This window comes from Schistocerca piceifrons, chromosome 1 (genome assembly GCF_021461385.2).
Source record: "Schistocerca piceifrons isolate TAMUIC-IGC-003096 chromosome 1, iqSchPice1.1, whole genome shotgun sequence".
Lineage (NCBI taxonomy): Eukaryota > Metazoa > Arthropoda > Insecta > Orthoptera > Acrididae > Schistocerca > Schistocerca piceifrons.
The window spans coordinates 138,752,785-138,824,873 of NC_060138.1; positions in this window are offsets into that span (position 1 = coordinate 138,752,785).

Below are 72,089 nucleotides of genomic sequence, written 5' to 3' on the forward strand. Positions count from 1 at the left end.
TTAGTGTGCGTAATCCTAGTCCAGCATGGTCAACAGTAACCTCTCCGATGTGACCATCGGAGTGTTTGAACTTGAGAGTGTTCGCGCATCTGTTCACAACTGCGTGACATAACTCGTCATCGACCATCTTGACGTAAACGACGCTGCTTGTGATGGATAGGTGGATACCGATGATGTGCTGTGTTGGTATTTGAACTTCGTCACGGATGAATCGTTCGACTTCAAAGGCTCGTGGTCGTGCGTAGTCGGGCTGGAAGCTGATCTTGATGGTAGCTTTTCTGTACGAATGAGCCATGGCGAGTCAGTGTTAACGAACGCGAGTATTAGCTGCGGCGAGGAAGTAAACAAACTACGCGCGCTCGCGACTCTGCGGACGGGACCGTGACTGCGGACGGGACGTAAACAAAACGTCCTCGCCGCTCACCGGCCGAAAGCAGACTGATATTTGAACGAAGGACCTTTCGTTCCGTAGCTGCTCACGTTACCACGAGACCACAGCGCTCCTGCACGCCCAGTGTCCTTGATGTTGCCTATCTTCCCATGAACTACTCAGTTTGTATATTTTGCTTATTTTTTCACAGTTCCACACAACTTCTTCCTGTTTTCTCAATTGATCTGTGTTTAGTTTTTCAAGGCCTATCCACTGTGCCAACTTATAACTAAATCTGAGGGGGGTGCGATGGGGAGGTTCCCTTGTCAGAATCGTAGGTTGTGGGTAGTGGAGAATCCGCATAACTTCCACATAACACCATTGCATGATCAGAAGTTTGGGGTTTGGTGTGCAGTGACTGCACGCCGCGTTGTTGGTTCTATCTTCTTGCATCGGTCGATGACTTCGGCGCTTTACATTGCCAACATTTTAAGACCATTTGTGGCATCATTAACCGATGAGGAAAAGATCTACAGTTTCTTCCAATTGTCCATGTAACCGGCCGAACTTTGGAGCGCAGTTACAAGCCTGACACACTTGTTAGCAGAGATCAGTCTGATCGCAGCCCTAGCTGGTCACCCAGGTCACCTGACCTGTCAGTGTTGCGATTACTTTGGGTGGGGAGCCCTCAAGCCTAAGGTGCATTCCAACAAGCCTCGTAGTCTTCAAGAGCTGCAGCAGAACATTTCGGCTGAGACTGCAGCAATTCCAGGAGTCCATCTTCGATCCGCCTTCAGCAACTTACTGGCGAGGGCCTCAAAGAGCAAAAAGATGAATGGTGGTCTCTTTCAACATCTGATATTGTCAGCTTAGGGCTGTATTTCTTTTCCTCTACTGTGTTTCTTCGTATCCTGGAACTTTGTTCTCCGTGCCACCCTACAGAATATGTTCAGAACGGAGAAATTTCGGACACTTCGAAAAGAAGAGACAGCATGTATATAAATATATTTTTGTTATTCTTATAGCACGGAGAAATCAACTGTTATTTATTAATAAATTTCCTTTATGTTACAAAATTCTTCAGACATTATAAAATTTAATTGACATCATACGCAAAAACTTGTTGTGTGGCAGAACGTTTTGGGAAATTTTCCCTCTCCGTCGTAGTACGAATGCCACTGTCGAAGGCCAACGCCAGTTTGTATTCTTGAGAAACTTTAATAATTACGGACTCATAATCTCTTCATACTAACAGTTTACCATTACTTCGTTTTGCTGGTTTGTAGATTAAACAGTGCATTATTACATTAAGCCTGCAGTAAAGGTGGTGCCTACGGAAATACGTATTCATATAAGAACGTCTGCAAAGATTGTTGCTTTCATTCCTTTTACATCCATTTAACTCTGGGCATACTGTCGGATAAGGTACCCATTAGGTAATCCCCGTCTTTAAAGTCGCCGTAATATCTTTTCGCTCAGTTTGATGCGGAGGGCAAGTAAATTATTAACGGTAACTTCCTTCCACACCTCTAGTATAGTAGCAGCAGTTTATGTGTATTTAATGTTCAAAGCAGCATCCTTGAGTTAGCATAAATGTAGTACTTAGGTAGTACGAAGGTCGTGAGGCGTGGTTTACGGCGAAGAAGCACTCCAGCAAATAACAGGTGCTGGTCTGTGCAACTATTATCTCTGGGAAACGTCAGAGATCTTTATTACTGCAGCAAGACAGCAGCGAACGCCTGAAAACCTGCATCCGAGTCTTGGAAGAAGATAACGAACACGAAGGCCTCCCAGGCATCCTCTACGCCTCATTTTCCCCGCGATGCTATTCACAGATTCTGTCTGGCCGCGAGCGCCGACAATGACGCATATGTACGAATTGAGGTTTTAAATGGGATACTGTTTCATTTCTCGCCTCCTTTATAACCGTTCCATTTTTGGAATGATACAGTCATCAGCGTAGATCATCTGCGTTCTAGTTATTCATGGATGCGTTCTAGTTATTCATGGATACCGCCATATAAGGAAAGCCGTCTCGCCATAAATTTTTGCTCTTTGATTCTCAAGCAACGTGCTATTAGAAGACAGGCTTGCAGCCTCAAAGAGCCCTCTATGTTCTACATCTGCATCTGTACTTCCCTTTAAGCCACCTTGCGGTGTATTTCGGAGAGTATTTTTTGTGTGATTGTCACTTACCCCCTTCGCCATAGTTTGCGGGGAAAACGACTGCTGATGGGCCCGCGTGGGCTCGAATCTCTCAAGAAACTTTAACAATGATGCAGAACACCACTTTTGTAATGTCTGTGTTGTTCGATCGTCTCTGCGACGCTTTCGTGCTTACTTGATAAACCTGTAACGAAACGTGCTTCTCTTCTTTGGATTCAATTAAACCTCGCGCAGATCCCAGACAGACGAGGAATATTCAAGCATTGGCCAAACGGTCGTTCTTTAAGCTACCTCCGTTAATGATGGGCTACATTTCCTGAGGATTCTTCCCATGAATTTCAATGTGACATTTGTGAAGTGTGATTGCCGTTACTTGTAAATTCTATCAGAAACTTCACTTTCTGCGTATCGCACAACTAACAGACACCTTATCGGAATTATATGCATTAATATAGACTATTAATAGTTTTGCTGCTCTTTGAACTGAATCGTCACTGGCCAAGAAATTATGGCCGTGATAACAAGATCTCCGTGCCTTCTGATGTAGTGAATTGGATTCTTCAAACTGCTCAATCTAATTCAGCAGGTAGGAATGAAGAATACCGAAAACACTTGGCGAAAATCTGGATGATATGCTGCTTCGAAGTATGTGAGTTGTTGGGATTAAACCAAAGTTTCGATAGTCCGCAGAGATCCTCTTCAGGCCAACAAAACCGTAATCGCCCTGTAGATAACCGTGAAGAGACAGTTAAAAAGTCGGTTTTATAGATGTTTCAGTAGTTCCTAATGACGCAGCCTAGTACCCAAACTGATCTTATTCAAATTTTCATCTCTACGAAGCTATGCCCTAACATTTTGATTGCTTATCAGTCGGCTGTTGATCGCTGTATGGTCATGAGTATTAAGTACGTGTTTATTCGCTATCAAGGAGATAGATGTAAATTGGGTCAGAAAGTAATGAATGAAGAGAATGTTTGACTTATGGTTCACTCTGCTGAAAGAAGAATTACTACGCTTTTGATGTAGGTCAGCATCATGCTTGAAACACAGTTTTGGCTGTATCTCAATACTGTCTGTCCGCAGCTCGTGGTCTTGCGGTAGTGGTCACGGATTATCCCTGCCTCGAGATAACTGGGTGTTGTTGTGTCGTCTTCATCGTCATCATTCATCCCCATTACGGTCGGAGGAAGGCAATGGCAAACCACCTCCGCTAGAACCTTGCCTAGTACGGCGGTGCGGGTACCCCGCATCGTCCCCTACGCTCGTCGGAGTATGGGACCTCATCATCATCAATACTGTATCAATGCTGTAACATTATTGTTTCGCTGTGTGTGACATCTTTCACAACATTATAAAAAGACAGTTGAAAGCGTCGCGAGTGAAAGTGCTAACAACTACGTAATTTCAAGTTATGCGTATTATCTACGGGATATAACAGGTATAACTGCAGATATTTTTATATATGGTATGTGGTACCTAATATGCACACACATAACTTTTTTGGTTGTTTTGTTCTGAGCATTGAACAGTTTTCCCACAAACCCGCCACAAACTTTATGATGTGAGGTTTCTGTCGTAACTGTTTCACTGAATGGACTGCGCCTATTAATACAGACTGCCCATTTTACGTCCCCGGATGCATTCCTGAACACGTGACGTATTGTCCAATGGAAAACAAGCATTACAGGCTTGCTGTTACCACATGTGCTTGGAGGTGATACCCAGCCTAAAAACATACGACTTGGAACAGCTATAATTATTAGTCTGCAAATGACGTAAATATTGATGTAATGTTTTCAGTACACTGTTGTCAGTCACTAAAAGAAATATCTGCACTTATACCCGTTACACCCTGTATGTTTGGTTTCATCTGTAAATAATAAATTACAGTGGACTAATTTGTAACAATTTCTATTAAATGTTACAGTATTTTCCAGTTACTTAATCTTCTGTGTGGGTAAAAACTTCTTATAAATCCTAGAAAATTGATTACCTGTACCATTGTCCCTACTATTAGGATTAGCACTGTCTTCATTAAAAAGTGTTTGTAGAAGTTAAGAGATCAAATATGTGACTTTTACTATGTCACATCACAGACTAGTGCAATAGAGATCCTAGGGAGATCCTAAAGAGATAAGAAAGAAAATAAATCTATCACATTAATATTCGCAAAACGATAATGTAAGTTTTTGCGTAGTGACTAAATTAAAACAGCAAATGGTTTCAAACTTTTGCGTTCATTTTCTTTTGCATTATAAAGTACAATAATAGAAATCAAATCTTCTAACACAAATAAACTACAATTCAATAGGTGTAAAACACTAAGGAAGAAACTATGTTAGTGTTAAGTGTGAGCTCAACACTGATAAAGCAACTCTGGAATTTCATTTTCTTCGTTATTGACTTGAAGGCCTTCAAAATAGTAATGATTTATAGGTGATACGTAGCAAGCTGAAATGCATCAGAACAGAGCCAGCCTGCTTCTTTCATTCTCATTATAGGGAATTTGCAAGTGAAAAACTGAAATTCTTCACGTTTTACAGAACAAGTCGTACAATATTCTTCGTTCTAATACTGCACAAAATGGCATATCAACTATCCTTGTGCGACGTTTAGAAATATTTCATTTTCTTTTATTGTATTGTATTACTTCCGTATCTCTGATACCACTTGATATCGGATGTACATCTCTTTGTATGCGATTGTAAAGCCTGTAAGTGTGTTGTTGAATCAAATTAATATGAAAATGTGGGTATAAAGAAACTGTAATATGTTGCACGTGTGGAAAAGCGGATGGACACATGCCTTAGAAAATTTAAACAAACTGTTCGTGCCACCACGCTGAGGGTCGAAAGGTTGAATGTGAGATCAAACGTGAGATCAGCTTCAGCAGTATTCTGGAATAACCATAAGCGATAACCGAAATGATTTAGCAAGAATGAAGAAGGCAGTCAGGGCCTCACACTTTCATAAACTATCAACTGACGGAAAACCGATACATTCAGTTCGTCCTCCTGAACCTGAAACATAGTGTAAATTCGGAAAGGCTGAAATTTCATGAGTGCGTTTCGAACACAATAATTCTATACCTGAAGCTGTTATGGATCCCACGAAGCCAACTTATAGGAACCTAACTCACCCAGGCGTCCTCCAAAAGTGTCGACATGGGTGGACTCAGGATCCTAATGAGTCTTAGACACGAGTGTCTAAAATGTGTGTGGAGTTATAACGCTGAAACGGGTGTTAGTGAACCTGTATTAACATTTAATGACGGAAACATGGGGAGAATAAGAGATCCAGCCCGTCTTAAGGTCATTCAGTGCTGTCATACTGTAAAGTTGAGAGTTGCCAAGACACAAAGTGTGGCCGACTTCATGGCCAAAGAAGCGAGGTCCACCAGAAGGAAGAAGCTTTTAGAGAAGGAGAGTGGCGAAGAAGATGATGCGTCTGGGTTCTATTAAGCCTTAATTTAAAAATATGACTGAATTTTTCCCATTTTAAACTTCGAACACAATTTTCTCGAAATGACTTTTTGTACCTCATCTTCCCATATCTCAAGAACTACGACTTCTTTTCATCGCAACATTTCACTTTGTAACTTGTTTTACTATAACATACTGCAGCTACTGAAGCATAATCATGGTCGTAATTTGAATAGCTACGAATCTAGGACCTTAGGTGTATAAATATTCAGAGTAAATATGGCATACTTTTATGAAAAAAATATGTGCTTCACTTTTCTGTATGTTATCACTTTATTCTACTTGACATAAATAAAATAGATAAGTTACCTTTAAAAATTTTAGATTGTTGTCTTCCTTGATTCCAGAGATAAAGGTACATAAACTTGGCTTATTTAACATTGACCCCACAGCCCCTGCAAACTTCCCTTACCAACGCTACCTACTCAGTTGAGAGATATACTGATGTACTAAAACATTATGACCACCTATTTCATAGCTTGTTTGTCCGTCTTTGGAATGAAACACATCACTGAGTCTGCGTATCAGTGATCCGAGAGTTTCTTGGTAGGTTTGTGATGTGGCATTAGATGTCTATGCTGATTGCGTACACGGTGATGGCACCCGATAGCGACCCAGATGGCTTCCGTAAGAGATACATCAGGTGAATTTAGTAGCTGACACATTAACGTGAGTTCACTATAATGCTCCTCAAACCATTGTAGCTTGATTCTAGCTCCTAGACATGGACGATTATACTGCTGAAAGATGACATCGCCGTCGGGGAAGACATCAAGCATAAAGGAATGCAGGTGGTTCGCAGCTATCAGCGTGTCTTCGATTACTACCACAGGTCCCATGCAAGCGCAGGAGAATGTCTCCTATAACGTAAGAGTGCTCCCACCAGCGTGCGTCCGTTGCGCGCTGCACGTTTCGAGCTGCCGCTCAAATCGATTAGGCGTTTGTGGAGACGACCATCGACATAGTGTAGCAAAAATGTGATTCACACGAAGACGTTTCCATTGATCGACAGTCGAATTCCCATGGTTCCGCGCCCACTGCGATCGTAATTGGCGGTATCGTTGGGTCAGTATGTGAACACGTAGAGATGGTCTGCCGCAGAGCTCCAAGTTCAACAACGTGCGATGAACGGTGTGCTCCGAAACACTTGTGGTTGCACCAGCATTGTGCTCTTTCGGCAGAGGTGCCTGCTTTGCAGGGCAGACAAGGCTCCGAACCATGAGTTCAGTGAACAGTAGTGTACGTCCAACCATTTAGCACCTAGTTATAGTTTCACTGTCCTTCTACCTCTTCGCGGAGATGCTAACGACAGTAGCACGAGAAAATTCAACCAGCTTCGCCGTTTTCGGGATACCCGTTCACAGGCCCTGCGTGATACACTACTGGCCATTACGGTTGCTACACCACGAATATGACGTGCTGCAGACGCGAAATTTAACCTACAGGAAGAAGATGCTGTGATATGTAAATGATTAGCTTTTCAGAGCATTCACACAAGATTGGCGCCGGTGGCGACACCTACAACGTGCTGATATGAGGAAAGGTTCCAACCGATTTCTCATACACAAACAGCAGTTAACCGGCGTTGCCTGGAGAAACGTTGTTGTGATGCCTCGTGTAAGAAGGAGATATGCGTACCACCACGGTTCCGACTTTGATAAAGGACGGACTGCAGCCTTTCGCGATTGCGGTTTATCGTATCGCGACATTGCTGCTCGCGTTGGTCGAGATCCAATGACTGTTAGCAGAATATGGAATCAGTGGGTTCAGGAGGGTAATACGGTACGCCGTGCTGTATCCCAACCGCCTCGTATCACTAGCAGTCGAGATGACAGGCATCTTATCGGCATGGCTGTAACGGATCGTGCAGCCACATCTCGATCCCTGAGTCAACAGATGGGGACGTTTGCAAGACAACAACCATCTGCACGAACATTTCGACGACGTTTGCAGCAGCATGGACCATCAGCTCGGAAACCATGGCTGCGGCTACCCTTGACGCTGCATCACAGACAGGAGCGCCTGCGATGGTGTACTCAACGACGGACCTCGATGTACGAATGGAAAAACGTCATTTTTTTTTCGGATGAATCCAGGTTCCGTTTACAGCATCATGATGGTCGCATCCGTGTTTGGTGGTATCGCGGTGAAGGCACATTGGAAGCTTGTATTCGTCATCGCCATACTGGCGTATCTCCCGGCGTGATGGTATGGGTTACCATTGGTTACACGTCTCGGTCACCTCTTGTCCGCATTGATGGCACTCTGAACAGTGAATGTTACATTTGAGATGTGTTACGACCCATGGCTCTACCCTTCATTCGATCCCTGCGAAACACTACACCTCAGCAGAATAATGCACGACCGCATGTTGCAGGTCGTGTACGGGCCTTTCTGGATACAGAAAATGTTCGACTGCTGCTCTGGCCAGCACATTCTCCAGATCTCTCACCAATTGAAAACGTCTTGTCAATGGTGGCCGAGCAAGTGGTTCGTCACAATACGCCAGTCACTACTCTTTATGAACTGTGGTATCGTATTGAAGCTGCATGGGCAGCTGTACCTGTACACGCCATCCAAGCTCTGTTTGACTCAATGCCCGGGCGTATCAAGGTCGTTATTACGGCCAGAGTTGGTTGTTCTGGGTACTGATTTCTCAGGATGTGTGCACCCAAATTGCGTGAAAATGTAATCACATGTCAGTTCTAGTATAATCTACAGGGTGTTTCAAAAATGACCGGTGTATTTGAAACGGCAATAAAAACTAACGAGCAGCGATAGAAATACACCGTTTGTTGCAGTATGCTTGGGACAACAGTACATTTTCAGGCGGACAAACTTTCGAAATTACAGTAGTTACAATTTTCAACAACAGATGGCGCTGCAAGTGATATGAAAGATATAGAAGACAACGCAGTCTGTGGGTGCACCATTTTGTACGTCGTCTTTCTTCTGTAAGCGTGTGCTGTTCACAACGTGCAAGTGTGCTGTAGACAACATGGTTTATTCCTTAGAACAGAGGATTTTTCTGGTGTTGGAATTCCACCGCCTAGAACACAGTGTTGTTGCAACAAGACGAAGTTTTCAACGGAGGTTTAATGTAACCAAAGGACCGAAAAGCGATACAATAAAGGATCTGTTTGAAAAATTTCAACGGACTGGGAACGTGACGGATGAATGTGCTGGAAAGGTAGGGCGACCGCGTACGGCAACCACAGAGGGCAACGCGCAGCTAGTGCAGCAGGTGATCCAACAGCGGCCTCGGGTTTCCGTTCGCCGTGTTGCAGCTGCGGTCCAAATGACGCCAACGTCCACGTATCGTCTCATGCGCCAGAGTTTACACCTCTATCCATACAAAATTCAAACGCGGCAACCCCTCAGCGCCGTTACCATTGCTGCATGAGAGACATTCGCTAACGATATAGTGCACAGGATTGATGACGGCGATATGCATGTGGGCAGCATTTGGTTTACTGACGTAGCTTATTTTTACCTGGACAGCTTCGTTAATAAACAGAACTGACGCATATGGGGAACCGAAAAGCCCCATGTTGCAGTCCCATCGTCCCTGCATCCTCAAAGGTACTGGTCTGGGCCGCCATTTCTTCCAAATGAATCATTGGCCCATTTTTCAGATCCGAAACTATTACTGCATCACGCTATCTGGACATTCTTCGTGAATTTGTGGCGGTACAAACTGCCTTAGACGACACTGCGAACACCTCGTGGTTTATGCAAGATGGTGCCCGGCCACATAGCACGGCCGACGTCTTTAATTTCCTGAATGAATATTTCGATGATCGTGTGATCGCTTTGGGCTATCCGAAACATACAGGAGGTGGCGTGGATTGGCTTCCCTATTCGCCAGACATGAACCCCTGTGATTTCTTTCTGTGGGGACACTTGAAAGACCAGGTGTACCGCCAGAATCCAGAAACAATTGAACAGCTGAAGCAGTACATCTCATCTGCATGTGAAGCCATTCCGCCAGACACGTTGTCAAAGGTTTCGGGTAATTTCATTCAGAGACTACGCCATATTATTGCTACGCATGGTGGATATGTGGAAAATATCGTACTATAGAGTTTCCCAGACCGCAGCGCCATCTCTTGTTGAAAATTGTAACTACTGTAATTAAGTTTGTCTGCCTGAAAATGTACTGTTGTCCCAAGCATATTGCAACAAACGGTGTATTTCTATCGCTGCTCGTTTAGTTTTTATTGCCGTTTCAAATATACCGGTCATTTTTGGAACACCCTGTATTTTTCCAATGAATACCCGTTTATCATCTGCATTTCTTCTTGGTGTAGCAATTTTAATGGCCAGTAGTGTAATAATCTGCCTTTTGTCAAAATCAATTGTCTCAATGGATTTCCCCACTTGCTGCTCATATCTTCGCTAGGGTGATCCCCCGTTCGTGTGTACATCCTTTACTCACTTTTGTCGTGTGCCATCAACGCCACCAGGTGACTTCCCACGTCGCGATGGGCTCTAGCCATAATGTTTTGCGCTGATCGGTGTAAAGAGATCATTACTACAATGCTGATGTTAATTCTAAAACGAATCTTACAAGCCGATTACGGAGTTTAGAAATCTAACGAAATATGTACCAGTAATTGTACGTTAGTTTGCACGTGGTGCTTGCTAGTGCTCTCTCTTAGTTCTGGTTCGGCCCTCGGCCGGCTGCGGGCCGTAAAGCGTGCTGGAGAGCAGATAGTGCAGGCTCTCTGACACAGCCCACTCCTCCTATAAATGAGTCACCGCACAACAGGTAGTGCAGTCTCCCGGGCCCCTTTGTCGATCACACTATGCTTGAGATGTCCGGGCTCCTTCGTTATCTGCGAGGTACTAACCGTAACCTTAGTTTCTTTGCAGTTGTGCCAGCTGTCATAGCAAGGCAGTACCTTGCTCATTAGAGCTGATAAGTAATTTATCGCTATCGCAGCTGGCGCTGGGCCGATGAGTGAAGTGAACGCTTCTGGATACTTTAGGCAGCAGTTACGACTATAGACAGAATCCTGAGGGGGCCGAGCACCCGCTTTCTCCCATTATGACAACTCCTGAATTTCACCACTGCCTCCATGGCACCGACGTTTGGCGTTTATCTATACGAGTGTTTGACGCGGGAAATAGCGCACACATGTCTAGGTGATATCCAAAAAATTAACGAGAGTAGGAGAATTGCCTCCTTCTTTCGGAGGGGCGGTAACCTGAGTTCTTTTTTATTGATCCCAGCTGCCGCCGTTCCTATGGGTGGGGTCTAGCACCAATTTTTTATAAATTTATAAACATTTTCCCAGTCCGTCAGGTTGGCTGGTACAACAATCATATAAAGATTATTTTGAAGAGAAAATATCTTTGTTTCAACAACTATTGGTTAATAACGCGTTTCACTTTCTTAGGGTATCGTAAGACTTTCTACAAATAGGAAACGAAAAAAAATTAATAGCCAGAGGCGACGGCCTATCATGCACACTTAGAAATAAAAATATCAAAGAAACGTCTACGGACCATTATAAAGACTAATTACATTTGCTGTTATGCTATAAAATAAGCTTACGCTAAACAGGGCATGCACCTATATAATAAATATGAAGTAATAGGAAAACCTTTAAAGAACGAGTAAGAAGTGCTGGCAGATACAGAAAGAAAAGAGCAAACCTTAATCCCGATGCCGCGCGGGATTAGCCGAGCCATCAATAGAAGTAGGGTAAAGCCTATAAAAATATAAAACTTGTAAATTATAGATTACAGGGATCAGTCGTCCTTTTCTAATTTTATTGTGAAGATCTAGATTTTGGCTAGAAGCATGTAATAGTGGATGAAGCCCGACCAACAGGCTCTACATGCATTGAGCAAAAATAATTGTGCATTGAGAATGGCTACCTTCTCGGCAAAAACTAGATCTGCACTATAAAATTTTGTAAAGGATGACCGATCATTTACAAGTCAAATATGACAGTCGCTAAGTGCAACAGCTTTCTGAATGGAAGGTAACCTGATAAAAATATAAAACATGAAAAAACAAATAAGATGGAGACAGGCTAGAAAAGTTCCTTTTTGTTGTGATCTATATGTAACGTTTTTCGATATAGCTCGTTGTACTATATTCCCATGTATACATGATCCAAGTGTGTGGCGCTATGCTCATGACGTACGTAGAGCACCAAGAGCACCATTGGGTATAAGCCTGTTAGTAACAGAAGCCCTTATTAAACATTCTATAGTATGCTAACAGTAAATGGCTTGGTTTTAAGGTCATTTGTTTAAAGATAATTTCAACTTGTATCTTTTTAAAGTGGATAAATCAATTTAATGCATGTTACTTATAAAAAGGATTATATAGTTGTGAACGTTGCTAGTCTAATGTGACTGCATTTGTGTATACATAACTCAAAGTGAGCTTAAGTAATTTCTCAAGTAGTTTGCATGGTCAAATGTTACATTACATGTGGTCCCATGTAACCTGACGTACCACTTTTCATATTATCATTTTATGTAATTTATTCTCATAGTGTAGGCTGATCACCCAGAAGATTATGTCGACCTGCCTAATAGCCGGTATGTCCACCACTGACAGCGACAACAGCGATGACTCGAAGTGAAAGCAATGAGGCCTTGGCAGGTTCAAATGGTTCAAATGGCTCTGAGCACTATGGAACTTAACATCTGAGGTCATCAGTCCCCTAGAAAACTACTTAAACCTAACTAACCTAAGGACATCACACACATCCATGCCCGAGGCAAGATTCCAACCTGCGACCGTAGCGGTCGCGCGGTTCCAGACTGTAGTGCCTAGAACCGCTCGGCGAAAAAGGCAGGCCCTTGGTAGGTCGCAGTAGGGAGGTGAGACCACATCTCGCTCCCGTAAATTCCGGGGAGGGGGATGATCAGCTCTGACGCCACGCTCCATCACATCCCGGATGTGTTCTACCGGATTCAGGTCTAGCGGGCTGGGAGGGAAGCACATCAATTGGAACTCGCCACTGTGTTACTCGAACCGCTCCATCACACTCCTGGCCTTGTGACATGGCGAATTATCTCGTTGAAAAATGCCACTGTCGTCGGGAAATGGCTCGAATGGCTCTGAGCCCTATGGGACTTAACTTCTGTGGTCATCAGTCCCCTAGAACTTAGCACTACTTAAACCTAACTAACCTAAGGACATCACACACATCCATGCCCGAGGCAGGATTTGAACCTGCAACCGTAGCGGTCTCGAAGTTCCGGGCTGTAGCGCCTAGAACAGCTCGGCCACCCCGGCCGGCCTCGTCGGGAAACATGACCTTCATGAAGAGGTGTACGTTGTCTGCAATCAGTGTACGAAACTACTGGGTCGTCCTGGTGCCTTGCAATTGCTCCATTGGACCCGTGGAGTCCCACGCGAATGCCCCCAAGAGCTTTTTGGAGCCGCCGTCATCTTGTCTCCGTCCCGCAGAATGGGTATCAAGGAGCTGTTCAACTGGAAGGCGACGGACTCGCGCCCTCCCATCGGCAAGATTTAGGAGATATCGGGATTCATTAGACCATGCAAAGCTCTGCTCTGCCACTGCGCCAACGTCCAGTACGGGCGGTCACGTGCCCATTTGAGTCGTAGTTGCCGACGTCGTGGTGATGACATTGGCACATGCATGGGTCGTCGTCTGAGGAGTTTCATAGTTAGAGGTGTTCGGTCACTCTGTGCTCATGCACACTTGTACATTTCCCAGCATTAAAATTTGATGTTAGTTCCGCAACAGTTCTCCGCCTGTCCGGTTTTACCAGTCTGCCCAGCCTACAATGTTCGACGTCTGTAATGCTTGGTGGCCGCCCAAACTCACGACGTCTGGAAGTGGTTTCGCCACGTGTCGAACTCATCACAGCACTCCTCGAACATCCTACAAGTCGTGCAGTTTCCGAAATGCTCTTGCGGAGCCTATGGGCCAGCACAATCTGCCCTCGGTCACAGATGGATTACGCGCCTTCCCCACACAACACACGGACAGCACTCTCACTGATACTACATGCTCTGAGGTTGTCTGATGGTTCAAAATGGTTCAAATGGCTCTGAGCACTATGGGACTCAACTACAGTGGTCATCAGTCCCCTAGAACTTAGAACTAGTTAAACCTAACTAACCTAAGGACATCACACACATCCATGCCCGAGGCAGGATTCGAACCTGCGACCGTAGCAGTCGCGCGGTTCCGGACTGCGCGCCTAGAACCGCTAGACCACCGCGGCCGGCCAAGGTTGTGTCTGATTAGTAATCATTCCTCGCCAGGTGAGGCTGCCATCCCCTGAACCGGTTTATGTTGATAGTAGGTCTGGGGTCATTATATGCTGGCTGATCGGTGTATGAGCCAGATTAACGACAGATTTACGTAAACTCTCTTTTAAGCATAGCAAATGATAAACGACCTGTGGCACTTCCTCTGTACGTTAATCACTAACGGTAACCCTGTCCTCTGCAAGGCAATGCAGGCAAAAACAGTTACTGAACTCGTAAGATACGATTGAGGCTCTGCATCAGCTGTAGAATATCTCAGAACAAATAAAAATTTGTGCCGAACGAGGAGTCAGAGCGGGATTTCCTCCTTGTTTGGAGTAGCCGCATTTGCAAATTCAAAATGTTCAAAATGTGTGTGAAATCTTATGGGACTTAACTGCGAAGGTGATCAGTCCCTAAGCCTACACACTACTTAACCTAAATTATCCTAAGGACAAACACACACACCCATTCCCGAGGGAGGACTCAAACCTCCGCCGGGACCAGCCGCACAGTCCATGACTGCAGCGCCTTAGAGCTGCATTAGCAGCTTCACCTACCCGAGAACTCTTTCAGAAGCGGCCCAAATCTCCATCTGCCCGTGTCTCCTCTCCCTTCTACTCATACTATATACCGTGATTCCCACACCGGGTGAGACACTCTTTTCTCTCGTCATGTTTCCTAGCTACAGTATGAAATACTATAAAGCAGTAGTACATAGTCCGAAGCAATGCATGCATGTCCGAAGGACAGACACTGCGTCTATGATCAACAGTCACATTCAGTTAAGACTGAACTAGAAAATTGCGATTATGGTTGCGCATCAGCTGTGTAGAAACCACAGTAGTATAACATGAGCACAAGGGATAGTAGACATCAGAGCAAATGAAGATTTGGGTCACTTCTGGATAATCGAAGCGGCTCAGGCGCCCGCTAGCGATAGGCGGGTGCTCCGGGGTCGGGTCACGGTCCGGCACAACTTTTCATTTATTGAACATTATCTACGGCTGACGCGGAACTATAATCGTATTTAGCAAATTCATTCCATGTTTGTAACAATCTTTCACTGTTTGTCTGAGACAGGGTCATTTTGGAAAGCTGGAAATCATGAAGGACGTACCTGAAATGTTCGGACACCAGACATGGAGGAAAATGTATTTAACATTGTGGAAGGTGACCACCGTGTCAGTATAGGGTAAAGTCAGCCGACCGTGTGGAACAATCTCCATGACAACGGTTAAGGACCTTACCACTTACTGCATGTACAGGGCATACTAGTGCCAGACTTTCCACATCAGGAGAAGTTTTGTCACAGTCCGGCTATTTATCGTGAATGCAGCGCCTGTTCCTTTGGAGATGCATGCATTGCTTCGGATTATATACACTGAAGAGCCAATGAAACTGGTACACCTGCCTAATATCGTGTAGGGTCCCCGCGAGCACGCACAAGTGCCGCAACACGACGTGGCATGGGCTCGACTAATGTCTGGAGTAGTGGCTGGAGGGAACTGACACCATGAATCCTGTAGGGGTACCAACAAATCCGTAAGAGTACGAGGGGTGGAGATCTTCTTTCGAACAGCACGTTGCAAGGCATCCTATAATGTTCAATAATGTTCATGTGTGAAGAGTTTGGTGGCCAGTGCAAGTGTTTGATCTCAGAAAAATGTTCCTGGAGCCACTCTGTAGAAATTCTGGACCTGTAGGGTGTCGCATTGTCCTGCTGGAATTGCTCAATAATGTTCATGTGTGGGGAGTTTAGAGGCCAGCGCAAGTGTTATGAACTCAGAATAATGTTCCTCGAGCCACTCTGTAGCAACTCTGGACGTGTGGGGTATCGCACTGTCCTGCTGGAATTGCCCAAGTCTGTTGGAATGCACAATGGACATGAATGGATGCAGGCAATCAGACAGGATGCTTACGTACGTGTCACCTGTCAGAGTCGTATCTAGGCGTATCAGGGGTCCCGTATCACTCCAACTGCACACGCCCCTCGTCATTACAGAACCTCCACCGGCTTGAACAGTCCCCCGCAGACAGGCAGGGTCCATGGATTCATGAGGTTTCCTCCATAAGCGTACACGTCCATCCTATCGATACAATGTGAAACGAGATCCGTCCGACCAGGCAACGTGTTCCCAGTCATCAAAATTCCAACGTCGATGATGAAGGACCCAGGCGATCCGTAAATCTTTGTGTCGTGTAGGCATCAAGGGTACACGAGCGGGCCTTCGGCTCAGAAAGCCCATATCGATAATGTTTCGTTGAACGGTTCGCATACTGACACTTCTCGATGGCTCAGAATTGCTGTCACGTTGAACGGTTTCCTTCAGTTATCGTTGGTTCCGTTCTTGCAGGATCTTTTTCCGGCTGCAGCGATGTCAGGTTTTTTTTTTTTTTTGCCAGATTTTTGATATTCGCGATACACTCGTGAAATGGTCGTACGGGGAAAATCCCAACTTCATCGCTACCTCGGAGATGCTGTGTCCCATCGCTCGTGAGCGCGACCATGACACCACGTTCAAACTCATTTAAATCTTAATAACCGGCCATTGTAGCAGCAGTAGCCGATCTAACAACTGCGCCAGATACTTGTTGTCTTGCCGGCCGCCGTGGTCGTGCGGTTCTAGGCGCTCCAGTCCGGAGCCGCGCTGCTGCTACGGTCACAGGTTCGAATCCTGCCTCGGGCATGGATGTGTGTTATGTCCTTAGGTTAGTTAGGTTTAATTAGTTCTAAGTTCTAGGGGACTGATGACCAAAGCAGTTGAGTCCCATAGTGCTCAGAGCCATTTGAAACATTTGAACTTGTTGTCTTACGTAGGCGTTGCCGACCGTAGCGCCGTATTCTGCCTGTTTACATTTCTCTGTGTTTGAATACGCACACCTAGACAAGTTTCTTTGGTGTTTCAGTGCATTACAACGCAGACACGGCATTATACTAAAAAGGAGTGTTACAGTGCTCATAAGCAAGATTTGTACAGCTGGCGATGATCGTCATTCTAAGTCATCAGTATTGCACGGTATTGCTGTTATGATCAGATTGGACGAACAAAAAAATACATAAATCTGAAACTAGAGCAGCGCGATATCGAGAAAGCAGAGTGGCGGAACAATTGGAATTAACATAACCAGCACTCGCGCTCGCGCTAATGCATCAGATAACAAACGGCGCTGCCAGATGTTTGTGGTCGTGCTAATTGCAGCTGCGCAAACAATTTCATATTCGCGTTGCCGCCGCCGACGCTACCACCAGGGCGCTTCATTAATTCCGGGAAACGCAGACGGTGGTCTCCGCGTAATGAATTCCGCACAAATAATCGGATGAGTAATGGAGACCCCTGCCGTTAACTGGCGACCCCGGACGGGGAGGGAATGAGGTGGGAGGCGCTCGTAAATGCGACGGGACGGCTTAGGGACACAAGCGCGTTACCGAGTAAAACGAAAACGACCGAAACTCCGCGGATAACTGCTCGCCCGTCCCGGTAAGCCACAGGTGGCGCTCCTTAGTTAGAGAGTGCTGGAAATATTTCCCCGCAAGACGTTTTTTCCTATAATCTCCCGCGCCCGTGCGCGTGAATGTGGCCAATCCGCCTGTTACGGGCATTAAGCAGCGGGGAATGATAATTGCCTGCGTTCCTCGTCCCACCCTTTCTCTCTCTCGCCTGTCCTCCAGGATGGCACGACCTTCGTAACGGCCTCCAGGTGTCAGCCGAAGCGCATTATGAAGCGCCCCGGAATAAAGCAGCTGCCGGCGATAAACACTGAACGGACGACACGCCGCCAGCGGCTCGTATTGTGTGTGTCGCTCCTGTCGTGGAGACAGAAGAGCTGCATTCCTGCCCAGGCTTCCTTTTTTTGCCCCTCACTGCTTCTTCTCTTCCTCGTCTCCTGCCTCCAACATGCAACCGGCAGACTCCTTCTCTCCGCGCTCTCCCGCCATCCCCTTTCCCATTCCGGGTTACGTTATAACGTCATTTGCTTGTGAAATGTTTGCGGACCCCGCCCACAAATCAACCACCTCACCCCCCCGCTCCCTCAACGCTCGAGAATTTTCCTTTGTCCGAGAAAGATTCGCTTCTGCAGTATCGCCCGCGCCATAAATCACTAGCGACTTCCTCTTCTTTTTTTCTCTCTCGTGGACGTAAAAACCACTTTGCATTGTGTCCCGTAAGTTACTGTTTTCGGGAAACCGCTTTGATGTTAGAAGTCTCTGGGTCCCAGCTTTGTGGCTTCAAGCGCTGAAGTCCTCTACCACTTCCTGTGTTAACTACTGTTTCGCATTCCTGTACGCATAAGAACGAAACGAAAATGTCTCCAAGTTTCGTCCAGGAAGACAGCTAAACGCGAATATTATATGTTCAACATTACTTAAGAATTGGTAACTGCGAAGAAAGTGAAGTGAGTCTCACAAGAAAGGCAGGGAAGAAATTCAACAGTCGCATGTGTCCCATAGCGACATCAACCAGCCACGACTGCCGGACACTCATCCTCACGCTGCAACACTTGCTGCCTTCGCTATGCTGCGAGCTTTAGGCGGCTTGCGTTACTATGAGATCGTTCGTTACGCGCTGAGATTGTATTCTTTATCTTACAGTTTCGGGCTTAATATTCTATCTGTTACTAGCTTTTTGCTCGAGACTTCCCTATGTAAGCATTATATATATATATATATATATATATATATATATATATATATATATATATATATATATATAAAGCCCATCTCCCCCCTCCCCTAGCTCTCTCCAATTCTTCTTTCGCTTCCTCTCTCCATCTCCTCTATCCCCTGTTTCTGTCCACCTTCTCCACCTCCACACTATGTCCATCTTCTGTTGCCCTCCACTTTCCTTTTCGCGTCCCTCTCTTTCTCACCCTGTTCTTTCCGTCCATCTCCTCCTCTTCCTTTTCTGTCCATTTCCTCCTCGTCCACTATCTGTCCATCTCCTCCTACCCTATCTTTCTGCCTATCCTCCCCCTGTCTCTGTGCTGTATTTTTCTGGTAATTTTGTGGCACGTTATGTGGTACACGTGAATAGCATTTGCAAATTGTGTCTCGAATAGACACGCCCCAGGATACGACACATTTTGAAAGGCTGGAGGAAGTTGGAATCTGAGTTTATAGAAGAGCATTTGTTGCTTCACAGTAGTTGGTAATCCTTTATTTACCAAGACATACTTAAAAACGTCGGTAACATGTAAATCAATGATAACTGTCAGACCGATTTCTGGACGGCGAACCAAAAGTACCAAGTTTTCCAACATTTTTTTTTTCTTTTTCAGAACAAGTAATACCTCTTTAAAACAACAAGTTTAACAATTACAAAAATACAGCTCGAGAGCCCTTTCAATATCTGTAAGATCTCAACAGGCAAATCTATCTTCAATTACAGGAAGAGCATTACCATAACAATTTGAAAAACACTCATTAGATACTAAACTTAGAACAAAAAGGTGACCCTTATGCAGAAAAAATTACAAGTTCAGTGTTACCATATACTAAATAACTTGAGGGCGCTTTTGGTGCTACCAGTTTAGCAACATTTTAAACAGGAAGGTAACTATACTCAAAATTTTACAAGTTCAGCGCTTGAAAATACTTTAAAATTTATGGGTCTAGGATTAATAAGTCACAGCTGCAAAATACTAATACGAATTCCTTACAGACGAAAGGAAAAACTGGTAGAAGCCGACCTCGGGGAAGATCAGTTCGGATTCCGTAGAAATATTGGAACACGTGAGGCGATACTGACCTTACGACTTATCTTAGAAGAAAGATTAAGAAAAGGCAAACCTAGGTTTCTAGCATTTGTAGACTTAGAGAAAGCTTTTGACAATGTTGACTGGAATACTCTCTTTCAGCCGGCCGAAGTGGCCGAGCGGTTCTAGGCGCTACAGTCTGGAACCGAGCGAACGCTACGGTCGCAGGTTCGAATCCTGCCTCGGGCATGGATGTGTGTGATGTCCTTAGGTTAGTTAGGTTTAATTAGTTCTAAGTTCTAGGGGGCTTATGACCTCAGCAGTTGAGTCCCATTGTGCTCAGAGCCATTTGAACCAACTCTCTTTCAAATTCTAAAGGTGGCAGGGGTAAAATACAGGGAGCGAAAGGCTATTTACAATTTGTACAGAAACCAGATTGCAGTTATAAGAGTCGAGGGGCATGAAAGGGAAGCAGTGGTTGGGAAGGGAGTGAGACAGGGTTGTAGTCTCTCCCCGGTGTTATTCAATCTGTATATTGAGCAAGCAGTAAAGGAAACAAAAGAAAAATTCGGATTAGGTATTAAAATCCATGGAGAAGAAATAAAAATTTTGAGGTTCGCCGATGACATTGTAATTCTGTCAGAGACAGAAAATGACTTGGAAGAGTAGTTGAACGGAATGGGCAGTGTCTTAAAAGGAGGATATAAGATGAACATCAACAAAAGCAAAACGAGGATAATGGAATGTAGTCGAATTAAGTAGGGTGATGCTGAGGGAATTAGATTAGGAAATGAGAAACGTAAAGCAGTAAAGGAGTTTTGCTATTTGGGGAGCAAAATAACTGATGATGGTCGAAGTAGAGAAAATATAAAATGTAGGCTGGCAATGGCAACGAAAGCGTTTCTGAAGAAGAGAAATTTGTTAACATCGAGTATAGGTTTAAGTGTCAGGAAGTCGTTTCTGAAAGTATATGTATGGAGTGTAGCCATGTATGGAAGTGAAACATGGACGATAACTAGTTTGGACAAGAAGAGAATAGAAGCTTTCGAAATGTGGTGCTACAGAAGATTGCTGAAGATTAGATGGGTAGATCACATAACTAATGATGAAGTACTGGATAGAACTGGGGAGAAGAGGAGTTTGTGGCACAACTTGACAATAAGAAGGGACTGGTTGGTAGGACATGTTCTGAGGCATCAAGGGATGACAAATTTAGCATTGGAGGGCAGCGTGGAGAGTAAAAATCGTAGAGGGACACCAAGAGATGAATACACTAAGCAGATTCAGAAGGATGTAGGTTGCAATAAGTACTGGGAGATGAAGAAGCTTGCACAGGATAGGGTAACATGGAGAGCTGCATCAAACCAGTATCAGGACTGAAGACCGCAACAACAACAACAGGATTACAACAAATATTTGGAACGTCCTTTGGGCATTAACAACTTTGGAACATAAGGTAACAACGATTTTAAAATTCACAGGACTCCACAAATAAGAACAGAAACGTCTTAAAATCAAGAATACAAGACAAGGCTGGGCTGGCGGAGGCAAGTCTTGGCTAGGAAGGCTTACGGTAGCGGACACGTTGATTTAAACTTAAGTCCAAATTACATAAGATTAAGAACTTAACTTATAGGGGGATGCCTTGGTAAGCGAGGAGGCCGCGCCGCCTCAGTGGCTGCCGCAAGACGGGAGGCGGAACACAACGCCGTACACACGTGCACAGCCGACGTAGAAAGCCACGCCCGGTGAACCAGCCAGTAGCGGGTATCACACTGGGGCAGACGGCTCCAACGCTACCAACAACTTGGGAAGCCGAGGGCAATCACAGACATATCATTCATGCAAGACTGAGCATCAAATTAATTCCCATGGCCCTACGCAAGAATACCAAATGCAGACGCAGCCACTGACATCGCCCAAATCTAAACGTCACAATGACTGCATAATTAAAACAAAGATTAACCGGTTAATCGTTTACAGTAATGACCAACACACAGGAATTAATTTGATTAATCAGCCAACTGTCAACAAGATCCCTTCCCCCCTCCAGAAAAACAAATTCTCTTAAGTAAGCTTACAATTAAGGTGAAATGCTTAAGTGCTAATAGCTAATACGAGATCACAGTAGTAAAAAAAATATATATATAAAACAGCAAAAAAAAATAAACTCATTCTTTTAAGAGAAGTGCCGGATCTAATCAAAACCTGCCGACGTGAGTACAGATATCGAGCCAACATTCATCGCGCCGCTGGCGTTTGCTTATCATGACTATGCCTGACGTTACAATTTATGCACAAGTTGAGCAAGCAGGAACTGCCCTGGCTCCATTTTCGACTTCAGTGGTGACTAGAATATGCCGCAGAACATATTACAATCAGATTAATGACACGATCACCGAAATGCTGAACAAATTGCAATAAAAGGGAAACGCAGTTGAAAACACTAAAATATACCAAGCATAAGGGGAGTCCACACAGAGAGGGTTAGGGCGAATTTACACTACTAGCCATTAGAATTGCTACACCAAGAAGAAATGCATATGATAAATGGGTATTCATTGGACAGATATACTAGAACTGACATGTTGACTACATTTTCACGCAATTTGGGTGCATAGATCCTGAGAAATCATTACCCAGAACAACCACCTCTGGCCGTAATAACGGCCTTGATATGCCTGGGCATTGAGTCAAACAGAGCTTGGATGGCGTGTACAGGTACAGTTGCCTGTGCAGCTTCAACGCAATACCACAGTTCATCAAGAATAGTGACTGGCCTATTGTGACGAGCCAGTTGCTCGGCCACCATTGACCAGACGTTTTCAATTGGTGAGAGATCTGGAGAATGTGCTGGCCAGGCCAGCAGTCGAACATTTTCTGTATCCAGAAAGGCCCATACAGGACCTGCAACATGCGGTCGTGCATTATGCTGCTGAAATGTAGGGATTCACAGGGATCGAATGAAGGTTAGAGTCACGGGTCGTATCTGAAACGTAACTTCCACTTTTCAAAGTGCCGCCAATGCGAACAAGAGGTGACGGAGATGTGTAACCAATGGCACCCCATACCATCACGCCGGGTGATACTCCAGTATGGCGATGACGAATACACGCTTCCAATGTGCGTTCACCGCAATATCGCCAAACACGTATGCGACCATCATGATGCTGTAAACAGATCCTGGATTCATCCGATAAAATGACGTTTTGCTATTCGTGCACCCAGGTTCGTCGTTGAGTACACCATCGCAGGCGCTCCTGTCTGTGATGCAGCGTCAAGGGTAACTGCAGCCGTGGTCTCCGAGCTGATAGTCCATGCTGCTGCAAACGTTGTCGAACTGTTCGTGCAGACGGTTGTCTTGCAAACGTCCCCATCTGTTGACTCAGGGATCGAGACGTGGCTGCACGATCCGTTACAGCCATGCGGATAAGATGCCTGTCATCTCGACTGCTAGTGATACGGGGTCGTTGAGATCCAGCACGGCGTTCCGTATTAACCTCCTGAACCCATCGATTCCATATTCTGCTAACAGTCATTGGATCTCGACCAACGCGAGCAGCAATGTGGTGATACAATAAACCGCAATCGCGATAGGCTACAATCCGACCTTTACCAAAGTCGGGAACGTGATGTTACGCATTTCTCCTCCTTACACGAGGCATCACAACAACGTTTCACCAGGCAACGCCGGTCAACTGCTGTATATGTATGAGAAATCGGTTGGAAACTTTCCTCATGTCAGCAGGTTGTAGGTGTCGCCACCGGTGCCAACCTTGTATGAATGCCCTGAAAAGCTAATCGTTTGCATATCACAGCATCTTCTACCTGTCATTTAAATTTCGCGTCTGTAGCACGTCATCTTGGTCGTGTAGCAATTTTATTGGCCAGTAGTGTAGTAGCTTGAGTACTGAATGATGGAAAACAGTGACAAACCAGCCCTGGGGCAGCAAGTCCAGCACCGGAGCACGGGTGACAAAATTGACAGAAGTACCTTACCGAAAAGTGAGGTACGAAGAGTGGTTACCCAGGAAAAATCAACGTGATCACGACGCCCACATGAACAGACGGCCACTGGCAAAGGCAGATACTCAAACGGGCGCAACAGCGTAGAGCTCAACAATCTACGCAGACACGGTCCCGTACAAGTAGCCGCCAACTTGGACGAGCGACCGCCGATCACGCCCCATAACAGCACGCTCACCGTTGGTCACCCGTGCCTCTCTCTCACTGTCCCACCGTCCGCCAACATCCTGCCTCCAACTTCCTCCAACCAAAGAGCCAACTACAAGAACTGAAGCGCCACCCGCCGACGTTACAGGGAAACGGATCGTACCAATGAGCAACGATATAACAGCTCGGAAAACGAGCCGACACCGCTCAGTTACTAGCAAAGAAGTAATGATTTGAAACGTCATGCTTCATGCCGCCGTTTTACAGCTTGAACAGCGAACGTATTGTAGATGATACACTTTTTTTCTTTCATCATTCAGTGAGGGTCGTCAGCGAGAAAAAGTTTCGTAAAGGTTTGACATTATGTGTAAAGTTCGTCGCAAAAATGTTAGTGCTCTCATTATCAAATACTGGATGACTAAGTATGGGTATATAAGTCGTCGGTTATACTGCATTTTCACTTCCACCCCTATCCTTTTGATAGATGGTTGGTTCTTACCTCAGCAATGATTTTTTCCAGACAGTAAGTGGTATGAGTCACAAGTTTGGTTGAAGTCGGTCCAGTGGTTTACATATATTTTGCATACGTCACAAATAACTAGGCATATACACTCCTGGAAATGGAAAAAAGAACACATTGACACCGGTGTGTCAGACCCACCATACTTGCTCCGGACACTGCGAGAGGGCTGTACAAGCAATGATCACACACACGGCACAGCGGACACACCAGGAATCGCGGTGTTGGCCGTCGAATGGCGCTAGCTGCGCAGCATTTGTGCACCGCCGCCGTCAGTGTCAGCCAGTTTGCCGTGGCATACGGAGCTCCATCGCAGTCTTTAACACTGGTAGCATGCCGCGACAGCGTGGACGTGAACCGTATGTGCAGTTGACGGACTTTGAGCGAGGGCGTATAGTGGGCATGCGGGAGGCCGGGTGGACGTACCGCCGAATTGCTCAACACGTGGGGCGTGAGGTCTCCACAGTACATCGATGTTGTCGCCAGTGGTCGGCGGAAGGTGCACGTGCCCGTCGACCTGGGACCGGACCGCAGCGACGCACGGATGCACGCAGTGCCGTAGGGGACCGCACCGCCACTTCCCAGCAAATTAGGGACACTGTTGCTCCTGGGGTATCGGCGAGGACCATTCGCAACCGTTTCCATGAAGCTGGACTACGGTCCCTCACACCGTTAGGCCGTCTTCCGCTCACGCCCCAACATCGTGCAGCCCGCCTCGAGTGGTGTCGCGACAGGCGTGAATGGAGGGACGAATGAAGACGTGTCGTCTTCAGCGATGAGAGTCGCTTCTGCCTTGGTGCCAATGATGGTCGTATGCGTGTTTGGCGCCGTGCAGGTGAGCGCCACAATCAGGACTGCATACGACCGAGGCACACAGGGCCAACACCCGGCATCATGGTGTGGGGAGCGATCTCATACACTGGCCGTACACCACTGGTGATCGTCGAGGGGACACTCAATAGTGCACGGTACATCCAAACCGTCGTCGAACCCATCGTTCTACCATTCCTAGACCGGCAAGGGAACTTGCTGTTCCAACAGGACAATGCACGTCCGCATGTATCCCGTGCCACCCAACGTGCTCTAGAAGGTGTAAGTCAACTACCCTGGCCAGCAAGATCTCCGGATCTGTCCCCCATTGGGACTGGATGAAGCGTCGTCTCACGCGGTCTGCACGTCCAGCACGAACGCTGGTCCAACTGAGGCGCCAGGTGGAAATGGCATGGCAAGCCGTTCCACAGGACTACATCCAGCATCTCTACGATCGTCTCCATGGGAGAATAGCAGCCTGCATTGCTGCGAAAGGTGGATACACACTGTACTAGTGCCGACATTGTGCATGCTCTGTTGCCTGTGTCTATGTGCCTGTGGTTCTGTCAGTGTGATCATGTGATGTATCTGACCCCAGGAATGTGTCAATAAAGTTTCCCCTTCCTGGGACAATGAATTCACGGTGTTCTTATTTCAATTTCCAGGAGTGTACTTGATTTGGAACACCAGCGAATTTCGTCCAGCAGTCTCATCTGGAGTGGGGAAATTTGTCATTCTGGCTGCAACTGATTGTGGTTCCGAGAAAAAGAGCTGTCGATCACAGTGCGACTCCAGAGAGGACATTAAATGCAGAAATGTGATATTTAGCCATGTAGCATGACCTTTGCCCCTGAAAGACATTGGCAAAGTTACTGTCTCGATGCAGAGTTCAATCTCATGAGGTTGTTGATGCACTGAACAACGAAAATAAGGGACAGATTGAGCTTCATACTTGTGACGTATTCGAGGTAACTGCAGGAAAGAAATACCAAAGCTAGTTTTTCTGACATTATTACATGTCATCACGACCGAAGCAGTAAAACGGGTGTCTTACACCCACAGTCCTTTCACACAAATAATGAATCACGTGTGTACCACATTTGGTTTATCAGCGTGCAGGCCTTCGCAGAGCGAATTGGCACAATCATTAGCTCGCTGGGCTTGCATACTGGAGGACGACGGTTCAAATCCACGTTTGGCCATCAAGATTTAGATATTCAGCGATTTCCTTAAGTTTTTAAGGGAAATTCTGCTGCTGTTCCAATGAAAGGACGCGGCCGGCTTGCTTTCTCACCTCTCCCTAGTCCGACATTGTGTTCCGTGTTTAAATATCTCTTTATCGACGGAACGTTAAACCCTAAACTTCCTTACTGACGGATGCTCTTATGTCGCGACTCACCACCCCGAAACTCTCATACATAGGATTGCTATGGGTGTATTACTGTCACAGAAAATTTTTCCGTACAGCAAGTGACACTTGCACCAATTTTTGTAGAGATTCGTTTACGTGCTTCAGAGATGTACTTAAATACTTCTGTTTTGAATCCTTCCCCACTCCATTTCCCCAAACTATACGGGTGAAGCGTTGTCATGACTGTCGTCAACAAATCTAGCCATCCAGAAAACTATGGATTTGATACCAATCATTATTGTTTGAAATTGAACCAGACGTCTCTCAGTTACGCCTCATTATCATCTTCTCTCGCCCCGCCCCTAGGCGTGGTAGATGATTCTTTTTTTTTTTCTTTTTTTCTTGAGACATCAGTCTTCTCACTGGTTTGATGCAGTCCAACACGCTCTCCTGTGCCAACCTCTTCATCTCAGAGTAGCACTTGCAATCGCGTCCTCAATAATTTGCTGGATGTGTTCAAACCTCTGTCTTCTTCTACGGTGTCCATCACTCTACAGCTCCCTCTGCTACCATGGAAGTTATTCCGTGATGTCTTAATACTTTTCTACCATCCTTCCCTTCTTCTTATCAATACTGTCCATATATTCCTTTCCCCAACGATTCTGCGGGAAAGCTCCTCATTGCTTGCCTTATCAGTCAACCTAATTTTCAACATTCTTCTGTTGCACCGCATCTCAGATGCTTCAATGCTCTTCTTTTCCGGTTTTCCCTCAGTCCATGTTTCACAACCATACAATGGCGTGCTGCACACGCATATTCTCAGAAATTTCTTCCTCAAATTAAGACCTGTGTTTGATATTACTACACTTGGCCAGGAATGCCTTTTTGCCCGTGCTAGTCTGCTTTTTCTGTCCTCCTTGCTCCATTGCCCTATCAGTCGTGGCTTATTCTGTAACTTCATCTACTTCGTGATCATCAATCCTGTTCTCTTTTCTACTACTTCTCATTACTTTCGTCTTCCTTCGTTCTACTCTCAGTCCATATTCTGTATTCATTAGATTGTTGATTCCAGCAGGTCCTGTAATTCTTCTTGACTTTTATTCAGGATAGCCATGTAGTGAGCGAATCTTATCGTTGATGTCCTTCCACCCTGAATTTTAATTCCACTCTTGAACCTTTCTTTTATGATCGTCATTGTTTCTTCGATGTACAGATTGAACAGTAGGGGTGACAGACTTTATCCCTGTCTTATGACCTGTTTAATCCGAGCACTTAGTTCTTGGTCTCACCCCTCTTATTTTTACCTGTTCGTTATTATAAGTATAGTGAATCACCCATCATTCCCTACAGGTTAAGCCTATTTTTCCTCAGAATTTCGACCATCTTGAACCATCCTATATTGCCGAACACTTTTTCCAGGTCGACAAATCCAATGAAGATGTCTTAGTTTGTCTTTAGTCTTACTTCCATTACCAACCACCACGTCAGCACTGTCTCTCTGGTGCATTTACCTATCCTAAGGCCAAACTGTAGGTCATCTAACACAGCCTCAATTTTCTTTCCCATTCTTCAGTATATTACTGTTGTCAGCAACTTGGATATATAATGTGTTAAGGTGATTGTGCAATAATTGTCACACTTGTAAGCTACTTCAGTCTTTGGAATTGTGTGGATCATCCTTTTTTGAAAGTCAGTTGGCATATCGCTAGACTCATACTGGTTCTCACCCACTCACAAACTTACTCGGGCATGCGCACGACACGCCGTTGTTTCGTCGCTGTTGGGTGAATGGCGCAGGAACGTACAGAAGACAGATAAACAGACAAACAAAAGCTAATTTTTATTAATTAGATTCCTATTTTTTATCGTGTGATACTAAAAAATTTCGAAAGCAACTTCGTTCCCAGAGGGAAAGTCCGACGTTATTTTTTTTTAATAACATAGTATCCAACACAGTCGAAGTGAATGGCTTTTTGCGTTAAGCGGATACACTATCAACAATTTTTCTTGATAACGTTCCCAGGAATTCTGGAATTGCTGACAGGATGCCTTCCGCGGCAAAGAGAAAGGAGAAGATGATTGACTTCAGGGCTGGAACGATGAATTAAATGATAGAGCATATCGATCTAATAACTCTCCATCAATCGACGAGGTGGCAAAAATAGATGGTCATAGTCATCAGGCTGCCACGTAGTCACTGCTATTTCAACCTAACAGAATTGATACTGACCCATTTTTAGGGCTACGTTGTCAAGTAAATAAAAAAGATGGCTGTATGCAGCCGAGGTACTCAGCAACGTGGCTGTCAGTCAATTAAGACTAGAGGAAAACCGCCGATCATTCTTATATTCTGATTAAAATTTCTTTGTGAGTGACGTTACGGCGAGTAGAGTGACAGGGGCAAGCCGCCATCCAGTCGCTTAGTTCTTTCTCGAGCGCCACCTGCTCGCCGTGTTGCCTGTTTTGTAGGCACGTGCAGCGCCTTGAAAAGCGTGTTGACTGCACGCCGCTAACACTGCCCCTCGCCACTCCAGTCTGTCAATCACAAAGTAATTTTAATCGTATAGCGCATCTTTGTACAAACCATGACAAACTTATTTTACAACATGTAGTGCAAGAAATGAACGCGTCTTTAAATAACGACCCTTGATAGTGTCAATGATAGCGTCTTTGACACATAGAAGAGTGAGGAGAACGAAGTTCTTCCATTATCATCACAAAAAAGATACGCTGCGGAATCAGCTGAATGATTCGTGTGCACCGTTTAAGCATCTGCGCAGCCAAATTGTATTTTCGTAAGTTTTGACTATTAATAGGAACTGCTCCAGCTGAGGAGAACACGGCAGTGCCATAACCTGATTCCGGTGAAACTTCGTTGAGAGGTAGAGGAGCCAAAATAAGCGGACACGTGTCTCGGCTTATTCGTAGATACTCGGCTGTTACTGAGAAAACGAAGATCAAAGAATTCGGTGTACTTCAGATATCTAAAAGTGCGCGATGTGTTTGTCGCAAAAGGTGGCATGGCGGGTGCCGTTGCGGTTTCTCAATTTTGCGTTCAGTTATCGAAACACGATTATTATTTTTTTCATTTAATTTTTCATTTACTACACAAATGTTTCTTATCAAGCTAGGGCATAGAGATGTGTTACGCTAATTGTAAAATTACAACTGGGTTTCACAATAAGTGTCATACTATTATACTTCTGAAGAGCCAAAGAAATTGGTATACATCGTATAGGGACCCCGCGAGAACTCAGAACTGCCGCAACACGACGTGGCATGGGCACGAGTAACGTCTGAATTAGTGCTCGATGGAACTGCCACCATGAACCCCGCAGGGCTGTCCATAAATCCGTAAGAGTACGAGGGGTGGAGATCTCATCTGAAGAGCACATTGCAAGGCATCCCAGATATGTTCCATACTGTTAATGTCCGGGGAGTTTGATAGCCAGTGGAAGCGTTTAAAATCAGAAAAGTGCTCCTGGTTCCACTCTGCAACAATTTTGACGTGTGCGGTGTTGCATTGTCCAGCTGGAATTGCCCAATTCAGTAGGAATGCAGGAATGCACAATGGATATGAATGGATTTAGGTGATCAGCAACGATGCTTACGTACGTGTCTCCTGTCAGAGTCGTATCTTGATCAGACACGATGCTTGCGTACGTGCCTCTTGTCAGATTGGTATCTAGACGTACCAGGGGTCTCGTATCACTCCAACTGCACACGGTATACACCATTACAGTGCCTCCACGAGTTTGAACAGTCCCCTGCTGACATGCTGGATTCATGAGGTTGTCACCATACTCGTACACGTCCATCCGCTCGCTACAATCTGAAACGAGACTCGACCGATCAGGTGACATGTTTCCAGTCATCAACAGTCCAATGTCGGTGATGACGGGCGCAGGCGAGGCGTCAAGCTTTGTGTCGTGCAGTCATCAAGGGTACGTGAGTGAGACTTCGGCTCCGAAAGCCAATATCGATCATTTGTCGTTGAATGGTCCGTAGGCTGACGTTGATGGTCAGCATTGAAATCTGCAGCAATTTGCGGGAGGGTAGCAGTTCGATCACGTTGAACGATCCTCTTCAGTCGTTGTTGGTCCCGTTCTTGCAGTATCTTTTTCCGGCCGCAGCGATGTCGGAGATTTGATGTTTAACCGGATTCCTGATATTCACGATACGCTCGTGAAATTGTCGTACAGGAAAATGCCTTCATCGCTACCTCGGAGATACTGTGTCCCATCGGTAGCGCGCCAACTACAACACCTCGTTCAGACTCACACAAATCTTGATAACCTGCCACTGTAGGAGCAATAACCGATCTAAAAACTGTGCCAGTCACTTGTTGTCTTATATAGGCGTTGCCGACAGCAGCGCCGTATTCTGCCTGTTTACATTCGTATTTGAATACTCATGCCTATACCAATCTCTTTTTTGAACAGACTGCAGTCCATTTCTCATTTTACTGCCTATTTCTAATGTCTATATGAACATGCTGCCCGATCTGGACTTTGTCTATGTGACCTCTAATAACACAGGGTGACGAAAATAAAGCCGAGAAGTGTTTTCACCAGTTTGCGACAGCGTAATCTAAACAGCAACAAGTAATTCCGAAAATATCCGAAAAGAGTCTTAACACCAGAAAAACATTGTACCATCGCATAAAAGTAGATCTCCGTCCACTTGAACCACACGTCTCTGGAACAAACTACACTAGTTTTCTCCATCCTTACTTAATACTATCTAGTATTTCACCTCTGATTTCATGGACAAGGGGTTACAAACTAATCTGTCTTCAAGAAGAGTTCAGAATTTCTTTGTCATCCTTGTAGGTTCCTTTTCTACACATCCCAGTTCTTAATCACGTCCCCGGCCACGTGTTCGACGTCGTACCTTCTCGCAAGGCCCAAGAGGCTTCCCCCACTGGCATGGACCACGTTCGACCAGGAACCCTGAACACGACACGGCTGTGTCGCTCGGAGCAACCGCCAAGAAATTCAAAGGCCATGAGGACATGGTGTCGCGTCCATCACGGCACAATTACTAATTGAAAAGTGTGTCGTCTTTGTTTCAGGCACTGTGTGGACCACACGTGTCTGACACGTGGTGGGCTTAGGGAGGGTCATTACGTTTCAAGGATGGTGGCATTCGCCCCGTTATTGATATAAAAAGGTCTAGGCTACCACCTAAAAACCACACCCGAGCTGGCCAGTCTACCAGATCAACGGCCATTGGACTAGTGATTCGATCGCGCTCTCGCTCATTGGCCATAAAAAAAAAAACTGTGTCTCAGCGCCCCGTCGACGAACGCGGATTGGGGAAATACACAGAAAGTAATAGATTGCGTCCATCTCAAAGGAAATATCCTGGCGTTTCTGTAAAACGGTTTAGGGAAACGGTTGAAAACGTTAATTTCTATGGATAGTTGGATCGCCGTCCTACTAGAAGTCACCAATGTGGCAACACGCTCATTTCACTGACCGTATCTCAAAAGCTGATGTCTGAACCAAATAGTAGAAAAATGCTTTGAACCGAACACGTAACCTGACTCTTCAGCTCGGAAACGGTATAGTTCCGCAGATGATGCTATCCCAATGTGTAAGGTAGAAGAATATATGTGAAATTAGTATTCGCCACATATGATGTTACCAGAATATATGGGTTGGAAGAATGTTTGCTATATGCAGCGTCAATTTAGCCTTTTTGCCTGACGGTTCAGCCGGCCGCTGTGGCCGAGCGGTTCTAGGCGATTCAGTCAGGAACCGTGCTGATGCTACGGTCGCAGGTTCGAATCCTCTTTCGGCCCTGGATGTGTGTGAAGTCCTTAGGTTAGTTAGGTTTAAGTAGTTATAAGTCTAGGGGCCGATGACCTCAGATGTTAAGTCCCATCGTGCTTAGAGCCATTTGAACCATTTGTAAAACATGTGATGCACTCTCAATCTAAGGCCATCTAATACCCCTTATAAAGCTTCTAGGAGGTGATACGTTGCATCATAGCAGCACTGCATTTTCTGTGGTCGGGGTTGATGGTCGGTGCCTGACAGGTTTCATCGAACTGCTTTCACACTATTCTTCTACCGTTCTACTCCCTAACAGCACACGCGAAAAACAAATATGTTAACATTTCCGTGCGAGCTCTGATTTCTCTTATTGTATTACAATGATCATTTCTCCCTGGTTAGATGGGTGTCAACAAAATATTTTTGTTAAAAACCATTCAAAGCCAACACCGCACTTTTTTCCTTTTTGTCTTGTTATTCAAGACAGACAACGAGGGTTGTTTTTTAAGTAAGGGCCGTTTTTATTTTGAAAAAAAGATATAAATACTTTTGTAAAAAAACTTTTATTTTCTGATTCTACACACTTTTACCTATTTTTCTACATAGTTGCCTTGTTTATTTAAGCACCTGTCATACCGTACAACTAAGTTTTTAATTCCCTCTTCAAAGAATTCGGCCACCTGCTCCGACAGCCAAGAGTTCACGGCCGCTTTCACTTCATCGTCGTCATTGAAGCGCTGCCCGCCAAATGGTGTTTCAGGTACCGGAAAAGGTGAAAATCGCTAGGAGCAAGGTTTGGGCTGTATGGTGCATGGTCCAAAACTTCCCAACCAAAAGAATCAATCAAATCGCGAGTCTTTTGAGAGGTGTGAGTCCTAGCGTTATCGTGCAGGAACAAAACTCCTTTTGTCAGCATGCCGCGCCTTTTGTTTTGAATTGCTCTGCGGAGCTTCTTTAGAGTTGCACAGTAGGCATCTGAGTTGATTGTCGTTCCTCGTGGCATGAAGTCCACTAGCAAAACACCGCGCCGGTCCCAGAACACAGTTGTCATAATCTTGCTCTTTGACAGTGTCTGTTTGGCTTTGACCTTGACGGGCGAGGTTGTGTGTCGCCATTGCATCGATTGTCGCTTGCTTTCGGGAGTGATATGGGATACCCATGTTTCATCTCCAGTGACAATTTGACTCAACATGTCATCCCCTTCCTCCTCGTAACGAATCAAAAAGTCCAATGAAGTGGCAAATCTCTTCCCTTTGTGGTCCTCTGTGAGGAGTCTGGGTACCCACCGAGAACACAGTTTCTTTAAGTTTAGGTTTTCAGACACAATTTTGTACAAAACCGATCTTGAAACTGGTGGAAATTCCAAAGAAAGAGTGGAAATTGTGAATCTTCTGTCCTCACGAATCTTTGTTTCGACTGCAGCCACCAAATCATCAGTGATCACAGAGGGCCGGCCTGAGCGTTCTTCGTCATGGACGTTTTGACGGCCATTTTTAAACTATATAACCCATATATGCACTTTACCTTCACTCATTGCATTCAAGCCATAAACTTCTGTTAACTGACGATGAATTTCTGCAGCTGATAGGCTTCTCGCGGTCAAAAAACGTTGTAACCTCCCCACAAAAATTTAAAAGAATGAACAATATTATTTAAGAATGCTAATGGACATTGCGCTAAGTGTAACCTCGCCACAATGAAATCTACTGACAATGACAATTAAACAAAAATTAGGAATCTGACTCAAATATAAGTTCTTCACAAAAAAATTAAGGTCAATTCAGTGATAAGAAAATTCAATTAAACCGAAATATAGGTCTTTGGCCCTGTGTAAAACAATCAGAATTAAAGTCTTACCTCATTGTAACTGGTAGTCAAATTTCTGCTCTTATTCGTGCGCACGGCTTGGAGGAACTGCATTGCAAATAATAATATTCCTTTTCTCTGTGATTTTACTGAAATTTTTCTTCAAAAGAAGTGGAATGAAATGGGAAGTGCAACGAAATCTTTAGTTCAATAAAAAATTAAATTTTTGAAAAAATGCTTTTGAAATCAAAATTATTATTGGGGGACTTGTTGGAGATTAATTACAATAAATAAATTTTACATTATCTAATGATTATATTAATTAACAGTATACCTCATTCAGCATCTTGACCAGTGTTGCCGACCGCCTACATCACACAACCGCACTGGGCTGCTACTGCTGACCGACCGCTCTGCATGACGACTACTAGCGTACTGCACTACATGACTACTACTAGCACTGCACTGCACGACTACTACTCGCGAACTGCCCTGCACGACTACTACTAGCGAACTGCTCGCAACACTCGCGCGGTCAAGCGCAGACTAACTACGATAAATGGCTCTCTGGTCAGAGATTTTAACGTGCCTCACCATCGCTGCTGCGTTACATACGTGTTTCATAACCCTCCACTGGGGGGGCAAAAATTTGGCAGCGATGGTGAGTCATTTGGACTTGCCAATCGCGGCAAATTTTTTTCTAATTAATAAACTTCTACAATTTACAGAATATTTAGATGTAGTACATGAATTAGATGTTGTGCACACGCACTAAGTACAAAATATATAAGACAAAGACAAAATGTGAGTACAAAACATAGTAACAAATCAGAAAAAAGTATATACAAATTATTTGACAGATAACAAAGTGCACAGGCACTGAAAAAATTCTTTAGCATATTCAGAACAAATAAACAGACTGGCAAAAATATTATGTTGACAAGTGACATGAGTGCACATGCACTGCAGTTGAGAACATATCAGTAAATGATGAAATGTATTTACAATTAATAACAAATGACATAAGTGCATACGCACTGAAGTATTGAATATACAGTATGAGTACAAATCATATTGAAAAATGAGAAAAGTGCACAGGCACTGAAGTTCAATAGAAAACATATTAACACCTACCATAAGTGCACATGCACTGTAGTTCAGAAGATATCATTAAAATAAAAATGTGTATACAATATAAAAGACAAGAGTGCACATATTGTACTTGAGAACAAATCGAAGAAAAAATGTCTTTAGCATTTTCGCAATAAATAAACATAATGGCAAAAAAAATCATGTCCAAAGTGCACACGCACTGAAAAAAATGTCTTTAGCATTTTCACAACAAATAAACATAATGACAAAACATCATGTCGACCAGTGCCATAAGTGTACTCGCACTGGAGTTGAGCAAATCTAAAAAAATGTATAGCCATGAACATAAATAATGTTAGCAAAAAAATGATTTTCACTATGTGACAAGAATTAGGGTAGGAAAGGGAAGGATTCCATCATGGTTGTAGCACTTTAGATTGCACACAGCTGTTCTGAAAGTCCATATCTTTCCACAGAAGTACAACACCAAGTGACACAATTTGAAGTTCTTTTCCCATCAGAATTTATCAGTGTACCCAAGACACTGAACTGTCGTAGTAATGTTCCATGTTTTCATTTCGGCAGTACATTAGGTACACCAAACAGTGGGACCATAATAACGTCTTCATTGCTCACGGTGGTGGACAGCATGTCGTGTCAACACCACTCTCTTACAAGGCACACCAACGTAGAATTAGTGCAAAACCAAATATAGTGCTCCATGATCATTAGGATAAACAGGACAAATGGACATTGCAGTAATTCAGGGTAGTTAGCTCATGAGGTGAAGGACATCAAGTCACATAATATTGACAATTACAGACTTAATTAGTAGTTTGTGGCATTCATAGCCCAGTTATTGAACATTTCTGTACCAAGTATGTAGTATTACAGAAAAATGTTCATTAATTGTTCTACATAGAATCAGTAGCCTTCTTTTCCTAGTTACAAAGCATTATGAAATAATTGCATTCTTTTCCAGTTACAAAATATAGCATAATTAATTAATCATTTGTCTTCCAATAGTAATAATCATTAGCTTTTTCCTAACCACAAGGCATTATGAAACAATAGCATAGTTAATTAATTATGTGTCAGTTAATTAATCATTTGTCATTCCAATAATAATCATTAGCCTTTTCCTAATTACAGTTAATTAATCATTTGTCATTCTAATATAGTAAGAATCATTAGCCTTCTCCTGATTACAAAGCATTATGAAACAGTCACATTCATTTCCAATAACAAAGTATGAACATTGAAAACAAGAGCTAATTAATGGCATAATTAATAACATAATTCGTCGAGTGACATTTGGCACTCAGTGGCCAGCAAGTATTGAATAGAACAAAACATAGTTCATCATTCAGTATTATTCAGATCATTACGAAGTCATTATTAAAAATCAGTTAATTAGTCATAGCATTAATAATCATGGGCATTATAAGTAGTCTCATTACAATAAACAGTGTTTCTCCTTCAGTAGTATTCAGATCATTACAAAGTCATTATTAAAATCAGTTAATTACAGTCAAAGCATTAATAATCACAGGCATTATAAGTAGTCTCATTAGGAAGTCATTACTCAAGTGACATACTATTCAGAGCTAATCAGTATTATTCAGAATTTTCTCAAACTGGTATCACTACTTGGGACTGGTAATACATTTTTTTTGTTAGCAATGCATTGCGTTGGGATCGATAATTAATTGCTGAGGCATAACACTATTTGCTTTTGACCTATTGCTGCAAATGAGGATAGGTAACGTCATTCGTCATGAGTCAGCTGCAGCAAGGTTATGTAACAAGGCAGTGTATGTGATCACATTTATAAATGATAAACACAAATGGGTAAAAAATAAAAATGCAAGTACTAGAACAGGTATAATAAGTAACTGGTTTAGTAAGTATCATGAAAAGTTTCTCCTGGAAAAAATACAAAATGGATTATTGACCTGAAAGAAGAAACGCACACTATGCTGAAAAGTAGTGAACTTCGAATTAACAGGTAGTGAAATGTGTATAAAATGTGTTCCATAGCTGTCCTTTCCAAAACTTTCTGTCATCCTACTATGCAATATAACACCTGCTGTCAAAACAAACTGCAACAAATACTTAAATAACTACATAGCATAAATACATAACTTCAACATTATCCTCATCTATAAAGAAAATAACTTCATTATCCATCACTTCATTATCCATATTATCATAACTTCATTATTATCATCACCTGTAAAGAAAAACTTCATTATTCATAATACCATATCCTTCATCATTATTCATCAGTATTCATTATCATCTGCAAAAAAATCACTTCATTACTCATTATACAACTATTCCTTATCTCTAGCATATTTCATCACTAAAACTAAGATGTGTAGTTCTGTCTGACAGCCTGCATCAATCACCTTGTATTCTGAAAGAAAAAATTAGTTAAGACTGCTATTCTATGATGAGCATAGTATATTCTTGTCAATGCTTGTTAATCCTGATCCATTTACTCTTCCTCATAAGGTTTTTGCATCTTCTTTCGTTTATTCCGTACGTGAAATTCCCATTTCTGTTAAATTTATTTCTTAGAATCATCATTTCTTTCTGAAATTGATGAACAAAGATTAATGTCCTGCATTTAAATCATATACCCACTAAATAATGACTGGTTTATGGTGACACAATTAAGCATACAGCATAACATGACAGAAAACGTAATATGTCAAAGACATTGACAGTGTTCACATGCAAAAATGTACACAGAATATCACAATGCAGCAGCAAAAAAATGTAAAACAGTCACGATGTTGAGATGTCATAAGGCGAAAAAAAATGTCAAAGTCAACTGATGTGTGTTATATCTTAACTATTTCACAGTGCATACAAATAAAACTGGAGTACAATCATACACACGAAAAAAAAAATGGAAAATGTGCACGGTCTGATGTGTAACGACAAGAAAAGCGACCTGCTAACCTTACCTTGCCGGGCACTTGCCAAGAAAAATACGATAATCATCAGTAATTAGTTAGGTGAATATAATTGCATTAGTAAATGGCATCATAGTGTGTTGAATCATAAAGTGTCTTCACTCAATAAACGGTTTAATGTTTGAGATATGATGATTGCCTTTCGATTTTCTAGTTCTCAAAGTTTCGACGTGTACAACATTGGGGTGAGGGATGCTGCGAATCCGATATGGACCTGCGTATAGAAGTTCAAATTTACTGCACTTACCTTTTATTCTGCTGGATAAATAGTGTGTACGCACTAATATTTTCTGTCCAACGTGAAAGTCTCGGCGTCTACAAACCTGTTTTTGCTGTCTTCTCCGGCGCTCTGCGGCACGTTTGATGTTGTTCAGCGCAATGTCAATTATTTCGTGGTGTCTTAGTCGCCGACATTTGGGGAATTTTACTAATTCTTTAATTTTGTTTGGTGGTTCAACGTTTTTCAGTATAACAGACGGAGATAGCATAGTGGATTCATTTGGAATGGAATTAATTAGATCTTGGAATGAGAGTATGTGTGTATCCCAATCAATATGTCTTTTGTGGCAGTATATTCTACACAGTTTACCAATTTCTTTCATTAATCTTTCACAGGGGTTCGAAGAAGCATGGTACTTGGATATATAAATCGGAGAAATGTTTCTGGCTCGTAACATGCGTGTCCATACGCTACTACGAAATTGAGATCCAGTGTCAGAAATTACTTTCATTACATGCCCTACATGAGATAGAAAATGTTTTACAAATGCTTTCGAAACAGTTTTAGCAGTAGCTTTGCGTAATGGAGTGAAAGTAACAAATTTTGAAGTGAGCTCAACAGCGACAAAGATGTAGCAAAAACCTCTGTCAGTTCTGGGAATCGGACCAAAAATGTCTACAGCGGCCATATGTCTTAATTTAACAGGTATAATGGGATATAATGGAGGAATATGTGAAGTGGTGTCTGATTTAGCTTTCTGGCAAATTTTACAAGACGCTAAAACTCGTCGTATACGTTTCTCCATGTTGGTAAAGTAACAGTTCTGTCTCAGTATAAGAAAACATTTTCTTGCTCCGTAATGTGCGTAACTTAAATGAGTGTACCAAATTAGTTTGTTAACCAGTTCGTCAGGAATGCATAATAACCAATTGTTGCTGTCAGGATGAGAGCGGCGAAACAGAATGTCATTGCGTACAGTGTAATGGTTCCTAATCGTAACATTTTTTCTATCTTGCCAAAGGTGTTTAATTTCTTTCCACAGATTGTCTTTATTTTGCTCCTTTGCTATGTCCTGTAATGACGATGAAATAAAGTTTTCAAATGCAACTTGCTGAATGTACATGACACTGAAATTTGTTTTGCAGAAGTTGGTTGCTACGTCTTGCTGATTGTTGCCGAGAGAACGCGATAGTGCGTCTGCTATAACATTTTGTGTGCCGGGAATGTGGACAATCGTAAAATTAAATTCTTGTAAATATAGTTTCCATCTACTTAACCTGTCGTGAGTGAATTTAGCCGAAAGTAAAAATTGTATCGCTCTGTGGTCTGTGTAGACGGTGGTATGTCTGCCATAAAGAAAATGTCGAAATCTCGTAAAAGCCCATACAACACATAATGTTTCCAATTCTGTAACGGAGTAATTTCGTTCAGCAGGTGACAAAATGCGGCTTGCAAATGCGATGTTTTTAATTACTGTAGAACCATCTTCTTCAATTTCCTGGAAAATGTGTACGCCTAAAGCGGTGTTGGAACTGTCGGTGGCAATGGAAAAATTTCTGGTAAGATCTGGGTGCGATAAAAGTGGAGCATTCAACAAAGCATGTTTCAAATAGCATTCTCGTGAACAAAATTCTGCGTGTCAAAAGTAATGTTTGCGTTACTGTAATATGCAATCTGTACTGTGTCTGGTCAAATTCTGTCGTACGTGCTATTATTTACGGGAGAATGTTGTGGCATATCCACTATATGAACTGTTCTGTTATTTCTTACTGACGTGTTACGCTATGGACGACACCTATTGTCTGTTTCATTCATGATTATTCGTTGTTGCTGATGTTGTTGCTGCTCATAAGATCGACTGTTATTAAAATTACGCTGAAAATTGTGCTCATCATTTTTACGTCTGTCATGATAGTAATTTCTATACGGCGCATTGCGATACGAGTTGAAATAGTGTGTTGTCTGTAAGTAGTTATTTCTTTGCTGCCATGCGTTACTATTTGTTGGAGCTGGGACTATACGTGCACGCGGCGAAACATTAAAGTTTGGTTGACCTTGCAGACTTCATTGTTAGTTAGGTATGCTAAGCGGCTTACTTTCATGCTGTTGTGGTGAAAAACATCTATTGTTACAAAAATATGGTTCCTATTGCTGATAATTATACACATACTGATGATTACGATTTTATCTGTTATTAAAATTACGCTGGTTCTGGAGTGCCTACTGAAAATTGTCACATTCGGTAAAAGATTTGTCGTATCCGGTTTCCATTACATACGTTTCTTAATTCTACAAAGAGCAATAGTTAAAGAGCAGTTTTGATAGATATAAAGGATAGTAGAAGAAAAGGCAGCAGTGCAGAAAACTAAAGATGAAACAGCACTACTACAGCTCGGGGCCCTATGCTCGCTACGGCACATATCCATTAAAGCGTAATGAATCCCCTGAGGTCTATTACGCACTGCAAATAAATTTTAGCTTTTGCGTTGCAGGCAATGGCGGTAAAATTCCAAAGGCAAATTGTTGTATCCGTGCTAATTCTAATTTCTGCACTATAGGCAATGCTGATAAAAATGCAATACCAAATTGTCGCATCAGGTTCAAAGCTAGCTTCTGCATTACAGGTAATAGCGGTGAAAGTACAAAAATAAATTGCCGTATACAGTGCAAAGCGTGTACCTGTACGCTGTCATTATTAAATTCCTTACATTTTCTTACAAATACAAACTGCTTATTATCAACCTTCTCGTCACTGAATTTGATAACACGTTCGGGTTTGTGTGAGAATTTGTTTGTCTGTGTCATTTCGTACTTCAAGTTACGTAGCTTTTCAGATTTTAAGTCGCGTAGCTTTTCGGATTTTAATTCGCATAGTCTCTGTAAATTGTTCACATTATACACGCTGCGTGAGTCAGACAAATGTTCGCAAAGTGGCGGGTTCTGTGACGTATTGGTGATTGGAATAGTTTTCAACTCTGTTACTGTAACACTTTCGTCAATTTGGTTGATCTGTCGTGCAAATTTCTCGTCAGCTTCCGTATTCGGAGTGTGTGAAACTTCCACTGACTCTAAATTAATCTCGTCGCGAATCTGTACTGCGTTTTTATGGCATTGTTCAGTGATTGCATTAATTTCGTGTATCTGTGTTTCGTTTGCTGAACATTGTTCGGTGACTGCAATAATCTCGTCTTTATGTGATTCTGTTGTGCCTACACGTGTGCTACTTAATTCCTGTGCAACAGTGCCAACTTCTTCATTACTGTTATTAGCACAAGTCTTAGTATCCACACGTAATTGTACTTTAGTGTCCTGACATTGTATGGTAACAGCTGTAATCTGTTCGCTAGCTTGTTTGTTCTGTTCATTAAGGTTTGCATTAAGTTGTTTATACTGTTCTCTAAGTTGTTTGAAACTGTTGTCTGTTTTCTCACTCTGTTGTTTGATAATTGCACTAAGTTCGTTCTTAAACTGTAGCATTATTGCCCTAAATTGATCCAAACTTAAAGTAGCTGTTGCATTCACAGTACTCTGTGATGGAGTACATGCAATTGTCACGTTTTGTGTGACCATTCGGTCATTCTTTGGTTCACAAAAAGCTTTCCCTGTCAAATGTACACTCTCATTCACTATTTCGGAATTAAAGAACTCCGGCGTACTTTGTGCACCTTGTTCATTTTCATTAACAGAATTTGTCTGTACGTTACTTGAGTTTTCCGAATCGGGTGTGTTAAGCTCGGCAGCGCTCATTACAATAGAGCGTCCCGCGTCATCCATTGTCATCAAATTAACAGACGAGACAATTGAGTTCGTTTGTTCATCATTAAGGTAAAAGCCATCATTAGTGGTTGGAATACACTGATTGTTAGTGAACGCAGGATTGACATCATTACACTGCGTGTCACAATTACTATCAGTCACGTTGTTTAAGTCGGTAATTTCGTTTATAATACCTCGCGATACACTATTCACAGTCTTTCGCGGCATTTTTACAGTAGTCACAATTATTCACAAAACAAATAAGCACAGTGCAAAAGCAACACACAAATACAACAGAGCAAACGAATAGTCGTTGATCTGTGGAAAGAAAGTCACAAGTTAATAAAAGCGTTGCGCCAAATCCTAATTATATCTAAGCAAATAAGAGCAGATATCTGACTGTTGTTCAAAAGACTCTCAACGAAATACGATCCTGGACTGGGTGTCGCCAAACGTAACCTCCCCACAAAAATTTAAAAGAATGAACAATATTATTTAAGAATGCTAATGGACATTGCGCTAAGTGTAACCTCGCCACAATGAAATCTACTGACAATGACAATTAAACAAAAATTAGGAATCTGACTCAAATATAAGTTCTTCACAAAAAAATTAAGGTCAATTCAGTGATAAGAAAATTCAATTAAACCGAAATATAGGTCTTTGGCCCTGTGTAAAACAATCAGAATTAAAGTCTTACCTCATTGTAACTGGTAGTCAAATTTCTGCTCTTATTCGTGCGCACGGCTTGGAGGAACTGCATTGCAAATAATAATATTCCTTTTCTCTGTGATTTTACTGAAATTTTTCTTCAAAAGAAGTGGAATGAAATGGGAAGTGCAACGAAATCTTTAGTTCAATAAAAAATTAAATTTTTGAAAAAATGCTTTTGAAATCAAAATTATTATTGGGGGACTTGTTGGAGATTAATTACAATAAATAAATTTTACATTATCTAATGATTATATTAATTAACAGTATACCTCATTCAGCATCTTGACCAGTGTTGCCGACCGCCTACATCACACAACCGCACTGGGCTGCTACTACTGACCGACCGCTCTGCATGACGACTACTAGCGTACTGCACTACATGACTACTACTAGCACTGCACTGCACGACTACTACTCGCGAACTGCCCTGCACGACTACTACTAACGAACTGCTCGCAACACTCGCGCGGTCAAGCGCAGACTAACTACGATAAATGGCTCTCTGGTCAGAGATTTTAACGTGCCTCACCATCGCTGCTGCGTTACATACGTGTTTCAACGTATCACTGACCGTATCTCACACGCGGCGGGCGATTCAATAATCGTAAACATTATAAAGTAGCACAGCGATGCGTACACGTCAGCTACAGAGCTGCAACTTGCATCAGTGTGAACGGGAAGGATGCAGACTACTGGCGCTGTGGCTTGTTGCGGCGTCCGCGCGAACTACAGGACTATAAGCGCAAACGCCCCTTACTTAAAAAACAACCCTCGTATTTCAACAGTGTTGTCTTGAATAAAAGAAACTGTTTTATGTGATCTTGGCTTCTGACTGATTTTTAACAATTAAAACAGATCGCCCTTCAGTACTCCCATAATGAGAAAATTCAATCAAAATATATTCGCATTAGGACGATGATGATGATGTTTGGTTCGTGGGGCGCTCAACTGTGCAGTCATCAGCGCCCGTACAAATTCTCAGTCTCTAAACAGTCCATTCTAGCCACTTTCACGAATGATGATTGAATGATGAGGACAACACAGACACCCAGTCCGCGGGCAGAGAAAATTCCCAACCTGGCCGGGAATCGAACCCAAGACACCGTGATTTAGAGATAGCAAAGCTAGCCACCAGGCCACGAGCTACTGACTTCGCATTCGGAGGACCGTGTTCGAGATCGAAATTTCGTGAAAACTTCTCGCCGCAACTAAAAATGCCATTGGTTTAATGACTGTCACCCTAACTAACGTCACATTCGTAATACTCTCAGGCATAGTTCGTGATTATACAAAACGAGTTGCCCTTTTTTGAACCTTTTCATGGCCTCCGCAAGTCGAGGCTGGTAAGGATCTCATTCTACACATCAATACTCTGGCAGAGGACGGATAAGCGCAGTGTAGGCAATCTCTTTAGTAGACCGGCTGCACGTTCTATGTGTTCTGCCAATATGACTCAGTCTTTGGTTTGTCTTCCACAAAACATTATCCATGTAATCGTTCCAAATTGATCGTAATTGTCATTCTTAGGTATTTAGTTGACTTGATAGCCTTTACAGTATTATTTAAGACCAATTGCCACTTTGTGCCAAACAGTTATCTTGTCTAAATCATTTCGCATTTGGTTTTTATTTTTTGATGCCTTTACTAGGCGGTAAATGACAGTATAATTTGCAAACAGTCTGATATGGGTGCTCAGATTATCTCCTAAGTCGTTTATATAGATTAGGAACAGCACTATTATTCTGTTGACAATCCCCGTTGGCTTCGTCAGGTGGAACGTCAACATCCATGGAGTGTAGGCATGTGGTGTGGGACAGTCAACCATTAGCTCATAGGCCCGCTTTTCATAGACGGAACACTGAATGCGCACCAGTATTGCAGCCTCCTAACAGGTCATCTTCCACAGATGCTAGAAGATGTTTCTCTCCAGACTAGGAGGAATCTGTGGTACCAAGATGAAGGATAACCAGCCTATAGTGCACGAAGTACTAAAGGATGGCTTCATGAACTGTTTCCAGATCCTTGCATTGGACGCAGATGAACTGTTCCTTGGCGGGCCCTTTGCCAGTATTTGGCACCTGTAGACTTTTTTCTGTGGGAAAAGCTGAAAGAAGCTGTCTACAGGACACAGCAACTACACTCGATGATAGCAACAATATATTACATCTACATCTACATCTACATCTATACTCCGCGAGCCACCTTACGGTGTGTAGCGGAGGGTACTTATTGTACCACTATCTGATCCCCCCTTCCCTGTTCCATTCACGAATTGTGCGTGGGAAGAACGACTGCTTGTAAGTCTCCGTATTTGCTCTAATTTCTCGGATCTTTTCGTTGTGATCATTACGCGAGATATATGTGGGCGGTAGTAATATGTTGCCCATCTCTTCCCGGAATGTGCTCTCTCGTAATTTCGATAATAAACCTCTCCGTATTGCGTAACGCCTTTCTTGAAGTGTCCGCCACTGGAGCTTGTTCAGCATCTCCGTAACGCTCTCGCGCTGACTAAATGTCCCCATGACGAATCGCGCTGCTTTTCGCTGGATCATGTCTATCTCTTCTATTAATCCAACCTGGTAAGGGTCCCATACTGATGAGCAATACTCAGGAATCGGACGAACAAGCGTTTTGTAAGCTACTTCTTTCGTCGATGAGTCACATTTTCTTAGAATTCTTCCTATGAATCTCAACCTGGCGCCTGCTTTTCCCACTATTTGTTTTATGTGATCATTCCACTTCAGATCGCTCCGGATAGTAACTCCTAAGTATTTTACGGTCGTTACCGCTTCCAATGATTTACCACCTATGGCATAATCGTACTGGAATGGATTTATGCCCCTATGTATGCGCATTATATTACATTTATCTACGTTTAGGGAAAGCTGCCAGCTGTCGCACCATACATTAATCCTCTGCAGGTCCTCCTGGAGTACGTACGAGTCTTCTGATGTTGCTACTTTCTTGTAGACAACCGTGTCATCTGCAAATAGCCTCACGAGCTACCGATGTTGTCAACTAAGTCATTTATGTATATTGTAAACAATAAAGGTCCTATCACGCTTCCCTGCGGTACTCCCGAAATTACCTCTACATCTGCAGATTTTGAACCGTTAAGAATGACATGTTGTGTTCTTTCTTCTAGGAAATCCTGAATCCAATCACAAACCTGGTCCGATATTCCGTAAGCCCGTATTTTTTTCACTAAACGTAAGTGCGGAACCGTATCAAATGCCTTCCTGAAGTCCAGGAATACGGCATCAATCTGCTCGCCAGTGTCTACGGCAATGTGAATTTCTTGGGCAAATAGGGCGAGCTGAGTTTCACATGATCTCTGTTTGTGGAATCCATGTTGGTTATGATGAAGGAGATTTGTATTATCTAAGAACGTCATAATACGAGAACACAAAACATGTTCCATTATTCTACAACAGATTGACGTAAGCGAAATAGGCCTATAATTATTCGCATCTGATTTATGACCCTTCTTGAAAATGGGAACGACCTGCGCTTTCTTCCAGTCGCTAGGTACTTTACGTTCTTCCAGCGATCTACGATAAATTGCTGATAGAAAGGGGGCAAGTTCTTTAGCATAATCACTGTAGAATCTTAAGGGTATCTCGTCTGGTCCGGATGCTTTTCCGCTACTAAGTGATAGCAGTTGTTTTTCAATTCCGATATCGTTTATTTCAATATTTTCCATTTTGGCGTCCGTGCGACGGCTGAAGTCGGGGACCGTGTTACGATTTTCCGCAGTGAAACAGTTTCGGAACACTGAATTCAGTATTTCTGCCTTTCTTCGGTCGTCCTCTGTTTCGGTGCCATCGTGGTCAACGAGTGACTGAATAGGGGATTTAGATCCGCTTACCGATTTTACATATGACCAAAACTTTTTAGGGTTCTTGTTTAGATTGTTTGCCAATGTTTTATGTTCGAATTCGTTGAATGCTTCTCTCAGTGCTCTCTTTACGCTCTTTTCCGCTTCGTTCAGCTTTTCCTTATCAGCTATGATTCGACTACTCTTAAACCTATGATGAAGCTTTCTTTGTTTCCGTAGTACCTTTCGTACATGATTGTTATACCACGGTGGATCTTTCCCCTCGCTTTGGACCTTAGTCGGTACGAACTTATCTAAGGCGTACTGGACGATGTTTCTGAATTTTTTCCATTTTTGTTCCACATCCTCTTCCTCAGAAATGAACGTTTGAAGGTGGTCACTCAGATATTCTGCGATTTGTGCCCTATCACTCTTGTGAAGCAAATATATTTTCCTTCCTTTCTTGGCATTTCATATTACACTTGTAGTCATTGATGCAACCACTGACTTATGATAACTGATACCCTCTTCTACATTCACGGAGTCGAAAAGTTCCGGTCTATTTGTTGCTATGAGGTCTAAAACGTTAGCTTCACGAGTTGGTTCTCTAACTATCTGCTCGAAGTAATTCTCGGACAAGGCAGTCAGGATAATGTCACAAGAGTCTCTGTCCCTGGCTCCAGTTCTGATTGTGTGACTATCCCATTCTATACCTGATAGATTGAAGTCTCCCCCTATTACAATAGTATGATCACGAAACTTCTTCACGACGTTCTGCAGGTTCTCTCTGAGGCGCTCAACTACTACGGTTGCTGATGCAGGTGGTCTATAGAAGCATCCGACTATCATATCTGACCCACCTTTGATACTTAACTTAACCCAGATTATTTCACATTCGCATTCGCTAATAACTTCACTGGATATTATTGAATTCTTTACTGCTATAAATACTCCTCCACCATTGGCGTTTATCCTATCCTTGCGGTATATATTCCATTCTGTGTCTAGGATTTCGTTACTGTTCACTTCCGGTTTTAACCAACTTTCCGTTCCTAATACTATATGCGCACTATTTCCTTCAATAAGAGATACTAATTCAGGAACCTTGCCCTGGATACTCCTGCAGTTTACCAATATTACGTTAACTTTTCCTGTTTTTGGTCTCTGAGGACGGACGTTCTTTATCAACGATGATAATGTCCTCTCTGGTAAGCCGTCAGGTATTTTATCGTTTCGCCCAAGGGGGGGGTCCCTCTAACCTAAAAAAAACCCCGTGTGCACGCCACACGTACTCTGCTACCCTAGTAGCTGCTTCCGGTGTGTAGTGCACGCCTGACCTGTCTAGGGGGGCCCTACAGTTCTCCACCCAATATTACTGCAGCCTGGTCGGATATCTGAAATGCTAGCACGAATGCAGCAGTCGTTCCGTACCATACTGGAAGAGTGTATTGTGGTCGTTTTTAAGACAACCTGTGATGGTCAGTTGTCTCGTCTCTGGTGAGAATCTACATACATCGTCTACGCACTTGAGCTGTTCTTTAGTGTGTGCTACCACAGATACTGTACAAGTGTAATTGTGGGAACTTTTCAAAATACGGTATCTCGCAAACGACTCGCACAAGACTCCTGCAACAAACACCACTCACATTCTAATTTATGCTCCTTGTACTTCGTTAATGTTAATTGGCATTGTTATATTTAAAAAGGTGATGTTTGCAAATAAATAAACTTTCTAAGATTTATTAATATCTGTTTATTGGTAACAATACGTGCCAATGAGTATTAGTCTGTTCTGTGAAAACCACATGTCAATAGCGCTTTCCGTTTCCGCGATATTTGGGGTGCAAATGCATAAGCCATTCATAGACTTCCAGCTTTCTCTGACCTTATCCTTTTTTGTTGGGTAGTATTCGCAGCACGGCACTAAATCACCTCGTAGTTTTATAGTTTGCCTAGCCCAACCAGTAATCATGGTGTTGAACTCCAAATAATATTAAGTGATAGTATGGAATATCGCACTCTAATGAAAACCACTCGCTCTGGGATCAAATTGAGCGGTAAGCAATGTGAGAAAGGTTAATTTTGTTACTGGTACCACAATGTAGCTTACATCCGAAAAATTTATCTCTCCTGACATATCGCATTTCTCATATGCTATAAATTAGACGACTTGGCAGGAATATTACTTTGGCTACCTGCAGAACATAGTCGTTCAGAATAACTACAGTGTTATAATTTGTATGACGCCGTGCCAACAAATTATTCTGAGTGTGCAACATATAATATCTGCCCGCGAATATTGTAGTAGTGAGATTAATCTCCGTAAGTCTCATATTTCGTACTATCACTACAAGCACGTGACGTCCAGTTTATCATATTGAATACGTTGCAAAATTGGCCATAAATAATGTACGCTTACAGCTGCACAGACATAACAGCAGAGCCAGTCCAGGAGCGAGCTGCACAGCAGTATATAAGAAAGAATGTGCTACCCCGGGATATGAACCCTTCACTTTGAGGATCCGTTACGACTATGTTCAGCTGTGGGAATGCTTCAAAACTTCGCTTCCTGTCGCTACAATAAGAATGTAGGTGTGTGATCAGAGCTCTTAACATTTATTCGGCTTCCGATTGCAAATTGCTATGAACACGGGCGGTCGCTTGAACGTTTCAAAAACTGATGATTTTCACTGAACTTAGGTTCACAGCTGAGACAAACCGTATCACTGATTTTCATTCCGTCTAAGTAAAACTGACAGTTGCAAGCAGGAGAAAATCATTTAAACAATCTTTCCTGTGGGAAGGATCACAGTACGTAGTAATTGTCGGAAAGTCATCGAGTAAAACAGAAGTGACATTTGGCGTTCACCAAGTGTTATGGGGGCCGTCTGCTGTTCGTAATTCATATAAACGACTTAGGAGACAATCTGAGCAACCATCTTACAGTATTTGCAGATGATGCTGTCATTTACCGTCTACTTAAGACATCAGAAGATCAAAACCAATTGCAAAATGATTTAGACAAGATATCTGTTTGGCACCAATGGTGGCAGTTGGCCTTAAATAATAATGTAGAGGCTGTCAAGTCAACTGGGCAAGATTGGTAGTGAAGTGTTGGCACAAGAGCCAACACCGTTTTGCTAGAGGAGGCCGAAATGCACGCTTTTAGCCTCACGCAGATTGGCGTGAGGTCTGGAACAAGGTACAGTAATTATCCTATAAAGAAATGAACGTAGTTCTTGGAATACTTAACTTTAATCTCTTGACTGTACATGCTTCACAATACAACTGGTAATGGCGCCTTGCTAGGTCGTAGCAAATGACGTAGCTGAAGGCTATGCTAACTATCGTCTCGGCAAATGAGAGCGTATTTGTCAGTGTAGCTTCGCTAGCAAAGTCGGCTGTACAACTGGGGCGAGTGCCAGGACGTCTCTCTAGACCTGCCGTGTGGCGGCGCTCGGTCTGCAATCACTGACAGTGGCGACACGCGGGTCCGACGTATACTACCGGACCGCGGCCGATTCAAAGGCTACCACCTAGCAAGTGTGGTGCCTGGCGGTGACACCACAGGTAGCCTGCATGTGTCTTCATAACTAAACAAGATACATGATACTTCTGGAGTACCCTGTCCTAGTGTCTATGTACAGAAGTTAACACGATTCTCAGAGTTGTTTCCACACTCCTCTTGACGGAGAGAGATGTCATAGAGGTGGGACCTACGTCAATGCAGAATGCGTAGTACACTTGCCTGACTCATACCACTTCCTCGTGCGTTTGCGAGGGAGCTAACGTGCGGATCAACTGCAACATCAACAAGGACATTAATGTCCACCTCTTCTGTCGTCACTTGTTACCTTCTGTTACGTTGTCTAGACGTTATATTTTCTTAATAGAAAACATTACTATTTTTTCGTTTGTTATTTAGTGCCTTTTGGAACGAGAAATTATTATAATATTTATGAACACCAAATATTTTGCAAGTAGTGTACGTTATAAATGTTTAAAAGTTCTACACCCTTTAGGACAAGAAAGTTTAATACTTCGTCTATAAATGTGGGGGTTCTTATTAGAACACTTCTGCATCACACGGAGGCAACATAAATAATTTCTATCCACTACTGTACTCAGTAATTTATATACTGAAAGTGTTTGGAGCTTAAGCGTCTAAAAGTATTCCGGTACAAGTGAAAATAATTTAGTTTGTCTATTCAAGAATAACAATTTCCTGACGTAAGAGTTTGGACCTACGTGTGCATAAAATATGAATTAGACTCCCAAAAACTCATTTCAGTACAGTACAATATCCTCTATAAATCGGTAATGTTGTTAAGGTTCAACATATTTCACTTTTATACCCGAATAAACTGACAGTTAATTATTTTACCTTAAGCCTTGAGTCAAGCCGTTATCGAGTCTGGACTTCTTACTTGCATCAGTTCTATACCTTTTGTAAAAAAATATTCCTGATAGTCAAATCTCAGACCTACAACGGAATGATAATATAACTGTCTCTGCTCTTTAGATTCTACTATTTCATAAATACGAGGGCAAGTCAAAAACTACCTACACTTTTCATTCTACCGTTTATTAACATGAAGCTAGCGGTACACAATGCACGTCATTTTTCTACGTAATCTCCCTCCTTCTCAATGCACTTGGCCCAACGGCCAACGAGCTTACGTATTCTTTCCAAATAAAAGGTTTTCGGTTGGTCGTGAAACCCCTTTTGCACCGCATTTCGCACGTCCACATCTGAGGCAAATCGGCGACGCCGCAAAGCACCCTTGAGTGGCCAAAGCAAGTGAAAGTCACTTGGAGCAAGGTCTGGGCTGTTGGGAAGGTATTCCAATACCTGAGATTTCATCTTGTTGGTGATTTCAACAGCGTGACGGGTCTTGTGTGGTTGCACATTCTTATGCAACAACAACACCTTCTTCCACAGCAAACCTCGACGTTTGGTGCGAATTGCTGGCTTCGGCTTTTGTCCAACAATTCACTTTACCCCGCACTGTTGACAGTCGTTCCCTTTCCCACGATCTCTGCCAGTATGGGCCCCTGTGAGTCTCAAAGCACGGTTAATATAACCTTTCCTGCGGATGGCCTCGTCGGCGATCCAGGGTGTTTCCACTGCATACTCTCGCGCTTTTACCCAGGCTCGTAGCGATGTATCCATGTTTCACCTCCGGTGACAATTTTGCTAAAAAAATGCACACCTTCGCTGTTGAAGTGACTGAGAAAGCCTTGACAGACCCTAACGCGGGTGAGCTTATGGTCGTCGGTAAGCTTTCCTGGTACCCACCGTGCACAGACCTTATGGAAACCGAGCTCGTCGTGGGCGGAGCCGTGGCTGATGTTGAGAGCGGATTCTACCTCATCGATACTGATTCGCCTATTCGCCAAAACCATTTCTCGAGCTTCCTGAATGTTGTTACTGTTGTCGATTGGCAGGAGCAACCCACGGGGTTTGGAGGAAGCCGAAAGGCACGCGTTTAGCTCACGCAGGCTGGCGTGAGGTCTGGAACATGACAAGGATGTTAGACTAGAAAAAAAGGATGTAACTGGTGGAAAACTTAACTTTAGTCCATTAATGTTGAACGTAGTTCTTGTCTGTACATTCTTTACAATATCAATAGCAACTGATAATGGCGCCTTGCTAGGTCGTAGCAAATGACGTAGCTGAAGGCTATGCTAACTATCGTCTCGGGAAATGAGAGCGTATTTTGTCAGTGAACCATCGCTAGCAAAGTTGGCTGTGACACTGGGGCGAGTGCTAGGAAGTCTCTCTAGACCTGCCACGTGGCGGCGCTCGGTCTGCAATCACTGATAGTGGCGACACGCGGGTCCGACATATACTAACGGACCGCGGCCGATTTAAAGGCTACCACCTAGCAAGTGTGGTGTCTGGCGGTGACACCACAGTTACCTGCAGTGGAGACTGATGGCCATCCCGCTCCCTCTTCATGCGTTACGCTTCTTCGACAGCTTTTAAACTTCTCGATCCGCAAAAACACAGTTTTACGTGATAGTGCACTTCTCCCATATTGCGATGATAGTCTGCGATGAATGTCTGTCCCTTTGACACCCTCCGACCAGAGGAATCAGACATCTCCCTTTGTTTCTCTTTGGTGCACATTTCTAATGGCGCTGCCATGCTATATCAGCAACAGAAGGAAGAAGAATGGCGGAAATAAGACCAAACTGTCACAGAATTACCACAACAGCATAACAATGACATGTGCGAGGACAGAAGACAACGTGCGCAATGTAACAAACGTTATGGCAAATGTGTACATAGTTTTTGACTTGCCCTCGTAATTACTGAAAATTAAGATTCCCGCGTAATCGCAGACAACAAGGAGACCAGCGATGTTACGCGCCAGCGTGGCCTAAAGATGCCAGACCTCAAGAATGTAGCTAATGGGAATTACATTTCTGTAAATGAAAGCATGTAACCACATTTGCTGCTAAGTCTCTATTTCATAATAAATCAGCTTTAACGAAAAAACAGGCCCGAGTACAACAATTTCCTACTACTCACAGTGAATACTGCAGACCAAGAGCAAGCGAACCAAAACGACCGGACGGTAGCAAAAGAGAGCTAAACGAACAGAACAGCGAACGATAATCTTATCGCACGATTATATATATATTAAATGATAGCAGCCAGCGATTACCTGTTGGCTTCATATACCCATCTCTGTCAAGTCCTTAGCAATCATAAAGGAAATAGTTTCTAAATACACGTAATTACTGATGTCATCACTTTTTGTAGTATCAGAATAATACTTCACTTTTACCAGGACTCCATATAGTTTGCATATTTTATATTTAGTTGTCGAGAGTATGCATGCGGACGCTATACACTACCACTTTTAAGCACCTAGTTGAAGAAGATGATAAATAACAGCAGAGTTAGTTGACATCTATTGGTATATCTTACTGCATACAACGTACAAGACGGAAATGCTTTCTTCCTACACTCTCCATACGCCATGAGTATGTTGGCTTCTTCTACGATGGTAAGTTCCACTCCCCACTTACGACCTACTGCTTGGGCTGTCACACACGAACTGACTAGCAAGTCACAGAGCACTGAAGGAACACACAAGCAAACCATAAGCAAACATAACAACGTCGTTCCTAGCAACTACGCAGGTTGACTGGCACAAACAGGTGCCTGTGTGGAATCTTTTCAAAAAATGGTACAAATGACTCTGAGCAATATGGGACTTAACATCTGAGGTCATCAGTCCCCTAGACTTAGAACTACTTAAACCTAACTAACCGAAGGACAGCACACACATCCATGCCCGAGGCAGCATTCGAACCTGCGACCGTAGCAGAAGCGCGGTTCCGGACTGAAGCGGCTAGAACCGTTCGGTCACACCGGCCGGCGGAAACCTTTCAAAATAACGATATCTTGTAAACAGCTCGCACTAGAATCCTGCTGCAAACACCACTGACATTCTAATTTACCCTACTTTTAATACGTTGATGTCAATATGCATTGTTCCATTTAAAAAAGTATACTTTTTTCCCAAACATCTATTAGCTAAGTATTATTACAATGTCTTTATTGGCTAGCAATACGAGCCCCTGACTACCAATCCGTTCTGTAAAAACTGCACATCAATTGTTCTTCTAAGTATTTGTGTTGAATGTTTTAGGTGATTCACTCTGTTCATTTCTGAGACGGTCAGTCTGGGGGCGATATGCAAAGTATGGTACCTGAATAAAACTTCACAAGCCAAGATCGCTGAAAAAGTATTTTACTGGATGAGCGATTTCGACAATGACAGTCTAGCTCTGGTGAACCTGGCCATACAATAAAATACATTTTTAGCGATCTTCGCTTGTGAAGTTTTCGTCAGTTACCATACAGACAGAGGCGCTGAAACAGAAAAAGCTACCCAAGCTTTCGTGAAGCGTGACGTGCGGCCTCTTGCCGCCTTGCCTACTTTCTCCGCAACCTATAGCCAGACGATTGTGATGTATTACTCCCACCTACTGCTGCCTCTTCTTCCCGCGGGCCCTCTTCCCCCTCCTCAACACCCCTATCACATCATCGATTTATCTGAGACCTGCGATCAGCAGTGGTTTTCTCCTTGCTAGTGTGTCGCGCGAGTGGTTCCCAAGTCTGCGCTGTTTCTAAATGTGTCCTACGGGCAGTCCGTTCACGCCTTTACAATTAGAAGAGGTAGCCTTATTAGCACGTATCAGTAACGTCCCGGAAAAATAACGCACCCTCTGAATGGATGTGAGATTTGTGACAGTGTGAGAAGTATGACGGCATGCTGGAAAGTAATGTCTCCGATTTTTTTATTCTCTTCTCAATATCGGATGAAGTGTTGGATGTCATGCATATCGTTCGGTCGGGTTTTTCGCTTCGCTAACTCAGTTTGAAAACCTCCACCGCCAGAGAGCTCCGAACTGTAGTGTGTAGCAAGGCGGTATGTAGCGCAATTGTGTCGGTGCGTGAGAAACAGCATTGTCTGATCGAGTGCGGAATTCAAAGAGTTCGTCGAGACACGGAGCACCCACTCCGTCAGCGTGACAATACTAGGCCACGCATGGGCGCTGAGACAACAATCCGACGTATTGGCTCCACTGTCATCGATCATTCTCCATACAGTCCTAGCTTAAGTCCCCAAAACTTGAGTTTCCAAAATTTAAGTTTACAAAACTTTAAGAATGCCTTCGAGGAACTTCACTTGGTGCTGATGAAGCGGTACAGGCAGAGGTGAGGTTGTGGCTCCGTCAACGAAGTCAGGCATTGTACAGTGACGGTGTCAACGACCTGGTCTCTCGTTTAGAGCAACGGGTTCGTGACATGTTCAGAAAAAAATATGAAGACATGAGATGTAGAACATTAATACAATTCGTTTCATTTAAAAAGCTTTAAGAGTTTTCACAGAAAAATTCGAAGGCATTGCTTTTCAGCACGTCTTCACAGATCTTTTGTTCTGTGCAGAGGAGACCCTAAGAGACTATAAGTTTCGTCTTACGTTCGAGGAAAATTCATTGCAGTTAGTCCTCACAGAATTTACTCTGAAACAAATTAATCTTTCAGCTCACAAACAATAATACACCAACTTTTGTTGCAAGGTCGATTTCCTAGACTATAGCTGTTACTTTGCCACAGAACATTCGCAGGCACATATCTTACTGACACGCCGTGATGTACATAATAAACAGAATAACCGTTTCGTGGCTTCATCTACAGCCTGAGCCAGACCTGACGAGTCTTGATACCATCGATGACTCCAAATAAATGACATCGTTTGTGCCCACGGCCAAAGCTGTGAGTGAGCCCCAAGCGGACGTTGCAGTGCTTCACGTCAGGCCCAGCATCCAAGTGTCACACAGTCTCTCCCGTACCGTTCTGCAAAATTTCTCTGAGCGTATCTCTACACCTGACTGCTCAACTTCAATCTTTTCTCCCGTCTCACTCTAGTAGCTTCTGTGACTTCGCGCGAAGTCCCAACCATGACCGCAGCCAGAGCAGACCCACGCTCAGCGAGATGCGTTGCGAGATCAATTCACGTGGCGTAATGCTCCACATATTTACTTGAGTGCATTTAATAGCAGACCTGCATTAATACTCTGTAGCTGCTGCTGCTGCCAACGTTGCTTTGAACCGACAGACAGGGTAAAAATTCTCACTATCCGTTTGCCATTAATACACGGCTCTGTCACGTTACTGTGACGACTGCCTATGTTCAGCGTTCAATAATCAGTCACAGTCAACAGGTGATAGCACTAACAGCGGAGGGTGTATGAGGTGTGTCGGGGAGACGCGGAAAAACGGTGCAGTCGTCGTCGTGATGCGGAAAACGATCGACTTATCTAACGTCCGCAAGGGCGGTATCATTTGGCTTTCAGTTCAAGGGTAGAAGCATTTCCGAAATGGCTAAATTTGTGAACTGTTCGCGTGAGGATGGTGGCACCACATCTGCACCCACAAGTCAATTCCGGGGAGGTGGGCAATGAGCTCTGACGTCAAGTTCAATCACATGCCAGATGTATTCGACCGGGTTTAGATCTGGCGAGTTATATTAGTTATATTAGTATTACTAATGTCATGTTCCGTAAATCATTTTCCCGATTATTTTATCGCTATGATGCGGAACAAGTCAGATTACAAGATTATATATATATATATATATATATATATATATATATATATATATATATATATGATGTGTTGGTAAATGTGCCAACACCTTGTAGATAGAGGAGGCCGAAATCTAACGCAGACGGGCGTGAATTCTGGAACAGGATAAGTAGTGAATTCTCATAAGAAAAGTATGCAGCTCCTCAAATACTTAACTTTATTCCGTGTTGTGGTACATCGCTGTTGATAATACAAATAAGACTCTCTTCAGATACGGTTAATGGCGCCTTGCTAGGTTGTAGCCATGGACTTAGCTGAAGGCTATTCTAACAGTCTCTCGGCAAATGAGAGAAAGGCTTCGTCAGTGTAGTCGCTAGCAAAGTCGTCGTACAACTGGGGCGAGTGCTTTATCGTATCTCGAGACCTGCCTTGTGGTGGCGCTCGGTCTGCGATCATACAGTGGCGACACGCGGGTCCGACATGTACTAAATGGACCGCGGCCGATTTAAGCTACCACCTAGCAAGTGTGGTGTCTGGCGGTGACACCACATATATATATATATATATATATATATATATATATATATATATATATATATATATATATATCGTGCTAATATTAATATTACTGAAATTTTTGTTTCAACACATGCAACTACATTTAAAGGTACATTTTCTTTTTACCATTTCTGAAACAGAAACTCGTCCATGGAGTAGCAGGAGTTGTCCAGATGCAATGATTTTAAGCTAGATTTAAAACTTGATCTGCTACCTGCCAGACACTTCATGTTGTTGCTGAATAATGTACTCCTTTTTGAGCAACTAACAGCTTCAGTAACGGATAGGAAAGGTCATTTTTCCCTCTAGTGTTGTACGCATGAACATCACTGTTCTCGGGAATTGAGATGGATTATTTGTAACGAATTTGATTAGCGAATATATGTACTCTGATAGTGCAGTTAAAATCCTACTCCTTGAAAAGGTGCCTACACGACGTCCTTGGGTGAACACCACTAATTATTCTCACTGCTTTCTTCTGTGCTATCAATACTTTATGTCTAAGTGGTGAGCTACCCCAGAAAACTATTCCATAAGACATTATTAAGTGTATGTTAGGAGGCTGATCTGTTTATTACCAACACTAGCGATTATATGAAGAGCGAAAGTAGTTGAACTTAATTGTTTGAGAAGCTCGGTAATATGCTTCTTCCAGTTCAAGTTGTCATCGATGTGAACACCCAGAAATTTGGAGAAATCTACTGTGTTAACTGAGCCCTCTTCATATGCTACAACAATTGTCGGTATGATTCTATTCGGTGTACAGAACTGGATATATAGTGAATTTTCAAAATTAAGGGAGAGTCCATTTTCTGAGAACCACTTAATAATTCTTTGAAAGAAATCCTTAACAATATCTTCAGCTGTTTTTTCTGGAATTGGATTTATTATAACACTCGTGTCATCTGGAAAAAGTACTAGTTCCGCTTGCTGAACGTTAAGTGGGAGGTCATTCACATGAATAAGGAACAGCAGAGGAGCTAAAATTTAACCCTGTGGGACTCCATTTGTGATATCTCCCCATTCACTAGAATTTACCACCCTCCCAACATTATTTGTGGTATTCAGCGCAACATTTTGCTTTCTGTTCGTTAAGTATGATTCAAACCAGCTGTGTGTATAACCTTCAGTTCCATATAATCTGAGTTGTTCTAAGAGTGTGACATGATCCACGCAGTCAAGTGCCTTGGAGAGATCACATAAAATATCAACTGGCGATAATTTGTTACTCAGAGCTTGTACTATTTGATGAGTAAATGTGCAGATAGCATTCTCAGTCGAGTAACTCTTCCGGAATCCGAACTGCGTCATGCTGAGTAAATTATTTTCACTTAAGTGTGATACTGCTCTTGAATAGATAACTTTATCGAATACATAACTTTTTCAGCAATGAGATTGGTCTTTAATTATTTATGTCACCCTTGTCCCCTTTCTTATGAAGTGGTTTGACAATTGCGTATTTCAATCTGTTTGGAAAAATTCCCTGTGCTAGCGAAGCATTAAGTATATCGCTAAGGACTCCACTTATTAAATTAGAACAACACAGCACATCAACTGGAAATCGCCACTGTGTTCCTCGAACCATTCTGTCACGCTCCTGACCTTGTGACGTGGTGCATTATCTTGTTGACATGTGCCACTGCCGTCGGGAAATATGATCGTCAGAATGGGGTGTACGTGGTCTGCAACCAACGCACGATACACCTTGGCCGACATGGCGCTTTGCACGAGCTCCACTGCACCGAGCTGCAGTACGGATGTCAAGGAGCTGGAAGAGGACGGATTCGTGCCCTCCCATCGGCCTGATGAAGAAGATATTGGATGCAAAGCTCTGCCACTGCGCCAACATCCGATGTCGATGGTTACATGTCCATTTCAGTCATAGTTGCCGATGTCGTGGTGTTAACATTGGCACATGCATGGGTCGTCGGCTGCAGAGGTCTGTTGTGAGGAGTGTTCGATTCACTGTGTATTCAGACACAACTGTACTCTGCCTAGCATTAAAGTCTGACATTAGTACCGTCACAGTTGTCCGCCCACGGTAGCTGAGTGGTCAGCGCGACAGAATGTCAATCCTAAGGGCCCGGGTTAGATTTCCTGCTGGGTCGGGAGATTTTATGCGCTCAGGGACTGGGTGTTGTGTTGTCCTGATCATCATCATTTCAGCCCCATCGACGCGCAAGTCGCCGAAATGGCGTCAAATCGAAAGACTTGCACCCAGCAAACGGTATACCCGACGGGAGGCCCTAGTCACAAGACCGCCACAGTTCGCCGCCTGTCCTGGTTTATCAATCTGCTCAACCTACGACGTACGGCATCTGTAATGAGGCCACCCAGCGCCACGACGCCTCGACGTAGTTTCACCTTGGTTTCGCCACGTGTTGAAGTCTCTCACCACAGCATTCCTTGAACACCGGACAAGTCGTGCAGTTCCCGAAATGCTCGCGTCGAGCCTCCGGTGCATCACAATTTTCCCTCCGTCAAACGCAGATACACTGCGCGCCGTCCCCAGTCTACACACGGACGCTAATTGATAATACATACACCTTGCGAGTGTCTCACTAGCATCATTCATGGCCAGGTGACGCAGCTACCACCTGGACGGGTTTATAGCCATACTAGGTGGTGATCATAAATGCTCTGGCTTAGTTACCAACTTTAATAGTTGATGTATTGCGATAAACTTTTAATATCATACGTTTTGATAAGCAAATTACACTAGTTAACAAATTTAAACTTTTTTTCTACATCTGGTTTGTAAATGGGTGGATTTATCTAACTTTGGGGTGCGGAATACACTGCTAAAATCAGTTTTTCTCAATGACGTCACATTTCATAGATACACAGCAGAGTAAGATATGGTAATAGCGAAAATTGACAAAATTAAGTCAAACAAAACTACACATCCAGAAGGTTTGAAATCAATACTATTTTGTGTCTATATATGGGCATGATTCCAATAAAAGGTCCAAATTAGTTCAGAAGATATTTTCAGTTTTAATCGTCTTTAGTTTTTGAAAAATGTGAGGACAGAGCTCTTCTTTTGTTTTCCGTTTCAACACTCTCCCTGACAAGCCCCAGTAGTAGTCACCCATCATCGAAGGGTTCCAGTGGCCTTGGTAAGAATGTCTTCGTGAAAGCGTTAACCATGCTCATCGCTTACAGCTCCCAAATTTTCGGGGAGGAAAACAAGGTGATATTGTAAAAAGTGAAATTTAAGCGACATTCTACACCTCATGTTCTTATAGTTGTCCAACAAATCATTCACAATAGTAACATAGTTTTTGCCTTTTCTGTTACCCAAAAAGCCCTTCACAATTGCATTAAAAGAGGAACAAGCAGCTACTTAGATATCTGAGAGTTTTGTATCAAAGGTTGGATCTTTCAGCAATTTTCTTACTTGTGGTCCAACAAATATACCCCTTTCAGCTTTGCCTCACTTAATTTGGGAAACTTTTCTTTTAAGTGATTGAAGGCCTCACCTTCTTTATCCAGAGCTTTCACAATGTTTTTGATAAGGCCTTCTTGATAGAAGGGGAGGCAAAATGATTTTGTCGGGCTCAACCAATGGGGCATTGTTCACATTTACGTTTCCAGGAACACATGACTTGCTTATAGGCCATTCCTTGACCGTGTAGTGGTTCCTGGTGTCACAGCTGTCCCAAAGGCACAAAAAGCAGCAGTATTTCGTGGATCCAGCCGGTAAATCTATAAGGAGTGCAACAAATTTTAAATCACAGCAAATCTGCCATTGATGATCCTTATATTTGATTGCCTCTAGCAGCAAACCCATGGTTTCAGAAGTTTCTTTCATGTCTACTGGGTAAGCCAAAGGTACCCATGGAAATGCATTGCTATTATGCAATAGCACTGCTTTCAAGCTGGTTTTACTGGAATCAATAAACAGTCGCTACTCCTGTGGATTATGTTGTACACCTAGCTGCATCATCAGACCATTGACATCTCTACATACAAACGCTGAATTCTGCATATTGAAATACTGAGCGGAGGAAGCACCTCTTGATCTGAGACAGTAAATTTTTGTCCCTGAAGCTAGAAGGTTCCGTTGTTGCGGTCTTGACTCCAAGAGTTCAGTTTGCTGTTTCGAAAGTTTCAGATTGCGAACCAAATCTTTCAATTCCTTTCGATTAAAGAGCTGAGGCAAAGTGTCATGATATTGAGCGCAGTACTCTTCTGTATTTTCAATACTTTCTGATTCACTTGACATGGTGTCTGGTTCCGTGGCTTTCAAGTTACAGATAGTAACAGGCAACCCCTCATTATGGGGCACAGGCAAATGCACAGAATATACATTTGGATACTTTATTTTATGTCTAGTTTTGCTTGAATGTCCCGAAATATTTGTAAGACAGAGGTAACAGTCTGAATAATGGCCATTAGGCTCACACCACACCGCCGGAACAGCGAATGGCATGGCTTGGCGTTTTCCTTTCAATCTTATGCAGGCAATATGAGGTGCACAATTTTTATCTTGATCACCAGCAGGACAGTCAAAATACAATTTATATGCCTTCTTAACCAAATAAGTGACTGGTTTTCTTTTGGGCTCTTGGAGTGGATTTCCCACACACGTAACAAAAGTTGAGGGGGTAGTTTAGACAGCAACGAGATTTACTAGCTGCCATTTTTCTTAGTGTAAGTTTTAAACACAAAAAGTTTGCACTACCTTTCACAAAAAACACTTACTGAGGATTTGTCTCACACCACTGGAGTACCACACCAACTATTTACTGACGATTTGTAGATCTTCTAGCTCTTCTCTGGGAAAAAAGACCTGAAGAACAGCAAAAAGCGAAATACCGAATACGAAAAATAAAGAACCTTTAAAAACCCAAAAATTGTACGTGCTAGAACATTTTAGAAAGTATATTCGGATTCTGCACACCAAAATACATACTAGTTGATGTATCACATCCCAGATGCCAAATGGCTGTTGATTAGTGTTATGTCAGCATTCATTCTGTAATTATGTGATAAAATCAAAATCTAAATTTTTGCTTCTGGAATGCGTTAGAGAGGCAACCTACAGCTGTTAGCTGGTGACCGGTTGACCGTTAACCTGTGTAGTAATACAGACGTCTCTTTGTCCATGGCGTGCTCTTCAGTGGATCACTACAAACACAGGACACAGCTGAAGTTTGGAAAACAAGTCGGCAGGCTGTTGCGTGTGTGAGACCTCAGCATTGACAGCTCCTATGGCCCGGCGTCGCCGACTATGCAGACCGGCATAGCCATTACGGTAATGGACAGGCTAATAGAATTCGCTCCCCTGCTAAGCCGCTACGTACAGGAGAACAACTATGGAGACGGAGAAAGGCTGTAACTCTCAAATGGTGACGGGAAACAGATATGTGCCAATAAGTTTCACCCACATCTCTGCCGTGATTTCTTCATGTAGCCCACCGCTTAATTACAATGATATAAAGGGCGTCCATGAAGTCACGCTGATATTTCAAAAAGTCATTACTTGGAAAATACTAGAAACTAGCTGAGAATTTATAGCAGTATCCGAGACTTTGTACGTATGGAATTTATTTTGGAGTTATAAAGCTTCGTTCTATACAGCGTTTGAAGTGTTTTGTGGACATGAACGAAGAGCTTGTTTGCTTCACAATATGAAAGAGAACCACGTAGAACTGGCCGTGTGAAAGGCAAATGACACTTAAGTGCAAGCCCACAGCTTGCTGCATCTAGCATTGTGCTTTGTTTACTGTCAAGGTGTAAAATGAGATCGCCGGAAATTGTACACGTTTGAAGCAAAAAGGCAAATTGTTAGGAATACGTGCGACTTGGAATATAAGAACTTCCTTCCCTGCTCCATTTCCTGTCGTATTTTCCGCTTCCGTGATGTTACGCTGAAGAGCAGTAACTGTAAGCCTCTGAAGGGTTCTGTGAAGCGAGATAATGCATGAAGTCTCGATCAAAGTTACGTCGCGCCTCGCTTTCCGAAAGTTTGCGAAGAGCGACTTAAGGCTCTCGAGCTGCATCAGGTCTCACGATCTTTAGTGGATCCTTGAGACCACATATTCGTCCTTCAGCCATAATGATGTATTCAGAAAGAGTTGACCCTTTTCTATGCCTTTTCACTCGTAAACAAAACGAAACCAAAATGTGATGAGTATCCACCCAGATCACAAATCAAACTTCGTAAGTTCGTTTTTTCTAGCAGAGATTACAACTAACACCTATCGAACGAAGCAAAGCTCTTCAGTTTTTAATACATGTAGAGAGGCCTTATATCGCTCCTGACTCATGCGTGCCCAGTGACAGACGGTCTGAAGCGGGTTCAGTCGAGTAAGTAATTGTAATTATCATCACCAGAGGACAGTAGCAGACAGAGATCTTCAAGAAATGGGTCAAGAAACTGTTTTTGTGAATTTTTCTGTTTATTTATTGAAGTTTTTTCGTTTATTTATGTTTCTACAGTTTTGTATGTGCTTTTAGCTGTGTGAATGATGCGTTAATGTGGTCTAAAGTACACATGCAGATCATTGTTCTACTGATACACGCTGTACGAAACAGCGTGTGAAATTTTTAACGCAGTGTGAATGCAGACGACGGGGAATTTCGTATCTTACTATGTTAAGTAAGTTTATGACAAAAGAAAAGCAGATTCGAGTGCAATTGAAAATAGTTAATAATATATAGACGAAATATCAGAACGCCAAATATTTACTTCGGCAAACGTACAGTTCGAAGGTGTGTTATTTGTTGATTGATTAGTTATCAGAAGCGCGGAATAACGCAGGGAATAATGTTTTCTATTGGCCTTTAAGAAAACTGACCAATTAGAATGGAGTATACTTCGCGCGTCTCTTCTCTTGGAGGTACAGAAGGCTTACAGTCTAAGTAGTCGGAGCCCATTCTCTCAACGGTACGGTCGTGTGTAGTATGAGCTCGGAAGGAATTTATAGTTTGCCGGTTTCGGTTGTGCAATATGCCTCAAAAATGCTTTAACTGCCGGCATAATTATACTGGGGTGACTTTTTTTTTTAAAGTACCGATATTTTAAGTGATTTTGTGCATGAGAAAAGATAGTAATTCCGCGTGACATATTGACCAGATCGGTGACTAAAACCTTGAGTGCATTAGACACAGATAAACTTAATAGCGTGGCGAGCATTTTCATTTAACAAATATCCGTGCTTAATAGCTGTTCAAATTTCGGGAAATACGTTACCATAAACTTGCTAACGTGAATGAAAGGGTTTGTGCATGACTGTGTTAAGATTAGCACAAGCTTGGCAGTGAACATGTAATTCTCAAGGTTCAGACTACACTGATGTCTTGCCAATATTTCCACCTTTCATTCAAAATTAACACCTTTTCCCAGTTCTTAGAATAGTTACACTGTATGCAGCCTGGTGCGAGTTGCAGTACGGTAGGTTTCTGCTCGGCTTTTCTACCTACGATCTGCTCCGACGAGTTCACGGATAGGTGCAAGTAAATGGACGAAACAAACAGCACCGCCGCAGTAGCGAAATCAGTAAATCCATATATCATGGCCATGTAAATTCACTGTTAGTTCGTATTTGTAAAGATAAGACTGCCGCATTTAATTCTGTCACTGATGCAAACTTCCGAAAATCTGTCACTGAGTTAAAAAAATAATAGCACCATCTACTGGTTCTTTGGTGTACTACTAAAGTAAGAGTTGAATCTGCTGATTCTTTGGTGTACTTCGCCGTGATGATCAAATATCCTAGCTATTAAGCTGAGCAGCTGACTTAGGATATTCTATAAATTACTGTATCTTTCTTCTTTTTTCGTGATCCGATTTTGATGAAGCAGAGTTTATACGTTGCCCCAAGCTATGCTCACGTTACCTGTAAAAACAGCATGAAAATTGGTCTGTAGTTGAGTCGGCATAAGTTGATGCCTGATAGCTGAAGTGGTCTTATCGAGGCAGCAACGTAGGCAATCACAACCAATAATGCAACGCGATTTTGTAAAAATCTCTGTCGCAACGCCTCTGTGTTGTCACAGCTCTGTAGAGGTCTACATTTTCGCTTGCAACCCTTACTGCTTAGCAGCTGAAAGCTGGCAATAGCGTTACGAGCTGTCAGAGATTTGTTAAAAGTTGTTTCGACTATAGTAGTTTTTCGGAGATTGATGTGTTCCAACCGACAAACACAATGTTATAAATCGTGGTATCTTTTGTCCGGGACCCGATTTTTATGAAATAAAGCTAGTATAATGGTCCAAGCTATGCTCGAGTCTCCTGCCAAAACCCATGAAAATTCGTGTAGTAGTTTTGGAAGTTAGCGAGTTCAGACAGACGGACACGTCGGTTTTGTAGTTTTACTACTGATACAGATATAGAGAGTGCACCGTGATTTGTTATAAAACGTTCAGAAGCTATCAAATTTTATTTTATGATGCCAGATTTCACTGTGTGCCCCCACTCGTCGCTCGTAGAACATGAAGTCGATATTAGAGTTCTGTCGATGTACTGTCATCAACGGCTCTAATTGTTGATCGATTCGTGCACGAAGGATAGCAATGTCACTGACTCATGTAGTGTGCGCTAAACTCGATCCTTGGCGTAATCACACAAAAAGAAGTCTAATGGCGTGACGTTCAGAGAGCATGGGGGGCAATGCGATGGAACATCACGACTCACATACGTCGCTTTTTTTCCGCACTTTCAGAGTTCAATGTGCGGGTGCACCATCATGATGGAAGAGTCCAGGTCTTCTGTCTGCCCGCATCTCGTAGTCTTGCGGTAGCGTTCTCGCTTCCCACGCCCGGTTTCTCGGGTTCGATTCCCGGCGGGGTCAGGGATTTTCTCTGCCTCGTGATGGCTGGGTGTTGTGTGCTGTCCTTAGGTTAGTTAGGTTTAAGTAGTTCTAAGTTCTAGGGGACTGATGACCATAGATGTTAAGTCCCATTGTGCTCAGAGCCATTTGAACCATTTTTTCTTCTGTCTGTGGTAACAGGAACTACTAGAGCGCAACGCGCCGTAGCCACGCGGTCCTAGGCGCATTGCCACGGTTCGCGGGGCTCCCCCCGTCGGCGGTTGTAGTCCTCCCCCGGCATGGGTTTGTGTATGTTGTCTTTAGCGTAAGTTAATTTAAATGAGATTAAGTATTGTGTAAGCCTAGGGACCGATGACCTTCCCAGTTTGGTCCCATAGGAACCACCAACTATTCGATCATGTCGAGGTTAACATTTTATGTCATTGTTTTCCCTGCACGGAAAAATGGCCGTGTCATCCTATAGTGCATTAAGTCACAGAAAAACATGAAGATTCATACTGTCATCTAGGTTTTCTAATTTTTCAGAGTCCAGCTCCTGCTGTTGTTGCGATTCACATGTCTAGAATGTTCCTTCATCTGAAACAGCCACTACTTGAGGAGGCCTTTGTGAGCCCTATGTAGGCCAACATGGAACACAAAAATGCATGCTGCAGAGGGCGGTCATTTGGTTCCATTACTTAGAACATTTGCACTTGTTAGTACGTAAAAAGATGTAACTTTATGGGCAACTGATCCTATTTTCGTGACACACCGCGAATTGACTTCTGGAGGCTGCTTTGAAATGCAGTATGCACTCTGTCAAGACTTTCTTGATACACAGTAGACGTCCTCTTCGAGGACTGTCTCTCTCTTTAACGGTCGTTTTTTAACAACTTCATTATGCCCGTTCTTGCCTGTGGTGCCCTCCCACACATTCGTCGATAAGTTTCCATTGTCGTTGTCACAGATATGGATTCTGTGTATCAGATGGCACATTGTGCCTTCTCCTCATCTATCGCCATTTTGATGCAATCCAAAATCAGACACCGTTAGTGCAGTCTCAGTTCGCCAGGTTTGAAAATGAACCTGTAAGGTTCTAAACTAGTCGCCTAATATAAATACTGCAGATATTGACAGGATCGTCAATAACTGCTTTAAGGAGTTTAATAACGTTGCTGGTGCCCTGTCTACAAAATGTTGAACTGAAGAAATCAAAGCAGTTTCCGTAGAGTAAGCACACCAACGGAATGAAAACTTTTGATCCACTTGACTCATTAGAATCAAATTGAGGCTTCAATATATCCATAGCTATGGAATATGTTGATTAGTATTCCATCCTAATCTGAGCTTATTTTCAGTACAAAAGAAGAAATTTCTGCAGATAAAGAGCAGTGAGAGCATTTTGTGATCACTGAGAGAGTCTAACATAACTATAACTTTTGAAGTGTAGATCGGAACGGAGCATATTTAGAGGAAGTGCACATGCACATTATTATCAAATTTCGGAGATAAGAAAGGTCGACTTTTGAGAGAGAGGGATATTGGAGTTCCTCATCGACAAATATCACAATAAACAGTAGCGCAATGACATCAGAATGTGTTATGACGTGATCGGCTCAGGATAAAAAAATGGTTCAAATGGCTCTGAGCGCTATGCGACTTAACTTCTGAGGTCATCAGTCGCCTAGAACTTAGAACTAATTAAACCTAACTAACCTAAGGACATCACACACACCCATGCCCGACGCTGGGTTCGAACCTGCGACCGTAGCGGTCGCTCGGTTCCAGACTGTAGCGCCTAGAACCGCACGGCCACTCCGGCCGGCCGGCTCAGGATAACAATGTGGCCAGAATCATAGCCACAAATCCTTCCAGGACTAGAGCGGAAGAAGATTAAAGGATTTTTCGATTAGCTCTGATGAAAAAATGACAGCTTGGCCAGAATCACAGCCACGAATCCTTCCAGGACTAGAGCAGAAGAAGATTATATTTATTTATTTATTTATTTATTTATTGTGGGACCACATTTAGGAGAAGTCTCCATGGTCATGGAACGAGTCAATACATGAAATTATAACACGATTGTAGAAACAGATAAAATGAAATATAAGAAACATATTCAGGTGACAAGTCGTTAGTTTAAATAAAGAAAATCAAGAATGTAACACTGGAATTTGCTTAATTTTTTATCTCTTCCAGGAGCTCCTCGACAGAATAGAAGGAGTGAGCCATGAGGAAACTCTTCAGTTTAGACTTAAAAGTGTTTGGGCTACTGCTAAGATTTTTGAGTTCTTGTGGTAGCTTATTGAAAATGGATGCAGCAGAATACTGCACTCCTTTCTGCACAAGAGTCAAGGAAGTGCATTCCACATGCAGATTTGATTTCTGCCTAGTATTAACTGAGTGAAAGCTGCTAACTCTTGGGAATAAGCTAATATTGCTAACAACAAACGACATTAAAGAAAATACATACTGTGAGGGCAATGTCAAAATTCCCAGACTATTGAATAGGGGTCGACAAGAGGTTTTCGAACTTACACCATACATAGCTCGAACAGCCCGTTTTTGAGCCAAAAATACCCTTTTTGAATCAGAAGAATTACCCCAAAAAATAATACCATATGACATAAGCGTATGAAAATATGCGAAGTATGCTACTTTTCGTGTTGAAATGTCACTTATTTCAGATACTGTTCTAATGGTAAATAAAGCGGCATTTAGTATCTGAACAAGATCCTGAACATGGGCTTTCCACAACAGCTTACTATCTATACGTACACCTAGGAACTTGAACTGTTCCGTCTCGCTTATAACATGCTTATTTGATAATGTTTCAATATTACACACAAGATCCTTCACTACCAAGGTGGTGTCATCAGCAAACAGAAATATTTTTGAGTCACCTGTAATACTAGAAGGCATATCATTTACATAAATAAGGAACAGCAGTGGCCCCAGCACCGACCCTTGGGGAACGCCCCATTCAACAGTGCCCCATTGGGACTGAACATCATTACCACTCTCAATATTGCGGAGGATTACCTTCTGCTTTCTGTTCTTAAAGTAGGGGGCGAACCAATTGTAAGCTACTCCCCTTGATCCATAATGTTCCAACCTCTGCAGTAATATTTTGTGGTCAACACAGTCAAAAGCCTTCGTTAAATCAAAGAAAACACCTAACGTTCGCAACCTTTTGTGTAATCCGTCCAAACCTCACAGAGAAAAGAGACTATAGCATTTTCAGTTGTTAAGCCATTTCTAAAACCAAACTGTACATTTGACAGCAAATTATGTGAATTTAAATGCTGCAGTAACCTTGTATATACAACCCTCTCGATAACTTTAGCAAACACCGATGGCATAGAAATAGGTCTATAATTGTCAACATTATCCCTGTCTCCCTTTTTATAAATTGGCTTCACTAACGAGTACTTTAATCGGTCAGGAAACCGACCACTCCCAAAGGAAAAGTTACAGATATGGCTAAGTACTGAGCTAACATACGTGGAACAATACTTCAGTATTCTGCTAGATACCCCGTCATATCCATGAGAGTTCTTGGTCTTTAGTGATTTAATTATTAACTCAATCTCCCTCTTGTCAGTATCATGGAGGAGCATTTCAGGTAACAGTCTCGGAACACTTTCTTCTAAGAGCGCTATATGATTCCCTGTTGGGACTAGGTTTCTATTTAGTTCACCTGCTATATTCAGAAAGTGATTATTAAGTACTGTACATACATGCGACTTATCAGTAACACGGACATCCCCACTACGCACTGATTCTATATTCTCGACCTGTCTCTGCAGACCAGCCACTTCCTTTACGACTGACCATATGGTTTTAATTTTATCCTGAGACTTAGCTATTCTATCTGCATACCACATACTTTTTGCCTTCCTAATAACTTTTTTAAGCACCTTACAATACTGTTTGTAATGGGCTGCTGCATTTAGATTTTGACTGTTTCTAACGTTTTGATATAATTGCCACTTTGTTCTACAAGATATTCTTATCCCTTTAGTCAGCCACCCAGGCTGCCTGTTTGTGCTAGTACCCTGTTTTGAACGTTCTAACGGAAAGCAACTTTCAAAGACCACGAGAAAAGTCTTGAGGAAAGCATTATATTTATCGTCTACTGTATCAGCACTATAAACATCTTGCCACTCTTGTTCCTTGATAAGGTTTACAAAAGTCTGTACAGCAATTGGATCAGCTTTCCTAAAAAGTTGGTAACTATATTTAACATGTGTTGCAGCACAAAAATCTTTTAGACTTAAAATTTGTGCATCATGATCTGAAAGGCCATTCACCTTTTTGCTAACAGAATGCCCTTCTAATAATGACGAATGAACAAAAATATTGTCTATGGTTGTTCTACTGTTCCCTTGCACTCTTGTTGGAAAGAATACGGTTTGCATAAGATTATATGAATTAAGGAGGTCTACCAGCATCCTTTTCCTTGCGCAATCACTTATACAATTAATATTGAAGTCACCACATATAACTAACTTTTTGTATTTCCTATAAAGTGAACCAAGAACCTCCTCTAGTTTTAGCAAAAATGTTGTGAAATCGGAGTCTGGGGATCTATAAATAACAACAGTAAGAAGTTTAGCTCCACTAAATTTAACCACACCTGCACAACATTTTTAGACTAGCTCTGATGAAAAAATGGTCGATGACAGCTTAAATTCTGGAGTAGTAATTGTCGTGAACAGATTACTGGCAGCTTGGCTGAGGTCTCGGGTTGCTATGCGTCGCATAGCGCTGAGAAAACAGGAAGTTGCATGGTTTAGAACCAAAGGGTTCTGGGAAATTGAGCGGCATTCTGTTTTGCTCAGAGACCGTTTTCTCTTCTCTTTTCATTGGTCACATCGGTCCAAACGTATCAATAGAGGAAGCAGCTATACTCAAGAACTATACGCACTGAGCTCTGGAATCACCGTGTGGAAACCTATTGCAAATAACAACAGGACTGGCTTGGTAATTGTGGCCCAGAGGCTGAATGCTCTGCAGTACCTAATTTTGAAACGCATCCCTGGTTTTTGAACAGTTTTGAACACATTCTAAGTTGATTTCCGAACGAATCATAAGTTGATTTTTGAATGGCTGCACAGTGTACTTGATGTCTTTGCCATGGGAATCCCCGGCCGGCCGGGGTGGCCGAGCGGTTCTAGACACTTCAGTCTGGAACCGCGCGACCGCTACGGTCGCAGATTTGAATCCTGCCTCGGGCATGGATGTGTGTGATGTCCTTAGGTTAGTTAGGTTTAAGTAGTTCTAAGTTCTAGGGGACTGATGACCACAGATGTTAAGTCCCATAGTGCTTAGAGCCATGGGAATCCCCGTCGCATCTAGAAATAAAAACTTTTCCGCAGACAAAAGGGGAGGGGCTGTAACAGCTGAGCTGTTTGTTTATGTTGCTGATTGGGTTTGGGAATGATCAGTGTTGTTATAATTATTAGCGAAATTCATACTACCAGAATGGAAATAGAGGACTAACAGGAACAACAGCTAAAAAAGATTACATATTAATGTCCTCTATGTATCCAAGAAAGCGAAATTTTGACAGAAAATTTTTGCCAGATCTTTACACTACTGCGGGCCAGTTGTACAGTACCCAGTTAGCAGCCGCTTATTGTCGGAATGGCACGGAAAACGTGTTGTAC